Source organism: Hypanus sabinus, chromosome 1, assembly GCF_030144855.1.
Source record: "Hypanus sabinus isolate sHypSab1 chromosome 1, sHypSab1.hap1, whole genome shotgun sequence".
Taxonomy (NCBI): Eukaryota; Metazoa; Chordata; class Chondrichthyes; order Myliobatiformes; family Dasyatidae; genus Hypanus; species Hypanus sabinus.
The window spans coordinates 81,499,341-81,567,042 of NC_082706.1; the positions used below are offsets into that span (position 1 = coordinate 81,499,341).

At 42.4% G+C, this 67,702-nt stretch overlaps 1 protein-coding gene across 1 annotated transcript; it reads right to left on the reverse strand.

The window, feature by feature from the left end:
• Positions 1–12,593: 12,593 nt before the first annotated feature.
• Positions 12,594–57,988, reverse strand: timm21 (translocase of inner mitochondrial membrane 21). Its single transcript, XM_059971429.1, is given in 7 exon segments — positions 12,594–12,985; positions 14,045–14,147; positions 29,635–29,708; positions 43,856–43,953; positions 48,129–48,191; positions 57,573–57,900; positions 57,902–57,988. Coding segments are annotated over 7 exon segments (846 nt in total). The 3' UTR covers positions 12,594–12,892.
• Positions 57,989–67,702: the final 9,714 nt, after the last annotated feature.

Genomic DNA, 67,702 nt, shown 5'->3' on the forward strand with positions numbered 1-67,702 from the left:
TTCCTATCTGCCTATTCTGCTATGTACCTCCTTCTTCTGCTTAACCATGACCTCAACATCTCTCAAAAACCAAGGTTCCTTAAACCTGTTATCCTTGCTTTTTTTTTCTAAAAGGAACAGAGTTGTACTTTAACAGAATTACTGTACACTCAGTGGCCATTTTATAAGGTACCTCCTGAATCTAATAAGGTGGCCAGTGTGAATGTTCGTGATCTTTTTCTGCTGTAGTTCACCTGCTTCAAGGTTTCAAGCATGATTATTTGAGCTACTGTCGTCTTCCCATCAGCTGAAACCAGTCGGCAACCTCTCCTCCGACCTCTGTCACTAACAATGAGTTTTCACTCACAGAACTGGCTCTCACTTGATGTTTATTATTTTTTGTACCATTTTCAGTAAACTGCTGTGCATGAAAATCCCAGGTGATCAGCTTTTTCTAAGATATTCAAACCACCCCGTCTGGCACCAACAATCATTCCACAGTCAAAGTCACTTAGATCACAGTTCTTCCCCATTCTGAAGTTTAGTCTGAACAAAAATTTAACCTTTTGACCATGTCAACATGCTTTATGCATTGAGTTGCTGCATCAGGATTGGCTGATTAGATATTTGCATTAGCGAGTTGGTGTACAGGCATACCTAATAAAGTGGCCACTAAGTGTAATACTGCAGAGTTCGGACAGTTCTAAATGCTGAAATAAAATGTGAACTGGCAGTTTGTTTGTGATATTACAGTTTTCTCAATTCTCAGAAATTGTTTGCCTCAAGGCTTTTGCATATTTTAACTCTAACCTAAAGCTCTCATATTTGATTCCTTAATTTCAAGTCAAGTGGGGAACAGAGCAAGTGTGACAATCAATCTGATGTAGGAAGACTCAACAAGTGACCCGTTAGACCACAAGGAGTCCAGATCCCTGATGCTCCTGTGGTGAATTACTGATGGCAACTTATTGATATCTGTATTCATATGAATTACTCAAAAAGTGGAAATCACTGTTGCCCAGGTTACCATGAATGAATGCTTGTGGTTTCATCTAGGATCAGGGATCAACTTTATTCACCACAAACACTCAGTGGCCACTTTATTAGATACACCTGCTCATTAATGAGAGTATCTAAGCAGCCAATCATGTGGCAGCAACTCAATGCATAAAAACATACAAGCATGGTCAAGAGGCTCTAGTTGGTGTTCAGACCAAACATCAGGATGGGGAACAAGAGTTATCCGAGTGATTTTGACTGTGGAATAGTTGTTGTTACCGGACATGCAACAAAAATCATTCAACAGTTATAAAGAATAAGGAATTATAGAAAATATAAAGTGAGAGTTGAACGATGGATATGGAATAAAATGTGCATAAATACATAAACACCAGCATATATTTACAATGGAAGTAGCATTATAAAAAGTGGTTTTAAGTGTCTGCAGTTAATGGGCAGGGCTTACTAAAAGATGGTTGATCAAATTAACATTGACTCTTTATTCCTTTCCACAGATGCTGCCTGAACGTGTTACTCTGAATTTGCTGCCCAGGAGAAGGAATGTTTAAGATGGCGTGAAGATTTAGTTTTAATAGCCCTATAGTGCTCTCCAGAAGGGAGCTTTTGGAAATGGCAGTTTCATTAACATTTAACTACAGAAATCAAAGCCAACATCTCCTTCCTGAGATGCACTGGGTCAGATGAGGACTACTGAGAGCTTACTCCAGCCACAGCACCACTCTCACTCCTTTGAATCTGACCCATTTGAGGTAAAGACCAACATTCCATTATCTTCTAAAATTATTTATTGTACCTGTCTACCAGCGTTTAGTGATTTATGTACTTGGACAACTAAAATTTTTGCTCATCCGCAGTTCCTAGGTTCATGCTATTAAAAAAATTGTTCAATTTATCTTTTGTAGGTCCAAAGTGGATGATTTCAGATTTTTTTACATTGCACTCCATCTGCCATATTATTTCCCAGTCATCTATCAATGTCCTTTTACAACCTTATGCTCCAGCTACACTATTTACTCGGTCACCTAACTTAATATCACCACCAAACCTAGATAAAGGTTTCCGTAAACATACCAAGCTTCCAGTACAGATTCTTAGCACATACTGAATACCTTGAATGCAAACTTATTGTTCCTTCTATTTGTCTCTAACCTCCACCCAACCCCCTGTGTAAGCCATGGTGATTAGCGCTTTACTTTACAGTGCCGGTGTAACATGCCGTAAGGTTTCACTGTTAAGGTGATAGCCTCTCTGTAAGGTTTCACTGCTAAGGTAAAAATGGTTTCTCTGTAGCAGTAATGTTTGGGTTATGACTAGAGATAATGAGGGCTTTGGGCTGTATGTTAGCCAATGAGTGGGATTTTGTTCTTTCCTGTGGGTCAGGGAGCAGGGATTTTGTGGTCTTTTGCCAGGAAGAGACGTGAATGGAGAGAGTTGATAGACCACCGGATGGAGTGGACTTGGAGTGAGGGTTCGAGGGTCGGCTATGCTCACAGGAGGTCGACGGGGAACCAATGAAAGGAACCATCAGCTCTGATGTGGCGCATTAGACTGCTTCATGAGAATGGGCCCTTTCCTTTACCAACCATACAGTCAAATTACGAATTATAAAGCTCAATCATTTAATTGCATATTGTGTACTGTTTTGTAACAGGGGACACATTGCACAGCATCCACCCAAACAAGATTTCTTAAATTTGGCTGGTTCAGGGGCTGTCTTCCCCTAGGTTAAGCAGCTAGCCTAATCAAGACTTACACCAGCTACAGGAGTGGGGCTCAGTTTCTGCCACTGTCTGTAAGAAGTTTGTATTTATCCCCGTGACTGCGTGGGATGCCTCTGGGCACTCAGAGTTCCTCCCAAAAGGGTACATTTAGGGTTGGTAAGTTGTGGACATTCTATGTTAGCACTGGAAGTGTGATGACACTGTGGGGCTGACACTATCTCAATCCTTGCTGATTTCATCTGATGCAAATGATGCTTTTCACTGTATCTTTCCATGACCATTGGAGAATTTGGCCCATTGAGTTTCCTCCACCACTTCATCATAGCAGATCCATTTTCCCTCTCAGTCCCAATTCGCTCCCTTCTCCTCTTATCTCTTTCTGCCCTCACTAATCAAGAATCTATCAACCTCTGCCTTAAATATACCCAATCACTTGGCCTCCACAAAAACTCTACAGATTCACTACTCTCTGGCTAAAGAAATTCCTCCTCATCTCCGTTCTAAAAGAATGCCCCTTGATTCTGAGGCTGTGTCCTTTGATTTAAGACTCCCCTGTTCTAGGAAGCATCCTTTTCATATCCACTCTATCAAGGTCTTTCAACATTCGATAGGTTTCAATAATGTCACCCTTCATTCTTCTGAATTCAGGTGAGTAGAGACCTGGAGCCATCAAACATTCTTCATACGACAAGCCTTTCAAAGCCAGAATCATTTTTGTTAACCTCCTTTGAACCCTTTCCAATATCAACAGATCCTTTCTTAGATAACGGGCACAAAACCACTCATAGTTCTCCAGGTGAGGCCTCACCAGTGCCTTGTAAAGCCTTAACGGTATATCCTTGCTTTTATATTCTAGCCCTCTCGAAATGAATGCTAACATAGCATTTGCCTTCCTTACCACCGACTCTGTCTGCAAATGAACTTTTAAGGAATCCTGCATGAGGACTCCCAAGTCCCTTTGCACCACAGAATTTTGAATTTTCTCTCCATTTATAAAATACTCTATGGTTTTATTTCTTCTACCAAAGTTCATGACACTATACTCCATCTGCCACTTCTCCATCTATTCTCCTAATCTGTCTCTTCTGTAGCCTCTCTCCTTCCTCAAAACTACCTGAAACTCCACCTATCTTTATATCGTCCTCAATCCTGGCCACAAAGCCATCAATTCTGTCATCCAAATATAACATATAACATAAAAATATCAGTCCCAACACTACTAGTCTCTGGCAGCCAAGCAGAAAAGGCTCATTTTATTCTCCTGCCAATCAGCCAATGAATTGTCCATACTGGTATTTTTCCTGTAATACCATGGGCTCTTAACTTGTTAAGCAGCCTCATGTGTGCACCTTGAAAATCACAAGCATACAACATGAGCTGAAGAAATGCAACTACGAACTACACAAAGTCATCAAGGCAGTGAAACAACAGAGACAAGATCCAGACTCAACTCTCCACCAACAACACACGCAGCTTATGGCAAGGTCTGCACACCATCGCAGACTTCAAAGCTAAACACAGTGGTGTTTCCAACATCACTGCCTCTCTCCCAGACGAGCTAAATCTTTTTTTACGCTCCATTTGATGTCACCAACACTGAGTCCCTGAGGAGATCTACAGATGATGTGACCGGCAGCTTGGTCACCTCTGAGTCCGAAGTATGCAGGTGTTTCCAACGGATGGACTGTTGCAAGGTTGCGGGACCAGACAGCATCCCAGGGCAGGTACTCAGGTGCGCACGGCACAACTGGCAGATGTGTTTACAGACATTTTTAATCTCTCCCTCTCCCAGTGTAGAGTGTCGTCCTACTTCAAAACATCCACCATTGTTCCTGTACCTAAAAAGACCAAGGTAACATGTCTGGATGACTGGCATCCTGTCACATTCACCTCAGTAATAAGCAAATGCTTTGAGGGGCAGGTCAAAGACTACATCTGCAGCTTGCTACCACCCACACTGAACCCCCAACAATTCACCTACCGACATAACTGATTGACAGACAACGCAATAGCCACAGTGGTGTCAAAAAAAAACCCCTCCCTCAGTGTCAAAAAATAAAGAAGCTGCTACCATCCAGAAAATGGTATCACAGTACAAAAGCCAGGACCAACAGGCTCCGGGACAGCTTCTTCCACCAGGCCATCAGACTGATTAATTCTTGCTGACGCAACTGTATTTCTATGTTATATTGACTGTCCTGTTGTATATCATATTTATTATAAATTACTATAATTGCAAATTGCTCATTTGAATGGAGACATAATGTAAAGATTTTTACTCCTCATGTATATGAAAGATGTAAGTAATAAAGTCAATTTATATTTGTGTTATTTCTTCAAAGAATTCCAAAAGATTTGTCAGGCAAAATTTTCCCTTAAGGAAACCATGCTGTTTATGGCGTGTTTAATCATGTGCTTAAATCACATCCTTAACAATCAACTGTAACATCTTCACAACCACTGAAGTCAGACTAACTGGCCTATATCTTCCTTTCTTCTGTCTCTCTCCCTTCTTGAAGACTGGAGTGACATTAGGAATTTTCCAGTCTTCCGGAACCATGCCAGAATCAATTGATTCTTGAAAGATCATTAGCAAAGTCTCCACAATCTTTTCAGCCACCTCTTTTGGAACCCTGGGGTGTACACCATCTGGTCAAAGTGACTTATCTACCCTCAGACTTTCAGTTTTAATATGCGTGTGCCAAATAAAGCTACTCTTTAATAAGTTCCTTCCTGATTACTTCTCCATTGCAAGAAAAGGCCAGGTTGTCCTGCATTTACTCTTGCTTCCTTGAGGTTAAAAGAAAATTTTTAATAACTGCCTAGCCTAGGAACTTGAAATAAATAGAATATGCTGGAAACACTCAGCAGGCCGAGCAGCAGTGACAACAAGAGAAAAGGTTAATATTTCAGGAAACAGATCCTTCATTGGAACTATGTAAAAGAAAAAAACAAGTTAGTCTACAAGAAAAGATGGGGGGAGGAATTCCTCCATCACCTTCTCTGCTACTGAAAAACAACTTGTCTGTTTCCTTCCCAGTGCCGACAAAAGCTCCATGAATTGAAACGTTATCTCTTTTGAACCCTATCAGATCGACTGTGGCAAATGATTCGACCTCCAGTGCTATTGTGGGTTTGTAGCTCCTGCACTGTAAGTTGCCCGGCATGTACAGTGGCTAACATACCTCGGTAAAGATCTTTAATCCTGCTACTTCATTGCTGTTTTTGCTCCAGGAGTATGTAAATATTTTCTCTTCCACTGATGCTGCCTGGGCTTCTGGCATTGTCTGTTTTTATCCCTGTGGATAAGGTTATATACATTATGTCCGACAGTTTAGTTAACTATTGTGTGAAATTATCCCAAGCTGTCCAGTCTGCTTCTCAACAGGCTTCTGCCACTTGGAGTGATCCAACAGAAGGAGGACACACCATGATTCGTGATGATTGGGTCCTGATTAAGAAGAGTAATGCTATGTTACACCTTGGCCATCATGTGACTTCAGTCCTTGCTCAGTTCTCTTTCTGTTTATCCTGCAATAAGCATTTAATTCACAGCACTACTTACCTCCACAGTAACATCTCCAGCTGCAATGTTGATGTTGTAAAGCATTGCGATAACCCTAACTTTTATTTATAACCCTAATATTTGGAACATAATATAACCCTAGAACCAACTCTCTGAGGATTTAATGATGGATTCAAGGCCCAGTTGCACAGCTTAATATGTGAACCAGGTTTACAATAGAGGACAGAGATAAAGTCGGCTTTGTCTGTCACGTATACAGTGAAATGTATCTTCTGTGTCAATGACCAACACAGGGGACATGCTGTCAGACCTGTCATGAGCCCTGTGGACAAGTGCACCTGGATTTGTTAATGGCTGCCTTATCTAGCATTGTTAAGCCCTTGTGCTGTTTAATCTTGTCAAGTTTATTGTGACTGGCTCGGGTTTTCTGCGTACTGTGATTATTTAAAGGGGATTCCCAATTAGTGTTTATCATGGGGTCCTTGTGTTTTGACAATGATTGGTCTTGTGGCATTGCTTGGTCAAGGCAGCATGTTCAGTTAGAATTCTTATGAATAAACTCCTGTTTCTGTCTCAATGTGGGAGCCTGTCGTTCCTCTGCATCTGGGTTCAGTAGTTTTTCAGTGTACACCATGACAGGAGACAGCCCCCAAGGGTTGCTGGGCTTCCAGCTCCAACAACTTCCTAATCCTTACCCGTATGTCTTTGGAATGTGGGGAGAAACCCAAGCAATGGGGGGAAACCCATGGGTTGAACATACAAACTCCTTCCAGACAGTGGCGGAAATTGAACCCTGATCTATTTTACAGCTGGCACTGTAAAACATTGTGCTGACCTCTATGCTATTGTGGTGCCGTAAGATGATAGATTGCCAACATCCCTGGGTGGTTTTGAGCCACCAACCTTTGGTTAACAGCCTCACTGATAGATGATAAATACCTCATCTAAAAGGTAGTACTCTGTGAACTGAATATTGGCCTAGCTTAGGTCTTTGGAGCAGCTCTCAAACCCATGATAGAACACAGGACAGTACTATTCAGGAATAGGTTCTTCAGCTTATGACGTGCTGAACTAATTAAACTAGTAATGAAATATCTAGCAAATCCCTTCTGCCTACATAATGATCATATTCCGGCAGAGTAATTCAGGCACCCTGTAGAAAACAAACCATGTTTGTCCAACTTCTTCTTGTGGCACGCATTCTCTAATTCAGGCAATGTCCTGGTAAACTCCAAAGTCTTGGCATCCTTTCCATAATGGGGATCTCAGAACTGAATACAAAACTCCAAATGTCACCCAACAAGAACATAACATTACAACCCCTGAACTCAGTGCCTCGTGTGCCATATTCCTTCCTTACTGCTCTATCAACATGTGCAATCACTTACAGGAAGCTTTGGACTAGGACCCTGAGATCAGCTCTACATCAGCACTGTGAAGGGTCTTGCCATTTTCAGTGTACTATCCCTTTAGATTTGATCTCCCAAAGTGCAACTCTTCACATTTGGCCAGTTTAAATTCTATCTGCCATTTTCCCACCAGAGGTGGGACCAGTATAAACAGGACGGTCTGCACCTGGGCTGAACTGGAACCAATGTCCTAGGGGGAGCATTTGCTCCTGCTGTTCAGGAGGCTTTAAACTAATGTGGCAGGGGGATGGGAACAAGCGCAGAGAGCCAGAGGGGTGTAAAATGAGGGTAGAAGCAAAAAGTAGTAAGGTGAAAAATAAAAGTGGGAGGCAGGCAAATCCAGGGCAAAAAGCAAAAAGAGCCACTTTTCAACATAATTGTATAAGGGCTAAGAGTGTTGTAAAAACAAGCCTGAAGGCTTTGTGTGTCAATGCGAGGAGCATTCATAACAAGGTGGATGAATTGAATGTGCAGATAGTTATTAATGAATATGATATAGTTGGGATCACAGAGACATGGCTCCAGGGTGACCAAGGATGGGAGCTCAACATCCAGGGATATTCAATATTCAGGAGGGATCGACAGGAAAGAAAAGGAGGTGGGGTAGCATTGCTGGTCAGAGAGGAGATTAACGCAATAGAAAGAAGGACATTAGCCTGGAGGATGTGGAATCGATATGGGTAGAGCTGCATAACACTAAGGGGCAGAAAACACTGGTGGGAGTTGTGTACAGGCCACCTAACAGTAGTAGTGAGGTTGGGGATGGCATTAAACAGGAAATTAGAAATGCGTGCGATAAAGGAACAGTAGTTATAATGGGTGACTTCAACCTACATATAGATTGGGTGAACCAAATTGGTAAGGGTGCCGAGGAAGAGGATTTCTTGGAATGTACACGGGATGGTTTTCTGAACCAACATGTCGAGGAACCAACTAGAGAGCAGGCCATTCTAGATTGGGTATTGAGCAATGAGGAAGGGTTAGTTAGCAATCTTGTCATGCGAGGCCCCTTGGGTAAGAGTGACCATAATATTGTGGAATTCTTCATTAAGATGGAGAGTGACATAGTTAATTCAGAAACAAAGGTTCTGAACTTAAAGAAGGGTAACTTTGAAGGTATGAGACGTGAATTAGCTAAGATAGACTGGCAAATGATACTTAAAGGGTTGATGGTGGATATGCAATGGCAAGCATTTAAAGATCGCATAGATGAACTACAACATTTGTTCATCCCAGTTTGCCAAAAGAATAAACCAGGGAAGGTAGTGCACCCATGGCTGACAAGGGAAACTAGGGATAGTATCAAGTCCAAAGAAGAAACATATAAATTAGCAAAAAAAAGTGGCACACCTGAGGACTGGGAGAAATTCAGAGACCAGCAGAGGAGGACAAAGGGCTTAATTAGGAAAGGGAAAAAAGATTATGAGAGAAAGCTGGCAGGGAACATAAAAACTGACTGTAAAAGCTTTTATAGATACGTGAAAAGAAAAAGATTGGTCAAGACAAATGTAGGTCCTTTACAGTCAGAAACAGGTGAATTGATCATAGGGAAGAAAGACATGGCAGACCAATTGAATAACTACTTTGGTTCTGTCTTCACTAAGGAGGACATAAATAATCTTCCGGAAATAGTAAAGGTCCAAGGGTCTAGTGAGATGGAGGAACTGACGGAAATACATGTTAGTAGGGAAGTGGTGTTAGGTAAATTGAAGGGATTAAAGGCAGATAAATCCCCAGGGCCAGATGGTCTGCATCCCAGAGTGCTTAAGGAAGTAGCCCAAGAAATAGTGGATGCATTAGTGATAATTTTTCAAAACTCCTTAGATTCTGGATTAGTTCCTGAGGATTGGAGGGTGGCTAATGTAACCCCACTTTTTAAAAAAGTAGGGAGAGAGAAACCGGGGAATTATAGACCGGTTAGTCTGACATCGGTGGTGGGGAAAATGCTAGAGTCAGTTATCAAAGATGAGCTAACAGCACATTTGGAAAGAGGTGAAATCATCGGATAAAGTCAGCATGGATTTGTGAAAGGAAAATCATGTCTGGCGAATCTTATAGAATTTTTTGAAGATATAAATAGTAGAGTGGATAGGGGAGAGCCAATGGATGTGGTATATTTAGATTTTCAAAAGGCTTTTGACAAGGACCCACACAGGAGATTAGTGTGCAAACTTAAAGCACACGGTATTGGGGGTATGGTATTGATGTGGATAGAGAATTGGTTGGCAGACAGGAAGCAGAGTGGGAGTAAACGGGACCTTTTCAGAATGGCGGGCAGTGACTAGTGGGGTACTGCAAGGCTCGGTGCTGGGACCCCAGTTGTTTACAATATATATTAATAATTTAGATGAGGGAATTAAATGCAGCATCTCCAAGTTTGCGGATGACACGAAGCTGGGCGGTGGTGTTATCTGTGAGGAGGATGCTAAGAGGATGCAGGGTGACTTGAATAGGTTAGGTGAGTGGACAAATTCATGGCAGATGCAGTTTAATGTGGATAAATGTGAGGTTATCCACTTTGGTTGCAAGAACAGGAAAACAGATTATTATCTGAATGGTGGCCGATTAGGAAAAGGGGAGGTGCAACAAGACCTGGGTGTCATTGTACACCAGTCATTGAAAGTGGCCATGCAGGAACAGCAGGTGGTGAAAAAGGCAAATGGTATGTTGGCATTCATAACAAAAGGATTTGAGTACAGGAGCAGGGAGGTTCTACTGCAGTTGTACAAGGCCTTGGTGAGACCGCATCTAGAATATTGTGTGCAGTTTTTGTCCCCTAATCTGAGGAAAGACATTCTTGCCATAGAGGGAGTACAGAGAAGGTTCACCAGATTGATTCCTGGGATGACGGGACTTTCATATAAAGAAAGACTCGATCGACTAGACTCATACTCACTGGAATTTAGAAGATTGAGGGGGGGATCTTATTGAAACATATAAAATTCTAAAGGGATTGGACAGGATAGATGCAGGAAGATTGTTTCCGATGTTGGGGAAGTCTAGAACGAGGGGTCACAGTTTAAGGATAATGGGGAAGCCTTTTAGGACAGAGATGAGGAAAAACTTCTTCACACAGAGAGTGGTGAATCTGTGGAATTCTCTGCCACAGGAAACAGTTGAGGCCGGTTCATTGGCTATACTTAAGAGGAAGTTAGATATGGCCCTTGAGGCTAAAGGGATCAGGGGGTATGGAGAGAAAGCAGGTACAGGGTTCTGAGTTGGATGATCAGCCATGATCATACTGAATGGCAGTGCAAGCTCGAAGGGCTGAATGGCCTACTCCTGCACCTATTTTCTATGTTTCCACCCATATCGGCAACTGGTCTATATACAGTTGCATCTTTTGGCAATCTTCTACACTACCCACACCACCAAAAACTTTTGCACCATCTGCAAACCTATTAACCAATCATCAACATCAATCACAAACAGCAGAGGCATCCCTGTGGGGCACCACTAGCTATGGACCTCCAGTCTGAATAAATCCTGTCAACTGCTTCTGTGGGCAAGCCAGTGCTGAATCCGAACATCCAAGTCACCGTGGATCCCAAACTCTTGATCTTCCAGATGAGAAGACTCCAGCTCAAATGCCTATTTGTTCATCTCCTGTCATCAGTGTCAATTGTGAGATGCAGAATGCAATACACTGATGCAGCTGACTCAAATGTACATCAACAGAAAGTATTTTGTTTGGATGAATGTCTAAGGGACAGTTGAGGCACAGATGACACAGCTAGAGTTCATAAACAAATCTGTTGCAAGATAGTCATTTTCTCTCTTCAGTTATTTTATCAAGAAGGATATAGATCAAAGTGCTTCACTTTATCCACAATCCACTTCTATTAGATATTGTGCCTCAATTCTTCCAGCATGCACCATGAAAACTCCTGAACCAGTTCAAAGGCTCTATTCTACATTCTCAGGACAGGTATTTATATGGTTTCTGTATTGGTGGCATCATTCTCTCCTCAAGGTCAGTCAATCTTCGAAAGGGGCTTAGGACTTTAATAAGTCTGATGCACTAGAGGTCTATTTCTTATTAGTTAAACTTTGGTGATCTACTGAGACCAAAAGGCAAGAGTTTTTATAACTTCATTTTGAGTTCATATTTCTTGGTTGTTTAACCAAAAACCTAATAATTCAATTAGTATTTGCTATGGAGCAACAAAATGCAATTTGCATTGCCAGCAGACCACAACTCCCTGGTAAAATTCTGCTATCAAACACGATTGCAGGAAGTGCCAAGGTTGGCTGATTCACCTCAGGGGGGATGGGAAAGAGTAAGAGGTTGAACAGGATATGAGCTCCTACAGGCTTGCATTGGTAGAGGCTTCAAAGTACATTCAATGGCCACTTTATTAGGTCTATCTACTCCTTAATGTTAATATCTATAATCAGCTAATCTTGTGACAGCAACTCTTTGCATAATAGCATGGTGAAGATATCCAGACCAATCATCAGGATGGGCAAGAAATGTGATCCATGTGACTTTGGCTGTGGAACAATTGTTGGTGCCAGATGGGGTGGTTTGAGAATCTCAGAAGCTGCTGATCTTTCACACACAAGTCTCTAGAGTTTACAGAGAATGGTGCAGAAAGCAAAAAAAAAATTATCCAGTGAGCAGCACTTCTGTTAATGAAAGAGGTCAGAGGAGAACAGCTGGGCTGGTTCAAACTGACAGGAAGGCAACAATAACTCAAATAACCACACAACAGTGGTGTCCAGAAAAGCATCTCTGAACACACAACACGTCGAACCTTAAAGTGGATGAACTACAGTAGTGGAAGACCACAAACATACACTCAATGTTATTTTACTAAGCGCAGGAGGTATCTAATAAAGTGGCCATGGTGTGTAGTTTGGTTGTATTCAGCTGAGTGAACAGTGCAAGTCTCAGACAACCTAAGTGAAAAAGTAGAATAAAATTTAGTGTAACTGTCACAAAATACTTTATTTATGAAGTTACTTCATTTTCCATACATGATTCAGTTTGCTTTGCTCAAAAGGATTTAAAATAAAATACATTAATTAACAGACTGTCTATATACCAAACATTTGCAGTAATTGTGTTTCAGATTCTGAATCAGACCTTCTCACAAATAAATTGCACTGACAGTCTCTGAGAAAAGATTAATTATCCAAATTATTTCTTATTCACAGGCTTTCTTTAATTTATTAAAACATGAAAAGATCTCCGGCTTTCTCTCAGCATATCAAAAAATACACATTCATGACGTTCAACGGTTGTCTTCAACAATAATGGTTCTTTTAGGATAGGTGTCAAAGTCCACAAATATGTAACGAAAGTCATACTTTCCACTTTCTGGGTTCTGAAATAAAGAGCATAAGACATTTCCATTCATTATCAATGTGAATTTAGTTTTCTGTCATTCATTGTAACAAGGCACAGAAAATAAATGGCCCTAAGGAGATGCTTAACGCTTCTGGAATAGGTTACATCTTCTCTCAACAGCTAAAACAAGGTGAAAGACTCTGGGAATTCATTTTAAAAGTGGTGCATCCTGTTGGATTGGAAACTTGATGGGCTTTTGTTCTGGCAAAATGCAGTCAGCATTACTGCGAGTTTCGGGGCGGATGAATATGGAAATATTCTGTGGCCAAGATTCTTAAACAACTGCATACCTGTATGTGAAAGATCAATGTTCCAAGGCATTTAATTCTACAAACGTAGATACATGTTTTAATTTTATGTGTGATTGGCAAAGGTACAAATTTCAGTACTCAGTATTTTAGTGAGCAAGTGAAATCTACTTTTAACAGTGGATAATGTATAAAGAACTTGTAAAAAAATATTTTAATAGTACAGTTTAATTCATTTATTTATGATTGAGATACACCGTGGAATAGGTCCTTTTGGACTTTTGAGCCACAATGCCCAGCAATCCTCTAATTTAATCCTAGCCTAATCATGGGACAATTTACAATGACCAATTAACCTACCAACCAGCATGTGTTTGGGCTCTGAGAGGAAACCGGAGCACCCAGAGGAAACCCACGCATTCACAGGGAGATTGTACAAAATCCTTACAGGCAGTTGCAGGAATTGAACCTGGGCCACTGGTACTCTAAAGCGTTGTGCTGTTAAGGGTGTTAAACCATGGTCTAAATTCCCATTCTTCAGTATGCACTGATTTACAGCTCTGCTACCAACCTACTTCCAGACCCGCACTAATAACAAACCACACGGCTATCACTCTAGCCTGGATTACCCTAACAAAGAATTTAGCATATAGCATTATATTGCCCCCAAATCCACTGAATGCAACTCAGAAATTGTGGAAAACAAACTCTTAAAAAAAAAGTTTTTTCCAGCTTAAAAAAGACCTAAGAATTAACGGAACAGTACAATAAGCAAAATATTAACTAACCTCCTTTGCATCCAAGTGCACTGTTCCTTTTATAGGCTCAGAGCCTTCAATGTAAAATTTGAGCTGCATATGCTTCACACCATGCTTCACATACTCTATGTGACTGAAATAAAAGAAACACAGAAATACATCTCAAAGGTTTAAAAAGAACAAACATGGATTAACATAGCTTTTTCATATCATCAGAATATCTCAAAGAGCTCTTCAGTCAGTGACTATTGAGATATAACGAGTTTGATTTGCTGGCACAGCTGCTGATTTTTCTTATTATAAATATTAAGATGCTGAATGTTTACAATTGACCAGAGTGTTACACCATCTGGGCCATGCTATCTTCTCACTGGGCAGGAGGTACAGGTGCTTTAATCCTCCACCACCAGGTTCATCAACAGTTATCAACCCTACAACCATCAGGTTCCTGAACTGCCATCGATAACTTCAACTCACCTCAATTCTGAACTGACTCCACAACCCACAGACTCACTATCAAAGTCAGTACAACTCAAGTTCTCAGTATTACTTTCTTATTTTTTATTTACACGATTTGTCTTTTGCATATTGGATGTTTGTCAGTCTTTATGTACAGTTCCTCATATATTCTATTGTATTTATTTTTCTATAAATGTCTGCAAGAAAATGGATCTTAATGTAGTGTTTGGCATCATCTACCTACTTTGGATATAAATTCACTTTGAACTTTGAATGCCAAGAAAACTCTGGTGCCTTTGAAAAAGTAAATACTATGGGATTGTTTTCATACTTAGTCAAGAAGGTAAACATCTCATCCAAAGGACAATGCCTTCTTTACGCAAACATGAGGAAATCTGCAGATGCTGGAAATTCAAGCAACACACACAAAATGCTGGTGGGACACAGCAGGCCAGGCAGCATCTATAGGGAGAAGCGCTGTTGACGTTTCAGGTCGAGACCCTTCGTCAGGACTAACAGAAAAAAGAGATAGTAAGAGATTTGAAAGTGGAAGGGGGAGGGGGAGACCTGAAATGATAGGAGAAGACAGGAGGGGGAGGGATGAAGCCTACAGCTGGGAAGTTGATTGGCAAAAGGGATACAAGGTTGGATAAGGGGGAGTCTCATAGGACAGGAGGCCTTGGAAGGAAGAAAGGGGGAGGGGAGCACAGGAAGATGGAACAGGCAAGGAGTTATTGTGAGAGGAAAAGAGGGAGAAAAAAATTAAAAATTAGGGATGGGGTAAGAAGGGAAGGGGGGGGATTAACGGAAGTTAGAGAAATCAATGTCCATGCCATCAGGTTGGAGGCAACCAACCCGATGCCAATCAACTTCCCAGCTCTTAGCTTCATCCCTCCCCCTCCCTTCTATCATCTTGGGTCTCCCTCTCCCACTTCCAAATCTCTTACTATCTCTTTTTTCCGATAGTCCTGACAAAGGGCCTTGACCCGAAACATCAACTGTACTTCTTCCTATAGATGCTGCCTGGTCTGCTGCTTTCCACCAGCATTTTGTGTGAGCTGCAATGCCTTCTTTATACTGTTTTGCTTCAAGACGTGGCGTGTGATTGGTGCTGCTGCCTCAGAATTTCCTGAAGTCATGCTCCATTCTGATCCTTAATGCTGTGTGAAACTTCCATGTGTTAACTACCCAACTCAATGACATGCTAATTGCTGAATAGCTACCTACAGCAACCAATGGCAAATTGCTGCGCCCTCTGTTTCACAGAGACGTGGCTCAATTCGGACAGGCTGGATATGGCTGTTAGACACAAGGGCTTCTCAATCTGCTGGATTGACCGGACTCCTAATTCAAAAAGGGCAAAAAGTGGAGGCTTGTGGTTCATGATAAACTGTTTGTGATGCTCAAGACGTAGCAGTCCTGTCGCCCCCTTGCTCCCCCAACCTGGGAACATCTAATGATTAAATGCCGTCCAATCTACTTACCAAGAGAGTTCTCCTCTGTGATCCTGACCATAAGACATAGGAGCAGAATTAGGCCATTTAGCTCTTTGAGTCTGCTCTGCCATTCTATCATGGCTGATCCCGGATCCCACTCAACCCTGTACACCTGCCTTCTCGCCATATCCTTTGAAGCTCTGACCGATCAAGAAATGATCAACTTATGCCTTAAATATACACACAGACTTGCCCTCCACCCCAGTCTGTGGCAGAGCATTCCACAGATCTACTACTCTCTGGCTAAAAAAGAATACCTCCTTACCTTTGTTCTGAAGGGGTGCCCCTCAATTTCGAGGCTGTGCCCTCTAGTTCTGGATACCCCCGTCACTGGAAACATCTTCACCACATCCACCCTATCCAGTCCTTGCAACAGGTTTCAGTGAGTTCCCCCCACATTCTTCTAAATTACACTGAGTACAGGTCCAAAGCTGTTAAACGCTCCTCATATGATAACCCCTTCATTCCCAGAATCATCCTTGTGAACATCCTCTGGATTCTCTCTACATTCCTTTACATACTACCAAAGGCCAATGTTAAGAAACCACCGATGTATTGAGCTTTGCTGAGGACTTCAATCAAGCTTGCTTGAAGAACTCTCTGCCCAATGATTATGAACATATCACCTGCAGAACTAGGGACACCTGAATGGAAAAACCAACAAAAAGTAAACAATATGGTCCAGTCCATCACAGGTAAAGCTCTCCCCACTACTGAGCACATCCAAAAGGAGCACTGTCACAGGAAAGCAGCATCTCTCATCAAAGACACCCACCACATAGCCATGCTCTCTTCTCACTGCTGGAAGAAGGTACAAGAGCTCAGAACCACACCACCAGATTCAGAAACACTTATTACCCCCTCAACCATCAGACTCTTGAAGCACAGTGGATAACGTCACTCACCCATCACTGAACTTTTCCCGCAACCTATGAACTCACTTTCAAGGACTCATCGTCTCACTTTCTCAATATTTATGGCATAATTACTATAATTATTTTGTTCCGTTTGGTATCTGCACATTGCTGTCTTTTGAACATTGGTCCATCTTGTGGTGTGCTGTTTTTCATTGGTTCTATTGTGTTTGCCATCAATGCCCGCAAAAAAATGAATCTCAGGGTAATATATAGTGACATGTATATAATTTGGTAATAAACTTACTTTCATTTTGATTTGACTAACCAAAGGTACCAGAAGAAATATACTAGAAAAGACTGGTGGGGGGATTGGGAGGGTTAGAAGTCGATATGTAGACAAATTGTATAAATACAAAACGAATAGGGTTATGGTAACTGGTGTAGGAAGATATTAGGAGAGATCGGTGGGGGGGGGTGGGTTGTAGTGGGGAGGGGATGGTTGACGTGAGTGAGGAAAGTAAGTGGAAGAATGAGATCGACAGGTCCTGACAACCACCAGTTTCTACTCAGGTCAAGAGGCCTCCAGCAAATTTGTGAGGAAATAGGACTCTTACTGAAGATTATTGCAGGTCAGACTGTATGTCCTAAAATTTCCCAAGTTAAAGGTGAAAGAGATACCATGAAATGAATGTCGAAAAAGTATGTTTAAATATTATTTGAATGTTTTGGTGAAATAAATAATCTGCCGACTCTCATCCTATGACTGATTCTGGGATTGATCCATTCTCTCGGGAGCTAATTTGTAACAGTCAAGCACGAATGTTTAGCATTCAAAATGCAATTAAGCAAACCACTGCAAAAGTTACCTTGAGCTTTATGCTTGGTAGCAACATGGAGCCAACATACTCCTGTAGGTGGCAATATTTTAAAGAAATAAACAAAGATAGCTAAAAGAAAAGATAGCTGTGTTTTACCACAATGTGCAAACAGATAGGATTAATTTGGAAATACAAGAAAAGCTATGGCTTAAAAACCTGACCTTGATGTAGAACCAAAAATACGAGAAAAATGAGATGTTGGAACCATTGGTTCACAATCCTTGAATGGCCATGACCTGTTAGGGACTGCCAAGGTGTTAGCTAAATAATAGTGAATATAGACACTGTGCAGTTGTTAAGAGATAAATTTTGGAGGTAAAATATAACAGCTTAAATTTTTAAATCAGAGTTTAGTGAGATATCAGGCAAACCTACCTCAGCCTTGTTTCTGATGGAAGACCATCAAGTTGAGCTGTAACCCTGCTTCTCTTTCCAAAGATGTGGCAGGACTCAACTCTTCTTTTCAACTTTAGTCGCTGCTTATCTGCCACTTTTAACAATTTGATTTTAGCTCAGCTCTTGAGTATTGCAAAACGTGATTAAATACAAGCTCACATGAAACTCCCGTCTGTTTATAGGCACACACTAAGTTATTCTCAATACCACCCCACCCCCCCTTGTGCAACTGGATCCTCAATTTCCTCACTTACAGATCCCAGTTCAGATTGGCAACAACATCTCTTCCACAATCTTTATCAGCCGAGATGTACCACAAGACTGTGTGCTCAGCCCCCTGCTCTACCTGCATTATACTTATGACTGTGAGGCAAGGCACAGCTCTAATGCCTTATTAAAATTTGCTGACACTCTACAGTCCCTTGGCCGAATCGAAGTTGGTGATGATTCAATACGTAGAGGAAGATTGAAAATCTGGCTGGTGCCACAACAACAACCTCTCACTCAAGGTACTACATACAAAATGCTGGAGGAACTCAGCTGGCCAGGCAGCATCTATGGAAAAAAGTAAAATAGTTCAATCTTTTCTAGATGCTGCCTGACCCACTGAGTTCCTCCAGCACTTTGTGTGTATTACTTTGATTTGCAGCATCTGCAGATTTTCTCCTCTTTGTGAACCTCTCACTCAATGTCAGCAAGGCCAAAGGGGGAAGAAATCAGAGGTCCTTCAGCCAGTTCATATCAGGGTATCAGAGATGGAAAGGATCAGCAACTTTAAGTTCCCTGGTGTAATTAGTTCAGAGGATCTGTCCTGGGTCCATGTAAGTACCAATATGAAGACAGCACAGCAGCGCCTCTATTTTCTTAGAAGTTTTCAAATAATTCAAGATGTCATCTAAGACTCTGACAAACTTCTATAGATGCGCAGTGGAGAGCACACTGATTGGCTGCATCTCAGCTCGGTATAGAAACTCCGATGCCCTTGAAATGCCTACCAAAAAGCCCAGTCTATCATGGGTGAAGCCTTCCCCATCTTTAAGCACATCTACAAGGAGCGCTGTAACAGGAAAGCAGCATCCATCAAGGACCCGCACCTTGAGGCCATGCTCTCTTCTCACTGCTGCCAGCAGGAAGGAGAAACAGGACCCACACCACCAGGTTCAGGAACACGATTAACTCTCAACCATCAGGCTCTTGTACCAGACAGGATAACTTCACTCACCAATTACTGAATAGTTCCCACAACCCACGGAATCACTTATTTATCTATTTATTTATTTATTTATTTGTTTGTATGTTTGTTTGTTTGTTTGTTTATGTTTGTTTAATTTTTGACATTACAAAGAATAAATATAATAGAATCACTTTTAAGGACTCATCATCTCATGTTTTTGATACTTATTGCTTAATGATTTATTTGTGTTATTATTTTTTGTTTGCACTTTGTATTTTCATAGTTTGTCATCTTTTGCACATTGGCTGTCTGTATTTTTTTGTGTGTAGTTTTTCATTGATTCTATTGTGCTTCTTTGTACTTACTATGAATTCATAAAAAATGAATATGGTTGTACAAGGTGACATCTATGTATGTTGATAATTAAATTTACTTTGACCTTGGACTTTGAACCATTGCTATGTTTGCTGAGCGACACAATTCCCTTCAACATCTTGACTTTAACATTCTTATCATTATTTCCAAATCCCTTTGCATCCTCAATCTTTCCCACCTCCAATACTCTCCAATCCAACCACTGTTGGAGATACCAGACTTTGATTCACCACTGCTATCTTGCTGGCAATGTGACACACTCCATCATTCAGACAATTAGACCATAAAACATAGGAACAGAATTAGGCCAATCTGCCCATCGAATCTGCCCCGCCATTTGATCATGGCTGATTTATTATCTCTGTCAACCTCATTCTCCTGCTTTCTCCCCATAATCTGTGACGCCCTATAGAAATTAATGCAAACATTGCATTTGCCTTCCTTACTACGGACTCAACCTGGAAGTTAACTTTTAAAGAATGCTGCACTAGGACACCCAAGTCTCACTGCACCTCCAATTTTTGAGTTTGTACCCCATTTACTAAGAATAGTTCGTGTTAAATTCCTTCCACTAAATACATTCCCTACACTGTATTCCATCGGCCACTTCTTTGCCAATTCTCTGAATTTGTCCAAATCCTTCTGCTGACTCCAAGCTTCCTCAACACTACCAGCCCCTCTGCCTGTGTTTGTATTATCTGCAAACTTCTGTCCATGATGCAGATCATTAATATATATTGTGAAATGAGGTGAACCCAACACTGACTCCTGCGGATCACCACTTACAGAATTGAAACTACATTCCAAGGTTGAGCTCCAACACTATCAGCACTGTGATACTGGACATTGTGTGGGGGTATGGATGATATACTTCGGCAATGGAGTAGCGATGACTCCAACCCTAATCCAGTAAAAATGAATTCAGTTACAGAGAGGGACAGGTGGTATTTGGTGGGAGGTCAGATCATTGGTGAAGAGGCAGATGGCAGACATGGGACTGATTAAAGAGGGGGCATTGATCAGAATCAGGCTTACTATCGCTGACATATTTGTGAAATTTGTTGTTTTGTGGCAGCAGTCCAGTGCAATACACAAAAATAGACTATAAATCCCAGACGTACCCAATTTTACTTTAAAAAGCATGTTAATAGGGCAACATGGTAGCATAGCGGTTAGTGTAACACACCTGTGGCCCGGGTTCAATTCTTGCCCCTCTATATTCTCCCCATTTTCGTGCGGGTTTTCTCTGAGTGAGTTAGATTATTTATTGTCTGTTCAGAAATCTAACAGCAGAGAGAAAGAAGCTGTTTCTAAAGTGTTGTGTGCATGGCTTCAGGCTCCTGTATCTCCCTCTCTGACAGTAGCAAAGCGAAGAGAGCACGTTCTGGAAATGTAAATGCGCAATGAGGAAAACAGATGCTCTGGAACTTGCCAATATTATTGGCTTCCCGTGAATCCAGACAGATGTGCCCTGCACTCATGTTCATAAACCCTACCTTTATTAAGTGGAAACATTTCCACTCCTCTCAAAATGTAAGTCTCTATGGACCAATTGCAAAAGGAATGTTATAATTTTTAATATCCAGCACCTGGGAAGCACACGTAAACTCTTCACACTGCAACACTAGCTAACTTCTGTAAGCAGCACTGACTTGCATGATTCTCGTATCTGCCCTCCCTCCAATGTGTTTACAAACTACACCACAGGATCACAACAGATTTTACTTCCTGCCTCAATACTGGGACACAATGTAAATGGCAGTACGCAGAGATGCAGCAGTTTCTCTGCCTCCCAATTATGGTGCTAGTTTTAAATTCTTAGATAGCATTTCAAAGTTTCTATTCAGGAATATCAGTCAACCAAAGCTCTGCAAATAGAACACCCCTGAACTCTTAGACGACATTACTTTGGATCTGAGGGCAGCAGAGTTAACAGCGGTGCTCAGTGGACTAGTGATTCTACGGACATCAGACCTGGCCTAACCGGCTCAGTTGAGGGAGTGGCATTCACAGGCAGGGCGAGAGGAAGCAGAAGCACTGTGAGAAAGCCAGGATACTAGCTAATCAGACCATCACTTCTCCTGGCCACTAGAAAATAAAATGGACTCACTGAGAGAGGGGATGATTGCAAAAGGAAGAGGTGAGGAACTGCTGCTTTCTGGTTTTCACTGAAGCGTAGCTAAACAATGATATGACTGACTCAGTGTTTCAACTCAATAGGCTGACTCTGTTCTGCACAAGTAGGAAGTCCCTGTTGGAGAAATCCAAAGCAGGTGGACTCTGTACGTACATTAACAAAGCTTGGTACACAAACTCATCTATAGTTCACATTCACTGCTCTGGGGCAATTGAACATCTTACAATGACATGTCTGCCACATTACCTGCTCAGGAAATATACTGTTGTGTTCACCACTGCTGTTTATATACCCCTCCCCCCCCCCCCCAGTTGTGAACACTAAGAATGCACTGGGAGAGCTTCACAGTATCATCAGCCTTCTGCAAAACTATCATCCCAATAGTCTCACCATAACTGCAGGAGACATCAATCACGTTAACCTGCAGGGCACTCTACCCAAATCCCACCAACACATCACCATGGCCACTGGGAATCAAGCAGACTGGACCATCGGCACAGCACTTACAAAGCCATCCCACACCTCCATCACGTTAATCCCCAGCATGCCGACCAGTCGAAGAGACAGTCACAGTATGGCCTGCTGAGGCAATCACCATGCTTCACGACTGTTCTGAACAGATTAACTGGCGCATGTTCAAGGAAGCGGCCATAAACTGAGAAAACACAGACCTCAAGAAATCTGCCTCACCTGTCATCGGTTAATCTGTAAGTGTGGAGACAACACTGGTACCTCGAGGAATCTGCCTCACCTGTCATTGGTTAATCTGTAAGTGTGGAGACAACACTGGTACCTCGAGGAATCTGCCTCACCTGTCATTGGTTAATCCGTAAGTGCGGAGACAACACTGGTACCTCAAGAAAAGCCATCTCACAGTCCAACCAGAAGCCCCAGCTGAAAACAAAGGTGCACTCCCTACTAAAAGTCCAGGATGCTGCCTTCAAGTCTGGAGACACAACAGCAGGAAACTCATTTTACGCATTAAGTGGGCAAAGACCATCTACACACAAGAAAAAAAAATTGGAAACACCTGCCTGACAACAATGCCCAGCGAATGAGGCTGGGCATCAAGAGTATTACTGACTGTGTAAAGGAAAACGGCGTCAATTACACCAGTGACACCTCCCTCCCAAACGCTCTAAACAGCTGTTACACATGCTTTGAGGCGTGCAACACTGCACCAGCCACGAAAACTGCCCTCCTCCCAGGTGAGCAGGCAGTGTCTGTAACAGCAGCAGATGTGAGAAGGACTCTGCAGAGACCCCCGTAAGGTGGCTGGAACGTCCCAGGCTGAGTACCTGGGGAATGGGTACACCAACTCACTGGTCTTCAACACATCACACATCCAGGCTACTGTCCACACACGCTTCACTCTTGTAACACAGAACTCTACAGCTTCAGAACTAAATGACCACCATCTGCTGGCATTGGCATCAATCATCATCATTTGCTTTGAACTGTTATTAATGGCACACATCAAAACTCCACTCCTGCCGCACTGGACACTCACCAATATGTTTATTGACAGAAACACTTTACAGCAGATGGTTTAGCATCTGTCATGCACCTGGCCCTGACACACCTAGAAAACAAGGACACATGTCAGAATGCCGTTTCTGGATTTCAGTTCAGTGTTCACCACTACTGTCCCACAGACCTTGATGAACAAACTCCTACTCCTTGGAATAAGTACACAACTGTTCAGCTCGGCGCCCGACTTCCTAACCAACAGACCTCAGGATGCTGAACTGCTCCTCCCTAAAAGAGAGGCTACAGTAGATATCAGACAGCCAGGAAATGACACTGGAGAGTTAGTAATAAGGGCCAAGGAACTGACAAATAAACTAAACAAGTATTTTGCATCAGTCTTCGCTGTGGAGGACACCAGCAGTATGCTGGGCATTTGAGAGTGTCAGGAGGCAGAAGTGAGTGAACACAGTTACTATTACCAGGGAGGATGTGCTTGGGAAGCTGAAAAGTCACCTGGACCAGATGGACTACACTCCAGGGTTCTGAAAAAGGTAGCTAACGAGATTATGGAAGCATTAGCAATCATCTTTCAAGAATGACTAAATTCTGGCAGGGTCCTAGAGGACTAGAAAATAGCAAATGTCACTCCACTCTTGAGGAAGGAAGGGAAGCAGAAGAAAGAAAATTATAGGCCAGTTGGCCTGGCTTCAGTGGTTGGGAAAATGTTGGAGATAGTTCAGGATGATGCAACGAGACCTGGGAGTCATTGTACACCAGTCATTGAAGGTGGGCATGCAGGAACAGCAGGCGGTGAAAAAGCCAAATGATATGTTGACATTCATAGCAAAAGGATTTAAGTACAGGAGCAGGGAGGTTCTACTGCAGTTGTACAAGGCCTTGGTGAGACCGCACCTAGAATATTGTGTGCAGTTTTGGTCCCCTAATCTGAGGAAAGACATTCTTGCCATAGAGGGAGTACAGAGAAGGTTCACCAGATTGATTCCTGGGATGGCGGGACTTTCATATGAAGAAAGACTGGATCAACTAGGTTTATACTCACTGGAATTGAGAAGATTGAGGGGGGATCTTATTGAAACGTATAAAATTCTAAAGGGATTGGACAGGCTAGATGCAGGAAGATTGTTTCCGATGTTGGGGAAGTCCAGAACGAGGGGTCAGAGTAAAAGGAAGCCTTTTAGGACTGAGATGAGGAGAAACTTCTTCACACAGAGAGTGGTGAATCTGTGGAATTCTCTGCCACAGGAAACAGTTGAGGCCGGTTCATTGGCTATACTTAAGAGGAAGTTAGATATGGCCCTTGTGGCTAAAGGGATCAGGGGGTATGGAAAGAAAGTAGATACAGGGTTCTGAGTTGGATGATCAGCCATGATCTTACTGAATGGCGGTGCAGGCTCGAAGGGCCGAATGGCCTACTCCTGCACCTATTTTCTATGTTTCTATCAGGTCTCAGGACACATGGAGACACATGCTAAAATAGTCCAAAATGGTTTCTTAAGGGAAAATCTTGCCTGATAATTAGTTAGAATTCTTTGAGGAAATAACAAGCAGGACAGACAAAGGAGAATTAATAATTGTCATGTACTTGGGTTTTCAGAAAGCCTTTGACAGGGTGCCGCACGTGAGGCTGCTTAACAAAAGCCCATGGTATTACAGGAAAGATACTAGCATAGTTAGAGGATTGGCTGATTGGCAGGAGGCAAAGAGTGGAAATAAAGGAAGTCGTTTCAGTTTAGCTCCTAGTGACTAGAGGCATTCTGCAGAGGTCTGTGTGGAACCCTTTTTATATGCCCATAATTTGATTGACGGAATTGATGGCTTTGTGCGTAATTTTGTGGATGTACAAATATAGGTGGGAGGGACAGGAAGTTAATAACAAAGCAGGTAATCTACAGAAGTTCTTAGACAGATTGGAAGAACATGCAAAGAAGGGGCAGATGGAATACAATGCTGAGAAGTGTACAGGTAGTCCCCGAGTTACGAACATCCGACTTATGGACAACCCGTACTTACGAACCGAGGAAGGAGAACGCCGTACACCATTTTAAGTTGATGCCATTGACACTGTGTTGAGTGTTTAACTTCGTATTTGGCTTAAATTTTTCTTGGTAAGATTCACCCTGACCCTGCCTCCCCCATTCCAGTCGGCTGGTGGCAAAGTGAGATCAGTGCCAGGCTCGAGAACGGAGGTTCCCGAGTTCGATGCAGTGACAGACCACCACCATGCCAGGTTGATGTCGAACCAGTAACTCCCATACCATCCGTGCCGGGTTGATGTCCATCCAGTGACTCCCATACCATCCGTGCCGGGTTGATGTCGAACCAGTGACTCCCATACCATCCGTGTCGGGTTGATGTCGATCCAGTGACACCCATAACATCCGTGCCGGGTTGATGTCGAACCAGTGACTCCCATACCATCCGTGCCGGGTTGATGTCGATCCAGTGACTCCCATACCATCCGTGCCGGGTTGATGTCGAACCAGTGACTCCCATACCATCCGTGTCAGGTTGATGTCGATCCAGTGACTCCCGTACCATCCGTGCCAGGTTGATGTCGATCCAGTGACTCCCATACCATCCGTGCCGGGTTGATGTCGATCCAGTGACTCCCATACCATCCGTGCCGGGTTGATGTCGATCCAGTGACTCCCATACCATCCGTGCCGGGTTGATGTCGATCCAGTGACTCCCATACCATCCGTGCCGGGTTGATGTCGATCCAGTGACTCCCATACCATCCGTGCCGGGTTGATGTCGAACCAGTGACTCCCATACCATCCGTGTCGGGTTGATGTCGATCCAGTGACTCCCATACCATCCGTGCCAGGTTGATGTCGAACCAGTGACTCCCATACCATCCGTGCCGGGTTGATGTCGATCCAGTGACTCCCATACCATCCGTGCCGGGTTGATGTCGAACCAGTGACTCCCATACCATCCGTGCCAGGTTGATATCGATCCAGTGACTCCCATACCATCCGTGCCGGGTTGATGTCGATCCAGTGACTCCCATACCATCCGTGCCGGGTTGATGTCGATCCAGTGACTCCCATACCATCCGTGCCGGGTTGATGTCGAACCAGTGACTCCCATACCATCCGTGCCAGGTTGATATCGATCCAGTGACTCCCATACCATCCGTGCCGGGTTGATGTCGATCCAGTGACTCCCATACCATCCGTGCCGGGTTGATGTCGATCCAGTGACTCCCATACCATCCGTGCCGGGTTGATGTCGAACCAGTGACTCCCATACCATCCGTGCCGGGTTGATGTCGATCCGGTGACTCCCATACCATCCGTGCCAGGTTGATATCGATCCAGTGACTCCCATACCATCCGTGCCAGGTTGATGTCGAACCAGTGACTCCCATACCATCCGTGCCAGGTTGATGTCGAACCAGTGACTCCCATACCATCCGTGCCGGGTTGATGTCGAACCAGTGACTCCCATACCATCCGTGCCGGGTTGATGTCGATCCAGTGACTCCCATACCATCCGTGCCGGGTTGATGTCGATCCAGTGACTCCCATACCATCCGTGTCAGGTTGATGTCGAACCAGTGACTCCCATACCATCCGTGCCGGGTTGATGTCGAACCAGTGACTCCCATACCATCCGTGCCGGGTTGATGTCGATCCGGTGACTCCCATACCATCCGTGCCAGGTTGATATCGATCCAGTGACTCCCATACCATCCGTGTCAGGTTGATGTCGAGTTCGCAACCTCATTAAAAAAAAACACTACCACCTCCAGTTTAAATTCCCACGCGGAATATTGTGGAGGATCAAATACCCAAACCCAGCACAGCCCCCATTTGTCCCATTTAACCTGTCTCAGTGCAGTGCAGTTTAGGACCCGGTGAATTCAGAGTTGTGGTCCTTAGGACCCAACGGAGCTCGGGACCCACCGCCCGCAGTGTTTCTGTTCCACTGACAGGAAGCGATCGCGATTGAAAATAAAGTAGAAATAACAAAGTGTTTGGAAAAAGGTGAAATGCCATCGGACATTGGGAAAGCATTAGGCTACAATCGATGCCTGCCCCGATGAAAGCTACAATTATTACTAAGCAACACAGTGGTTTAATTATTGGAATACATATGTTTCTTAAGTGTTTTATATGCATAGAAAGATAAAATATAGACTATATACTAAGACAAACATTTGACGAACTGACGCTAATACCGGATGCACTTGTTCCGACTTACGTACAAATCCGACTTAAAGACGGACTCAGGAATGGAACTCGTACGTAACCCGAGGACTGCCTGTATGTTCATGGGAAGTTCTTGTGCAGGATTCCTTAAAGGTTAACATGCAGGTTGAATTGGTAGAGAAGAAGGCAAATAAAATGTTAGTATTCATTTCGAAAGGGCTAGAATATAAAAGCAAAGAAGTAATGCAGAGGCTTTATAAGGTACCGGTGAGGCCTCACTTGGAGGATTCTGAGCAGTTTTGGGCCCCTTATCTAAGAAACAACGTGCTGACACTGGGGGAGGTCAGAGGAGTTTCACAAGAATGATTCCATGAATGAAAGGGCTATCACATGAGAAATGTTTGATGGCTCTGGGCCTGCAACCGCCGGAAGTTAGAAGGGAGGATCTCTTTGGAAGCTATCAAATGTTGAAAGACCTAGATAGAGTGGATGTGGAGAGGATGTTTCCTATATAATGGGAGAGTCTAGGACCAGTTGGCAGAGCCTCAGAACAGAGATGAAGAGGAATTTTCTTAGCCAGAAGGTGGTGAATCTGTGAGAATCTGTGAGAAGCGGCTACGGAGCCCAGGTGTTTGGGAGGTTGATAGGTTCTTGATTAGTCAGGGCATGAAAGGTTGTGGGGAAAACAGAGAAGAATGGGGTTGAGAGGGAAAATGGATCAGCCATGACAAAATGGCAGAGCAGTCTCACAGGGCTGAATGCCTAATTCTGCTCCGAAGTGTTATGGTCTAAATTCACACATTTTGCTTTGCAGCTGCACTGATTGAGCTGTCAATGAATCCTTTCTTCAGTTTGTTACGTCTTGCATTGCCAGCTCCATCATGGGCACTCGTCTCCCCGTAATCAAGGACATCTTCAAAAGGCAGGGAATGCCCTTTTCTTGTTACAACCATCAGAGAGAAGGTACAGGAGCCTGATGACACACACTCAATGTTTTAGGAACAGCTTAAGTCCATACCAGCATCAGATTTCTGAATGGAAAATGAAACCATTCACTACTTTTGCTCTCTTTTTACACTATACGTTTCTTTATTTTTTATGCATATGTACACTCAATTGCCATTGATGTCCCAGTCCAAAATATCAACTGTTTATTCACTTCCATAGATGCTGCCTGATCTACTGAGTTCCTCCAGCGGAGAGGAAGAAGCTGTTTCTAAAACAATTTCCAGCATCTGCTGAATCTCGTGTGTTTAGAATGGGGAAGAAATGTGATCCAAGTCTCTTTGACCATGGAATGATTGTTGGTGCCAAAGTCTCAGAAACTGCTGATCTCCTGGGATTTTCATGCACAAAAGTCTCTAGAGTTAGACAAATCTTGACCACTTGACCACCGGATGTTCCAGGTCAGCTAAGCAGGATTGAGACAGAAGCACCACAATGAATTACATTCCAACTCCTCCACCTTTAACTGACTCAACTGTTCTGTCTTTGCGGTGGATCGTGAAGCCCGTGGGCTACAGTGCTGCATTGGAATGGCAGGGCTAAGCCACGTTTCTGTGCAGTAAAGTACAGAGCAGTCCCTGGTCTCCCTCAGGTACTGCAATCTTGCTCTGAGGTATTCAGTTTTATTTTGCAGATACTATACATTTGCAGCAGTGTGGTCAGGAGTGGGGGGGGGGGGTCAAAGGTCTCTGCATTTTAATTGTACCTGCTGCCCAGCAAATCTTGCTCGCTTCCTTCTTCTTAATGGGAAACTGCACTGGCAACCCGAGTCCGCCTTCTGGAGTCCACAAGTTTTGAGGATCTACAGGATTTTTAAATATCTGAAAATGATGTTGCTTACTGAATTGACTATGGATTTCAGCTGTAGTAGTCCTATACGGGAATATCTGATGATTCCTATCAAAGCTGCACATAAAGAGTTGTCAGTTTTCTGCGCTATCTTTAAAATATTTGCAATTTTGCAGAGAACTCAAACACAGATGTGCTTGGTGCACCAGAAATAAAGCATCTTTCTCAAGTGGTTGCCAAATTTTGTTATTAAATGTCCTCTGAAGTAGCTTAAAATATTCTCTGGTAAGGATATTATAAAATGCAAGCTATTTTCTTTCCACAACTGTTCAACAACCAGAAAAGCTACTTAATATGTTGTTTTTTATAAACATATAATAATCTTAGTAAGCATGCTCGAACTTACCTGACATGACGTCTTCTACCCCGCCGCGTTGTCTCTCCATAACCTTTTATAGGTTCTCCCAACACTGCAATTACCTGTTGACACAAGTTGTTTTTAAATCTTAATATTCAAGTGTTAACAGTATCAATCTAGACTATTTAGTGTTCACTGGGAAATAAAAACTGCATTAGACTTTGTTTCTATAACTTCCCCATTTGCCACAGTAGAAATGAAACATGGAATTTAAGAGGAATTTGCTTCTGTTACAATACTCAGCGGCCACTTGACTGATTACCTCCTGTATTTAATAAAGTGAACACTGAGTGTATGTTCATGGTCTTCTGCTGCTGTCCCCACCTACTTCAACGTTTGATCGGTTGTGCATTCAGAGATGCTCTTCCACACACCACTGTTGTAACATGTAGTTATTTGAGTTACTGTCAACTTGAACCAGTCGGTCATCTCCTCTGACCTCTCTCATTAACAAGGCGTTTTCGCCCAAAGAACTGCTGATCACTGGATTTTATTTTGTTTTTTGTACTACGCTATAAGCTCTAGAGTAGTGGTCGCCAACCCGTCGATCGCGATTGACTGGTCGATCTTTGAGACTTTCCCAGTAGATTCCGAAAAAAAAAGAAAAATAGATACACAAATACTGTTGGGAGGTTGTTTCTGGGGTGCAGGGTTTTAGCTCCGTTCTTTCTGCCCAGTGCGCATGCATGTAGCTCCCCCGCACTGCACAGTGTAATTCAGTGGTCCCCAATTGCGAGGAAACAATATGAGTCAGCTGCACCTTTCCTCATTCCCCGTCACGCCCACTGTTGAACTTGAACCCACGTGAGGTCATCAGTCGCCTAAACGCAGTGATACCCTCGCGTCAGAGATCACTGGTTGTCCTCGGGCGGCCGGCAGGAAGTGCAGTCATTACTGGCCTGGAGTGCTGCCTCTAAACCTGTTTAACACACCAAATGTTCATAGGGCTAAAATATTTGCAGATGACCTAATTCGGGCTCAGTGTTTTGTTAAGTATCAGAGCAGCTAACTTGCTGCAATCTACTGAAACAAACTTTTGTCGGCCGATAGATCCTACAAGGGGGGCGGGCGGGTGCCTTGTTGCACTCCTCTAGAGTTCTCTCCGGACTGGGACCGCCGCGGCCCTGGCAGGGGGACCTACGGCCCTGATCTTGTCCTCTCACCCGACCCACGACCAACCGCACCTGGCCAAGGCGTCTAGCGGTGGGTGGGTGGGAGGCTGGAGCTCGGACCCGGAGGCTGTCTAATGAAGCAATGAAGCCCTCAAAACTGCTTCGGTACCCTGAGTCCAAGCACCCCGCACTTAAAGACAAACCTACTGAGTTTTCTCAGCGGAGAAAATGTGAACAGCGTGGGACAGAAGCTAAGTGCCAAGAGCCGCGAAAACTAAATTGCGGAATAGACTGGACACAAGGAACCTGCTTCAAATATCGCTGTATTCCCGTCGTGTTTAACACCCACCCAAACCCCCTCCATCAGCCGGCCCACAAGAATATTGTCAATATTAAACCAGTACCGCGGTGCAAAGAAAGGGTGGGTACCCCTGGTTAGTTCTACATTAGTTCTACTTCCAGGTTGCGGGGTTTTACTTCCGGACTTTTCTGCCTCAGTGCGTATGCGTGTAACTAATCGATTTGGAGTCGATCTTGCCTTTCACTAAGGCCGAGGTAGGGGATCTTGGGCTTAAAAAGGTTGGTGACCACTACTCTAGAGACTGTTGTGCATGAAAATCCCAGATCAACAGTTTCTGAGATACGCAAATCACCCTTCTGGCACCAACAATCATTCCATAGTCAAAGTTACTTAGAACACATTTCTTCTCCATTCTGATGTTTGGGCTGAACAACTGAACCCCTTCACCATGTCTGCAAGCATTTATGCATTTTGTTAGTAATTAGAAATTTGCATCAATGAGCAGATGTATAGGTGTACCTAATAAAGTGGCCACTGAGTGCACATTGAACACATCGGTACTTACATCCTTCCTGCCTACTTTGTGTATACATTTAAGCAGGCGCACACATATTGAATTATTTTATCAGAAATACGCAATTATATGCCAGTTTCTCCAGCAATGCAGTTGACTCTGATTCACCTCAATATTCCCTCATCAGCAGCTTGAGCATGCAAGTCACGCAGCTTTGAAACACGTCTGTATGTAGCCTGTCACTCAAGCCTTGATGAGCTCTATGCCATTTGGAGGGCAGCAATGAGAATTTACCATGATCTTGAAATTACACAAGCATACAATACAATGAGTTCTTTCACCATTATTATTGTTACATTCAGGACCTCCACCATCCAGGTCCTCTCTTCTTGCTGCTGCATTCAGATTCAGGAAGGAGGTACAGGAGACTTCTGTATCACTGGGTTCAGGAGCCCTTCAACCATCAGGCTCCTGAACCAATGTGGATAACTTCACTCACCTCAGTGCTGAACTGTTCCCACAATTTATGGACTCACTTTTAAGACCTCTATAGCTCATGTTCTCAGTATTTTTATTGTATCATTTATTTTCTTTGAATTGGACAGTTTGTGTTTTTTTTTTGCACATTGTTTATCAGCGTTTGTGTGTAGTTTTTCACCTATATTGTATTTCTTTGTTCCACTGTGAATGCCTGCAAGAAAATGAATCTCAAGGTTGTATATGGTGACATATACATACTGTGATAATACATTTATTTTGATTGTTTTTATATTAAGTGGGTTAGTATCACTATGAAAAAGGCAGAGCAGAATTTCAAAAACAAATGTTACGTGTTTGTACTCTTAGTCACAAGGACATACTAAAGACGTGCGTGTGCGCCTGTCCGTCAGCACGTCTGACACATTATGCTGCAGATCTTAAGATCAGGAAATGAGAACAAATAGGTAATACTTCAATTAATAGTTACCAAGTGGTTATGCTCTCACACTATCAGCCCAGAAGTTGAAAGCTTATTTCCAACTGCAAAATGTGATACTGAGTTCAGTAAGACTACTTAATCTGAATTTCCACCTTGAGTTTCAAACCTGAAAGTAAGTTTAACAACTAAGTACGTATATGTCACCATGTACTATGAAATTTATTTTCTTGCAGGAATTCACAGTAGAACAGGGAAATACAACAAAATCTATGAGAAACTACACACAAACATATACAGAACATATGTGTCATGTTAAATTCATTACACCTTTTTCTGCTCTCACCTGGAAGTCTTGAAAATGATTGAAGTGGAATCAAAATAAACTTAGTAATGAGGATTAGTGGTGTGTAAAGCTCAGGGACAACCACAGAAATTGTGGAAGAGCAATGGTAACTTGAGGGAAAATTACATGATGAGGGAGAGGGACTAATCAAAGGTCACAGAAGGAAACTGTAAATAGAACAATCTGCAGGCCAAAACTCTCAATAACCATGGAAAACCTGAACTCATTCTTTTTAATTGAGACGTAAAACCTGTTTTGCATCATCTTAAAAAAAACAGTGGAAAGGTAGTCACATCTGCCAATTAGAACTTGAGGAAAATGTTGTTGTTGTTAAAATGACACATTAAGTTTGAAATATCTGGCCGAGGCAAGCTCCTGATTTCTGTGGGACTAGTTTAGAAGAATGTTCTATAATGACTGAATGGATATTTGATAATCATCAAACAACCAGCAATCACTAGTGTGGACGGCCAAAGGTGCTACTGACAGGGAGATAACAAGCTCTCTTACAGCTCCATCTGTCTTATTCTCCTATTCCCAAAAGAATTAGCTGAAAGCAGATGAACTTATTAAAAACTGGAATCTAATCAACATTAGAATACAGGCGTGTGCAGGAGATCGTAAATTAAACATCTTAGCTAACTTTACAGAATACTGCAGCTGATTTAGAAATTAACGAGTTTTAATTTGAGTCTTATCACAATTTGAAAATGAACAATTATGACTACTTAGGAGCAAAGCAGTTTAAAAAATATATTCCACCCAAATTAAATTATTCAAGTGCACAGAATCTCAGAGTTGGTTACTCTGTTAGAGACAATGTCGCAACATCAGACAGCAGAGTGCAAAAGGTTTAAAAAGGCAAAGAATCTTCAACAGTTTTTGATTTGGAGCAAGAAGGCTGCGCATGATTGGTTGATTTCGGGAGTGAAGGCAGTTTGTACTACTCGAGGTAAAAGAGAGGCGAGACTGCGCAGGTGCGTGACGTCAGCCAGCAGAGCGCGAAAGGTTTAAAAAGAAGACCGCCATATCCAGTGGGTAGCGGAGTGAGAGGCAGCAGAGTGATAGGGCTTTGGCTCAACGGGCTTAGGTGGTAACAGGACGAGGAGAGGTTAGTTTAACTGTGTTAATTACGGAAAGGAAGTAGTATGTGTGTGAGGCCAGTTTTTTGTGCTCGGTGTCAGATGTGGGGGGTCCTGGAGGCTCCCAGCCTCCCGGACAGCTTTATCTGCACCCGGTGTGTCGAGCTACAGCTCCTAAGGGAACAAGTTAGGGAACTGGAGATTCAGCTTGATGACCTTCGCATGGTCAGAGAGAGTGAGGAGGTGATAGAGAGGAGTTACAGGCAGGTGGACACAGACAAGTGGGTCACGGTTAGGAGAGGGAAGGGGAAGAGTCAGGTACTAGAGAGTACCCCTGTGGCTGTACCCCTTGACAATAAGTACTCCTGTTTGAGTACTGTTGGGGGGGACAGCCTACCTGGGGGAAGCAACAGTGGCTGTGCCTCTGGCACAGAGTCTAACCCTGTGGCTCAGAAGGGTAGGGAAAGGAAGAGGAAGGCAGTAATAATAGGGGACTCTATAGTTATGTGGTCAGACAGGCGATTCTGTGGTCGCAGGAAGGAAACTCGGATGGTAGTTTGCTTCCCAGGTGCGAGGATCCGGGATATTTCAGATCACCTCCAAGATATCCCTCAGTGGGAGGGAGAACAGCCAGAGGTCATGGTACATATTGGTACCAACAACATAGATAGGAAAAGGGAATAGACTACGGGGAGTTAGGAAGGAAGTTGAGAAGCAGGACCTCAAAGTTAACAATCTCGGGATTACTGCCTGTGCCACGTGACAGTGAGAATCGGAATGGAATGAGGTGGAGGATAAATGTGTGGCTGAGGGATTGGAGCAGGGGGGCAGGGATTCAGATTTTCTGGATCATTGGGATCTCTTTTGGGGCAGGTGTGTCCTGTACAAAGAGGATGGGTTGCACTTGAATCCCAGGGGGACCAATATCCTGGCGGGGAGGTTTGCTAAGTCTACAGGGGAGAGTTTAAACTAGAATTGTTGGGGAGGTGGGAATCGAACTGAAGAGACTGGGGAAGATAGAGAAGGGATGTGCGCAGATTGAAGGCTTAAGATGTGTCTATTTTAACGCAAGCAGTGTTGTGAAAAAAAGTGGATGAACTTAGAGCGTGGATCAGTACTTGGAGATATGATGTGATGGCCATTACAGAGACTTGGATGGCTCAGGGACAAGAATGGTTACTTCAAGTGCCAGATTTTAGATATTTCAGAAAAGACAGGAAGGGAGGGAAAAGAGGTGGGGGTGTGGCACAGTTGATCAGAGATAGTGTCACGGCTGCAGAAAAGGTGGATGCCATGGAGGGACTGTCTGCGGAGTCTCTGTGGGTGTAGATTAGGAACATGAAGGGGTCAATAACTTTACTGGTCGTTTTTTATAGGCAGCCCAATTGTAACAAGGATATCAAGGATCAGAAAGGGAAACAGATCCTGGAAAAGTGTAATAATAACAGAGTTGTTGTGATGGGAGATTTCCCAAATATCGATTGGCATCTCCCTAGGGCAGGGGTCAGCAACCTTTACCACTGAAAGAGCCACTTGGACCCGTTTCCCACAGAAAAGAAAACACTGGGAGCCGCAAAACCCGCTTGACATTTAAAATGAAATAACACTGCATACAACGTTTTTTTTTTGCCTTTATGCTATGTATAAACAAACTATAATGTGTTGCATTTATGAAATTGATGAACTCCTGCAGAGAAAATGAAATTACATTTCTGCATGCAACAAAAACATTTTGAACTCCGAAAAAAAGACTTTGGGTTGAAGGTTACTTTTAAGTAAAATACTCAACGTCTATTTGAGTCCTTCTTGTATTTATGAAAAACGCCAAACTTAAATTTGCCGCCAGCAGCAAACCAAAAATAACGTCAGCCAGCTGTCAACCTGAAAAATAAAAGGACTATTTCACTGAACAATGAAAACATATGAATATACGTAAAATAATAGGCAATTAAAATATTTATCATACTTGTTCAGGTTGACTCACACCTGACAATGCAGTCGTATTTAGTAGGGATGGATCGATGCTTAGGGGAGTGACCGGGAAGGATAATGTGTTTTTTTCCTCTCTGAACTCACAGAAGCGTTTCCCAAACGATGTTTGCATTGCGATGATTGCAGAATGTAAATACTCCGAATTTATCATGTCGTGACCTTGTTTGAACTCTCTCAAATTGGGGAAGTGAGACAATGTGCCTTTCTGTAAATCTCTGGCAAGCAACGTCAACTTGCGCTCGAATGCCAAAACATCCTCCAACATGTGCAGGGCTGTACGTCCTTACCCTGTTGAAGAGCTGTGTTCAGCGTGTTCAGGTGCGCTGTCATGTCTACCATGAAGTGTAGCTTTTCCAGCCACTCTGGCTGTTCCAGCTCAGGAAAGTTGAGCCCTTTGCTGCCCAGGAAAGTTTTCACTTCTTCCAGACACGCGACAAAGCGTTTCAGCACATCCCCCCTGGACAACCATCAGACTTTGTTGTGCAGCAGGAGATCAGAATATGCAATTTCCAGCTCGTCCAGTAACAAACGGAATTGACGGTGATTTAAACTTTTTGCCATTATTTTATTGACAATCTGAATGACAACATCCATTACTTCTGTGCATTCCGGAGGAAATGTTTGAGCGCACAGTGCCTCTTGGTGCAAGATGCAGTGAAAAGTCAGCAGCTTTCTGTCCAGCGACTTCTGCAGTAAAGCCACAATTCCCTTGTGCGTTCCCGTCATATTCGGTGCCCCCATCAGTAGCTACTGACACCAGATGGGTGGTCTTTATTCCTTTGGCTCTTAAACAATTCAAGACAGCCTCACAGATGTCCTCCCCCCGTGTTTGGTCTTTTAGAGGTATCAACTCAATCAGTTCTTCCTGTGGCCCGGCAGAGTTTACATACCGGCAGAACAACGCTATTTGTTCAATATCACCTTTGTCTTTAGACTCGTCACAGGCAATCGAGTAGGCCACAGCTGAATTGATGTCTTTAATTTGCTGTCTTGTGATGTCTTCTGCCATTTTTATGGTTCTGTCTTTGACAGTCTTTGCAGAGAGGGGCATATCCCTGATTTTCTGCACAATTTCACTCTTGTTTTTAAAGTCCGTGAATAGATGTTCTGAAATCTTAATGAAAGATTCTTTTATATATTCACCATCTGTAAACTGCTTCCCGTGCCTGACTATTTCCTGAGCGGCAATATAACTGGCGTATGTCGTTGATTTTCCAGACTTCATCCATTTCTGGAAATGATTTTTGCTCAGATCAACCTTCCGCATCAGTTCCGAAACGGCTTTTTTTCTCTCATCTCCATCCGGATATTTTTGAGCAAAGGCTGCGTGTTTATTCTGGAAATGCCTTGCGACATTTGACTTTTTGTTGTTTGCTAGTTTCTCATTGCATATTAAGCATACCGGTAAACCAGTCTCGTCAACAGTGAAAGCAAATGAATCTGTCCACGTATCATTAAACGTTCTGTTTTCTTCAGTCACTTTTCTTTTTTTAGAATTCTCCATAGTTGGCTTACCTTGGATCGAAAAATTAAAGAAATCGCGCACTGGCGGGTGTCAGGTATTGGCAGTGGTGACGTATATTAATAGCGATAAAAACACGTTGTAGCGGTGTGCTCACGCAGTCAGTAAACTGCAGTCGAATAACTTTATTCGAACTAAACAGCCTTGCTTTTAAGCCTCCCTCAACCCAGCCCCCATGGACGCAGATGCTGCAAAAGACGCGTACTCACAAACCCCCGTAGGCTATCTCCCTTAGCCGGAATGCTGGCTAATTGTGAGGAAATGTGTCACCACACTTAGATTGTACAAGATCACCATAATCTTCAAATTTAGAATTACATTTCAAAAGCTAACAAACTAACATAAAATACATTTTAATTAAATACTGACCAATTATTTCCCAAAGCCACAGGGAGCCGCAGCACAGAGGTGAAAGAGCCACAAATGGCTCGGGAGCCGCAGGTTGTCGACCCCCGCCCTAGGGCAAGGGGTTTAGATGGGGTAGAGTTTGTTAGGTGTGTTCAGGAAGGTTTCCTGACACAATATGTAGATAAGCCTACAAGAGGAGAGGCTGTACTTGATCTGGTATTGGGAAATGAACCTGGTCAGGTGTCAGGTCTCTCAGTGGGAGAGCATTTTGGAGATAGTGATCATAATTCTATCTCATTTACAATAGAATTGGAGAGAGATAGGAACAGACAAGTTAGAAAAGCATTTAATTGGAGTAAAGGGAATTATTAGGCTATCAGGCAGCAAATTGGAAGCTTAATTTGGAAACAGATGCTCTCAGGGAAAAGTACAGAAGAAATGTGGCAAATGTTCAGGGGATATTTGTGTGGAGTCCTGCATAGGTATGTTCCAATGAGACAGGGAAGTTATGGTAGGGTACAGGAACCGTGGTGTACAAAGGTTGTAATAAATCTAGTCAAGAAGAAAAGGAAAACTTACAAAAGATTCAGAGAGCTAAATAACGTTGGAGATCTAGAAGATTATAAGGCTAACAGGAAGGATCTTAAGAAGGAAATTAGGAGAGCCAGAAGGGGCCATGAAATGGCTTTGGCGGGCAGGATTAAGGAAAACCCCAAGGTATTCTACAAGTATGTGAAGAGCAGGAAGATAAGACGTGAAAGAATAGGACCTATCAAGGGTGACAGTGGGGAAGTGTGTATGGAACCGGAAGAAATGGCAGAGGTACCCCACCTGGAGTACTGGGCTCAGTTCTGGTCGCCTCACTACAGGAAGGATGTGGAAGCCATAGAAAGATGCAGAGGAGATTTACAAGGATATTGCCTGGATTGGGGAGGGCGCCTTATGAGAATAGGTTGAGTGAACTCAGCCTTTTCTCCTTGGAGTGACGGGAATAACCTGATAGAAGTGTACAATATGATGAGAAGCATTGATCGTGTGGACAGTCAGAGGCTTTTTCCCAGGGCTGAAATGGTTGCCACAAGAGGACACAGGCTTAAGGTGCTGGGGAGTAGGTACAGAGGGGATTGTCAGGTGTAAGTTTTTTACTCAGAGTGTTGAGTGCGTGGAATGGGCTGTGGGAGCAACGGTGGTGGAGGCAGATATGATAGGGTCTTTTAAGAGACTTTTGGATAGGTACATGGAGCTTAGGAAAATAGAGGACTATGGGTAAGCCTACTAATTTCTAAGGTGGGACATGTTCAGCTCAACTTTATGGGCCGAAGGGCCTGTATTGTGCTGTAGGTTCTCTATGTTTTTAACACAGAGTGCCATTTATATTAGCAGCAATTTACTTCCAATTGATTAGTAATGGTGGGATGGGATGCTCTTTCCTGGCTTCTGAATGTTTGCCACTTATTCAGGTAGAAAAGGTCAACAAAATTTGCTCAGATTGCAGAAAGTACTTAACATGCATGGCATACTTAAGTTCACATTAAATATATATCATATAAATTTTAAAGAGGGTTTTAAAGATCAACTTTATTTGTCATATGTACATTTTCGGGCGGACTCGGAGTTGGCTGTGGTCGGGGCTCCCAGAGTGCTGTATCGGCAAGCTGCAGCACTGGAGGTTCATGGCAGGAAGAGTTTTTCTACCTTCTACCGTCTGCGTGAGATGATGGGCTGTCGGGACTTTGAGACTCTCTTTTAAACCGTGCCATGGACTGTTCTTTAACAGATTACGGTATTGCTTTGCACTGTTGAAACTATGTGTTATAATTATCTGGTCTTTGTCAGTTAGTCTTTTATCAATTATGGTATTGTCTGCACTGTTGAAACTATATGTTAACTATAACTATATGTAACTATGTGGTTTTGTGTAGGTCTTGTAGCTTTAGTTTTGTCTGATGGGTATGTAGTTCCTTTCCGGGGAACGTGCTAAGATGGTAGCGCAATATCGATACGCAGCAGCCTCTCCGGACTCTGGATTGGGGATTGCCAAACGTTATGTGGATTTTCTGGTGTAGTCTGTTTTGTCATATACTTTTGTGATATCAGTCTGGAGGAACGTTGCCTCATTTTTTTTAACTACATTGCATTTGTGGTTTCTAAATGACAATAAACTGAATCTGAATCGGAATCTGAAACATCAATACAGAAATTACACTGTCCTGTGTCAAATCAAATCAGCAAGGGTCATGTTGGGCAGCCTGCAAATGCTGCTACGCTTCCGACAGCAACATAGCATACTCACAACTCACTGACCATAACATTTACTATACGTCTTTGGAATGTGGGAAGAAATCAGAGTACCTGGGGGAGCCCTTGCAATCTCGGGGAAAACTTGCAAACTCCTTTCAGGCAGAGGCTGGAATTGAGCCCTGACTAGTGATCGATGGCACTTGAAAGCAATTGTGCTAACCACTATATTTAATACATGTAATGTGGAAAACAGAACATGTTTTCTTTGAATATATGATACACATCTTCATTTGGCAAATCTGGAAAGAGAAACAAATAACGGGCCAATAAGCATCTTTGGAAAGCAGAGACAGCTTATTGTTCTGGGTGTAAACCAATAGATTGCAAGATAAGAGGATGACAAGTCCATCAATACAATTAGAAAAGAATAGTAGTAGTGGGAGAGATGAGTGCAAACCTTGTACCTAGAATATCTCTCTGTTTGACTGAGCTGCAATGAATTCTGGAGCTCAGTGGTTCTGAGTGCTGTCTTGGGTATGTGGGACAGAAAGAATTAACAGAGTATTCACGGCTCAACTCTGCCCCCTCATACCTTTGATTCTTCTTCCCGACTGAGTTATAAAGCCACTCTCAGCACTCCGACTGCTCATTTGTGAGATATCAAGCCAGTGTACTTTGAAGAGGTCAGAGTACACCAAAATTAATGCTAGCAAATAATATGTCCATTAAATAACAATGTAATACCTCAGGGACAACAGTTTTTCTATCTGTAATAGAACCGTGGAGCTCACTAGCCCATTCATCCCATCAGAGCTGTGAGAATCAGTTTTATTAGCTTTGACATATATTACGTTGTGAAATTTGTTGTTTTGTGGCACCACAATTTGTTGTTTTGTTGTTTTGTGTTGGCTTGTGGCCTAATGGGACTAGTAACCTGAAGGTCACTGGTTCGAGCCTCAGCTGAGGCAGCGTGTTTGTGTCCTTGAGCAAGGCACTTAACAACACATTGTTCTGCGACGACACCAGTGCCAAGCTGCATGGGTCCTAGTGCCCTTCCCTTGGACAACATCGGTGGCGTGGAGAGGGGAAGGCCTGCAGCTTGGGCAACTGCCGGTCTCCCATACAACCCTGCCCAGGCCTGCACCCTGGAAACTCCAGGCGCAGATCCATGGTCTCTCGAGACCGACGGATGCCACCATATCATGTGGCACCACAATACATACACAAGTACTATAAAGAAAATAAGAAACCAATTTTATATATATAAAATTTAAAATTAAATAATGAGTACTGAAAAGAGAACAAAAAGTAGGGAGGTTGTGTTCATAGGTAGGTTAAAAAATCTTAAATCTTCTGAAACTGATTATCTAAACTGTGCTCTTTTTGACAGATGTTACTGAATCTGTCTTCACCACCTATGGCAGTAGATTTTAAACTCTATCACAATAAAAAATAATTATCTTACTTCACTTGGTACCTGCATTAAATGTCTTGTCTGGTTAAGCAATCCTTCAGTGAAAGATTTCCAAAAAGTACAATCTCCCATCAAGCACCTCCGCACTAAGGAGAGCAACCCTCGCCTGGAGTTTCACTGACACTTCAGCTCCCAGATCTCTACTGATGCTGTCTCACCACAAAATTCAACTTCAATCTCTGGCTTCTCTTCTCTCCAATGTTTTAAAATGGATCAACAGCTCGTGGAACATGTCACTTAAAGTAAACACACCTAACTTTCTTTCCTATGTAGAGACACAGCCATGTAAAAGTACCTTCCAATCCAATGAGAGTATGTGACTCAATTATACCCAAATGCCCATTAACCTACTAACCCACGTGTTTTTGGAACGTGGGAGGAAGTCAGAGGGCCAGGGGAAAATCCATGTGGTTCGGGGGGAGGGGGGGGGGTAGAATCTACAAAATGCTTACAGGCAGTCGTACCTGGGTCTCTGGTGCTGTAATGGTGTTACACTAACCTCTAATGCTGCCTTGCTGCCTCCTTCATTTTTGTAAGCTGTTTTGGTGTCATGAATTTAAATCAAAAAGCCACTGCTACAGTTTCCTGGTGAGGCTGATGCATGGCCGCATCACAACGCAAGAACTATACTCCATGAACTCCACCTCCCCCCACCCAACCTACCCCATCTATATCCCATAGTAGATGCAGCCCTTAATATGGTTATAATAGACAGAGCAGGCAGATTTCACACAAGTCCAGCCAAGCTGTAAAATTATTTACTGGGAATCTCAGGGTTGTATACTGCATATATATCCTGATAATAAATGTACTTTGAAAATATGAATGTGCTAGTTCCCCACCACTTAAAAAGGATTTTCAGTAATTACACCTTAGCTTCCTTGCATGCACCATCACGTCCAGTTAACACACATTAAATGCTGGAGGATCTCAGCAGGTCAGGCGGCATCTCTGCTGACCTGCTGAGTCATTCCAGCTTTTTGTGTGTAGTACTCTAGATTTGCAGCAATTGTAGAATTGCCTGTGTTCATGTCTGGTTAATAGTTTTGGTAATAGTCGTAAGTTTGCCTGAACTGGAGTAGATTATTTAAGGGGGTGTTTAACTTTGGTGAAACAGGCTTCATTTTTAACTTAATGCAAACTTGAGGATTGATTCAGAATTTAATTCATGTCATGGGCCTTTCTGACATGATTCCCCTTGATGTGTTGATACCTCTTCCTATACAAACCAGCTGATCAACTTAAATATCTTTTCTGATTATCCGGCTCAATCGTGTTACTCTCCGTCATGTGAGACAGACAATGGCTGCCATCGGGAAGTTACAAGAAAAAACGCTGCTGCAAAAATACCAAAAATTGCAAATAAAGTAATAATCAAAAACACAAGAGGTTCTGCAGTTACTGGAAATCCAGAGTAACACATTCAAAATGCTGGTGGAACTCAGCAGGTTAGGCAGCATCTATGAAGAGTTGACATTGGGTCTGGAAAGGAAGGGGGAGTGGAATGCATGAGTACAAACTGGAAGGCGATAGGTGAAGCCAGGTAGCCAGGTGGGTGGGGTGGAGGTGGGGGGACTGATACGTGAAGCTGGGAGGTGATAGGTGGAAAAGTCAAAGGGTGGAAGTAGAAGGAATGTGATAGGAGAGGAGAGTGGGCCATTGGAGAAAGAGAAAGGACACCAGAGTTCAAAGTAAATTTATTATCAAATGACATATTTGTGTCACTCTGAGATTCATTTTCTTGCGGGCATGCTCAATAAATCCCTAATAGAATAATCATGATAGAATCAATGAAAGACCACACCAACTTGGGCGTTCAACCAGGGTGCAAAAGACAACAAACTGTGCAAATACAAACAGAAAGAAATAATAATAATAAACAAATAAACAATAAATACTGAGAAAATGAGATGAAGAATCTTTGAAAGAGAGTCCATAGGTTGTAGGAACATTTCAATGATGGGGAAGTGAAGTTGAGTAAAGTTATTTCTTTCGGTCCAAGAGCCTGATGGCTGAAGGGTAATAACTGATCCTGAAACTGGTGGTGTGACTCCTAAGACTCCTGTACCTTCACCTTGATGGCAGCAGCAAGAAGAGAGCATGACCTGGGTGGTGGGGGTCCCTTATGATGGATGCTGCTTTCCTGTGACAATGCAGGAAAGCTGATATTAATCAAGATGTGAACTTCACTGCTGTTTATTAGCCCTGTCAAAGCTAACACCATTATCACCAAGTTTACTGTACAATACAAAAAGATTTGCAATGGTTTTTGGAACACGTCTCATGTGAATACTTAACGTTGAAGGTAAAAAGTAAATCTTGGTCTTTAAAAAAAAAATCACATGACACGTAAAACCATACCTCTGGATGGGCTCGACACTTCTTCAGAGCATCTCCATATATCTTACTTGGACTTGAGGAGGAGAACAGCTCTTTAAATATCACGTAGAACAATCCTCCTGAAATAACAGAAACACATGTTAAGATAGAAGATTTGTGAAGTGAATACAGTCTTTGAAAATTCTAATGTGTGAAATTCTTCACAGGGTTTGAAAGGGATTTATTCCTTAATATTTTGTTTTTTTTTACTTTTTTTATATTCAGCAGGGCTTCTTTTCCCCCAGGAAACTGTGGAACACAAAACACATCTAGTCTGATTATTCACCGTAATTACCTCTAGATGCACATTCAAAGCAAAATGTTGTCATATTCTAGGCAGTTCACTAGGATCAGCCTATAACTTGTCTTATCAGAGCCGTTCTTGAGTGTCCAAAGAAACTTGAGATGGCAAGATTCTACTGGAATCAAACTGGGACCATGTCTAGTTCCACGTTCCATCTGAAGCAGTTCCACCTTTGTATTAGTAGCTTTACAATTATTCAAGTATGATGTTTTCCAAGGGATTGTCTATTGGTGGGTCTTCAGGAGACTGTAGAGGCCAGTCCGAGATTCACATATGACTTATATTAATTACCGCTTATTTGGAAACAGTGAGATCTGATTCTAGATACCCCAACTGGAAAGAGAGGAAAGAAAACCCAAGGGTTATTTAATTGAATTGCTTGGGTCCTGAGGTGGGATTGAACTTGGGATTGTAGCTCATTAGCACAAGCTTCTGAATTACTAGTTCAGTATTTCCTAGTAGCACATTCCACAAAACAAATAAACTGAATAAAAATCTCTTGGTGCTTTAAGCGCACACTGGCAAGAAGATGATACTTGATATGAGTACGTAGCTGGGTGGGATCAGGGTAGGATGGACATGTATCCTTTTAAAATCATCGGACTTTCCCAAATATGGAATACCCCAGGGAGAGACTGTGCAAGAGCTGCTCCACTGATCTCTTGCTGGTGACTCACTCTTGGTCTTTATATCTCGATTATGAAAATTCATGCTGACAGATGCTCAGAAGCAGATCTAACTCTACAGGCGGATATTAGAGAGAGAAGGGCCAAGACTGCTACAAGGAGAGATGTCTTCTCATCTCAGTCCTTATTTTGCAACAGTGAGATTGATTCTAGATTTCCCAACCAGAGAGAAAACAATTCCCAGTTATTTAATTGAATTTAAACTGCTCAGGTCCTGAGGTGGGATTGAATCTGCGTAGGCTTATTAGCCAAGGCTTCTGAATTCCTAATGTACATCCTCATAGTACATTAGGTACTATGAATTCATAGTGAAAAATTCAAGGGAGCAACAGAGGCCCAGGTTTAGAAGTTCAGTGATTAAATCTGAGGGCATAATAGTATTGAACACTGACCTGTAATCGATGAACAGCAGCTTGATGTAGGTCTTGCTGCTGTCTGGGCTCTCCAAAGGAAAAGAAAACATGAACAAACATGTACAGAAGAGATTCTACAGATGGAAACCTTGTGTGTAGTGATTGTCCTCGCTGACAATCAAAACACACAAAATGCTGGAGGAATTCAGCAAGGCAAACAACACTTATAGAGGGGAATAAACAAGTTGACAGCTTGGGCTGAGACCCTTCAACAGGACTGAAAAGGAAGAGGGCAGAAGCCAGAATAAAATGATGGGGGGTGGGAAAGGAGTACAAGCTGGTAGGTAATAGGTAAGAGCAGGTGAGGGGGAAGGTGAGTGAGTAGGTGAGCAGGGATGATTTAGGAAGCTGGGAGGTGGCAGGTAGAAGCGATAAAGGGCTGACAAACAAATTTAACAGGAGATGACAGTGGACAATGGAAGAAAGGAAAGTGAACCAGAAGAAGGTAATAGACAGATCATGGGGCAGGTGTGGAGAAGAGAAAGGGTGAGAGGGTAACTAGAATGGGAAATGGGAGAAGAGAAGAGGGGGAAGAGGGAGGAATTAACAGAAGTTGGAGAAATCAATATTCAGTTATTAAAGTAACACACACACACAGACACACACCCACGCGCGCGTGCAAAACACTGGAAGAACTGAAGCAGGACAGACAGCACCTACAGAAAAGAATAAAGAGTCGGCATTTTGGGCTGAGACCCTTCATCAGGGCTGGAAAGAAAGGGGGAAGAAGCCAGAATAAGAAGGTGGGAGTGGTGGGGGGAGAGAAAGGAGTACAGACTGGAAGATGAGAACAGGTGAGAGAAGGGATAAGGTGGGTGGATGGGGAGGGCTGATGAAGTGAGAAGCTGGGAGGTGATAGGTGGTAGTAGTAAAGGGCTGAAGAAGGAAGAATCTGACAGAAAAGGAGAGAGGATCACGGGAGAAAGGAAAGGAGGAGAGACAACAGAGGGAGGTGATAGACAGGTGAGGAGGTTAGCCAAAATGGAGAATGGTAAAGGAGAGAACGGGGAGCAGAGAGAGATTACTGGAAGTTGGAGAAATGGATTTACAGTATATGACAGTTCAATATGTAACATTACGAGTGAAATCTTTGTGGTACACATGGTCACAAACTAGGTTCAACTGATCCTTTTTGCTAAAGGTTTTAGGGTCTGATAATACTTACAATTGGTTATATTAGTGAAACTTCTTTTTACCGGGCGTCTCTAGTGACGCAGCTCGTTAGCCCCTTGCTGACAGCCACTGAACTCAGCAGTGAGAAAACCATCTTTCTCAAACTCCGTACAACTCGGGTCCCACCAAAACCAGGAAGTCTCGACCACCTAAACCCCGATCAGTGAGAATATTGGGTAAATATTGCCCTCATGCAATTAGCCTTCATCTAGAAATAACAGATCGCAAACAGTTATAAAGAGTATATTTATGAATGTCAACTTAACAAAACTGTTATTAAAGACAAAAGAAAAAACAAAAGGACCCATTATAATTAAAACAGTCAAATGTGTACAAGGTTGGAGATCAGATCATTCAAAAGCTGGATGTGCCATTGCACCAACCCCTATTCACCGATCACCGGTGGAATTTCCCATCTTGGACTCCATCGAATCACACATTGCAGTTGAATTCTATGGTCAGTTCTCTCAAGCTTCTTCTCTCTCTGTCTCCCGTTGAAAAGACCTCAACCTACCCCACTCATAAAAGCTCTCCACCCAGATTCCTCTAGCACCATCGTCCAATTCCACCATCCTAACTGGCTGACTCGACATTCCGAACTTGACATTCCTAAGCTGGACATCACAACCTCTTGTCTTTAACCGTAACCCAAACATCACCAGCAGAACACACTGCTCCCGCAGAAAGCCATGAAATGAACTACCCTAACAGTAAAGTCTTAAGCAGGGCAAAACATTAGAAAAAGTTGGGAATTTACCTGAACACGAAGATAAATATCAGCGTTGGACCAAGAGGGAGGAAGGGAGAGAGGGTGGGAAGGATGGATGGATGGAAGGATAGATAAATAAGAATTTATGATAAATAAGAAATTTGAAGACTATTCATTCATTTTCAACTGGCCAGAACAACAACTTAAAGATTCTAAATGCTAATAATTTTATACAATTAATTTTCAGGTGTGTACACAATTCATTATTGTTCTATCATTCTTTCTCCCTTCCTTCCCTCTTTACGATACTCCTTGCAATTCTAAAGTGGCCACTTTATCAGGTGCACCTTGTACAGCTGCTTGTTAATGCAAATATCTAATCAGTCAAATGTGTTGCAGCAGCACAATATATAAAGGCGTGCAGACATGGTCAAGGGATTCAGTTACCGACCAGACCAAATATCAGAATGGGGAAGAAAAATGACATTGACAGTGGAATGATTGTCAGTGCCAAGATGAGGTGGTTTGAGTATCTCAGAAACTGCTGATCTCCTGGGAGTTTCATGCATAAGCATCTCTGGAGTTGACAGAGATCAAACAACATCCAGTGAGCAAAAGCTCTGTGGGCGAAAATGCCTTGTTACTGAGAGAAGCCAGACGAGAATGGCCAGTCTGGTTGCAGCTGACAGGAAGGCGACAGTAACTCAAATAACCACACATTACACAACAGTGGTGGGCAGAAGAGAATCTCTGAAATGACACGTCAAAACTTGAAGTGGGTAGACTATAGCAGCAAACATACACCGTGACCAGTTAATTAGGTACAGGAGGCACATAGTAAAGTGGCCACCGATTAAGTACAAAAAAAATTGCAAAATGTAAAATGGAGATTAGCACTTTACAACTTGACAACGCTGGTTAATGTCATACACAGTTATATAAAGATGTACACGCACAAAAAAAAACTTACCTGTTATGCCAATCCCAACCAACACGACGAGAAGATAGGTAAGGTCTTTGCCAGCTTCTTTCACTGAAGCATTCAAGGATTTGAAACATGTGTTAAACAATTAACAGTAAATTTTGTGGTTTTAAAATAATAAGCAACCTGTGAACAGTTCTATTAATCATTTGTGAATGTTTACATGGAAAAGGACTTAATTTTTAGACTATAAATTGATTGCTTTCTACGTTTAAAATAGAGATATATATTTTCAGCAAGAAAAAATGGCTTTTACATAGCACATTTCATTTATTCAGGAGTAATCTGAAATTGTTGCTTCACCACAGCAAAGCTAGCTACTTTGTAATTCCTAGTTTACTTCAGCTTCTCAAAATAATAGTCCAATTTAGAAGCACCACATAATGTTCACAAATCAAAAAGTAAAACAAATCTGAGAATTGTATTTTTATTATCACAGGAAAGACTCTAACCATATATCTATCTGCTGGTGGTGAGGACAGCAGATGCAACGTTTTAGCATTCATTTCAGGAGAATAAAGCACGGATAAGGCCACAGTTGAGTATTGTTTGCAGTTTTGGGTCCCTTATCTTAGAAAGGATGTGCTGCATTGGACAGGGTTTAAAAGAAGTTCACAAACATGATTCTGGGATAGAAAGACTTGCCAGATGAGAAGCATTTGATGACTCTGGGCCTCTACTCACTGGAATTCAGACAAATGAGGGGTGATATCATTGAAATCTATAGAATGGTGAAAGGCTTTGATAGAGTGGATGTGGAGAGGATGGTGTGGGGGGGGGGGGGGGTCTAAGACCAGAGGACAAAGCCTCAAAATAGAGGGACGTCCTTTTAGAACAGAGATGAGAAAGAATTTCTTTAGCCAAAGAGTGGTGAATCTGTGGAAACTGTTGCCACAGGTGGCTGTGGAGGCCAAGTCATCGGGTATATTTAAGGCAGAGGTTAGTCAGGGCATAAGTAGATACTTGGAGAATGCAGGACATAGAAGGAAAATGAATCAGGCATGGTGTAATGGCAGAGCAGACTCAATGGGCCAATATTTCTGCTCCTGTATCTTATTATTATTATATCTTATATTATATTATTTACATTTATTATCTATTTCATGGAAATAAGAGGAAGCATTGAATATAATGCTCAGTAATGCATCATTTTCCATTTTTCAGATCTGGTATGGGATAATAAGAATAGCTACAGGGGTGAGGGACAAGTTGTTTCATATGGATTGGAAAAATATCTGTAGTTTAAAATACAGACAAGAAATATCTCATAATTCCCAATGAATATAACATCCACTGAGAAATAAAGACCCCATTGGAAAGGTAACCCATCCATGGTTAATTAAAAACAAAGGATAACAAAGGACTTTAGTGTAAAAATGTTTTATAGAATTACAAAGACTTGCAGCAGGCCAGAGGACTGGGAGACCTTCATAATGCACAACTCATATAAAAACAGAGTATAAATTAAGAAATATAAACATTTCCAAGAATACAAAAAAGAATGGTACAGAAGATTAAAAATAGGGAATAAGGAAATACCAGTACTATCAGACAATAAGTGGCATCGATCACCACAGCAAGTCAGAGAAAACATAAAAATGCAGGTGAACAAGTAGCTACCGGGAAGAAGGAACGCATAAAAAACACACTTAAGTAAAGCAAAGAGGTTCTAAAGGGAATATGTGCAGACAAATCATCTGAGCAGAGGTGGCAACAGAGATAGTGGATTATTGGTTGTAATCTTGTAATCTAGATTCTACAATAGACCTGGGAGATAGAGAAACAGCAAACCCAACACCATTAATGAAGAAAATGGGGTCGGAGAGAGGCAAAAAAAAGGCATCCTGAGCACTAATTAGCCTAACATCTGTTGGGAAAATACTGGAATGCATTAAACAGCAATAATGGAAAACTTGATGATTCTATAGCATCAACATAATTACTCTCTCAGTTCCTAATACTTATCGACAAAGGAATTCATCACATAACTTTCTTTTGACTTCAAAGAACAAAATCAGTGCCAACACCTCTTGCAGATATGGCCTGCCTTCATGCAATGCTGTTGATGATCGCATTCTCCAAATCTTCATTCTTAATTGTTGACACTCACAATGATTATCGTGAACAGTAATAATGCCAGGTCAGGCTGGTTAGGTTAGAGATCATCAATGAAAACGAGTAAACAGTCAACATATCGGGCTGATTGTAGCCCTAGTACAAGGAGGACTGGAAAGGACAGTCACATTGCTTTTCAACAACTATAATGCATTTTGAGCAAAGTATAAGGGAATGGTGGGTTAGCAAGAGATGAAATGATTATGTGATCATTCATTTCTTAAATTAAGCCTATAATCCCCACTGCTCCCTAAATCTATATTGCCCCCTAAGAAATGCCCACTGCCAAGCTGGGAAGGGGTGAAACCTCCCACTTTGGTAACCACTGCTTGAAACAATGTGGCCTGTATAATAAAAAGAGTACTTCTTACATCTATCAGTCATGTCAAGTTGCATAATGGAAAACACCTGTTATAGCAGGACTATCTATATTTCATTATATTAAAAACTACTTGAACAAAACAGAGAGTCTTGGAATATGCTCCTGAAAATGGGTTACCATCTGCAAAGATGGTAAGAGAATTCAATAAAAGATAAAACTTCATCCTCGCATGTAACAACATATCTGGCCACCGGTACAAATTGGATGGTCTGGGCCTTATGAGGATGGAGTTTCATCTTCAAAGTACATTTATTATCGATGTATTTAAGCAGTATACAACCCTGAGATGGACTACATCCCCGAGTCCCAAGAGAGACTGCTGAAGAGATAGTGGATGCATTGGTCATGATCTTTCAAGAACCACTTGATTCTGGAGCATTGTCAACAGTTTGGGCCCCGTTTCTCAGAAAGGATGTGTTGTCATTGGAGAGAGTCCAGAGAAGGTTCACAAGGATGATTACAGGAATGAAGGTGTTAACATTTGAGGAGCATTTGGCAGCTTTGGGCCTGTACTCACTGGAATTTAGAAGAATGTAGGCAAATCTCATTGAAATCTACCAACGGTTGAAAGGACTAGATAGGGTGGATATGGACAGAATGTTTCCTATGGTGGGGGTAACTAGAGGTACAGCCTCATAATTGAGGGTTGACCTTTTAAAACAGAGATAAGGAGGGAGCACTGAATCTGTGGAATGCTCTGCCACAGAATGCAGTAGAGGCCAAGTCCATGGGCATATTTAAAGCAAAGTTGATATTTTCCTGATTGGTTAGGGCAGGGGTCGGCAACGTTTACCACTGAAAGAGCCATATGGACCCATTTCCCACAGAAAAGAAAACATTGGGAGCCACAAAACCCGTTTGACATTTAAAATGAAATAACACTGCATACGTTTTTTTTTTGCCTTTATGCTATGTATAAACAAACTAAATTGTGTTGCATTTATGAAATTGATGAACTCCTGCAGAGAAAACAAAATTACATTTCTGCATGCAACAAAAACATTTTGAACTCCGAAAAAAAGACGTTGGGTTGAAGGTTACTCCATAGTTAGCCTACCTTGGATCGAAGAATTAAAAGAAAGCGCGCACTGGCGGGTGTCAGGCATTGGCAGTGGTGACGTATATTAATAGCGATAAAAAACACGTTGTGGCGGTGTGCTACACGCAGCGCTAAAATAACGACACTGCAGTCAAAGATAACTTTATTCGAACTAAACAGCCTTGCTTTAAAGCCTCCCTCAACCCGCCCCCCGTGGGCGCGGATGCTCCAAAAGACACATACTCACAAACCCCCGTAGGCTATCTCCCTTAGCCGGAACGGTGGCTAATTGTGAGCCGGTTCGGATGTGCCAGGAAATGGGGTCTCCACAACGTTTTATTTAGATTGTACAAGATCACCATAATCTTCAAATTTCGAATTACATTTCAAAAACTAACAAACCACAGGGAGCCGCAGCACAGAGATGAAAGAGGCGCATGCGGCTCCGGAGCCGCGGGTTGCCGACCCCTGGATTAGGGCATCAAAGGATATGGTGAAAAGGCAGGCATATGGGGTTGAGTGGGATCCGGAATCAACCATGATAGAATGGTGAAGCAGACTCAACGGGCTGAATGGTATAATTCTGCCCCTATGCCTTATAGTCTTATGATTTGTCTTCCCCACAGACAAGCCCCCAACCACGTGCAAAAGAAAAGCAAAGCGTGCAATGGTGACCAAATAAAAAGGGAAAACCACAAAATGAAACACAAAATCGTAAGTGACCAGGCATATTCTGTTCAGCTCAGTGTTTGTTACTTCAGGCTGCCCCAATTCAAAATCACCCAAAACAGCTAATTGCTTTTTGACCAGTCAGGGCTGCTAGCCCACAGCTGGCATCCTAAACAGAGGAAGCAATATGTTATAGATGGTTATGTAATTCCTGATTGGATGAGGCAGGGATTGATCACACGTAGGATCATATGACTGTCTGTAGTATATTACTTGTACTGTTCAGAATGTATATACATCATTGTCACATTAGTACGTCCTTTCGTGGTTACACTTCAACACATTCTTGGCATTATTTTTTAACTAAAGAGCATGAACAGGGGGCTCGGTTACATTCCTACCCTCACCAATGGTGAGTCTGACGAGGAGCAGAAAAAAGTAGAAGTGAAGCATTATTCAGTTTTCGTCAGAAGTGCCAAGTGGACAACTCGCCTCAAATTCTTCACGAGCTCTTCACCAGCCCCACTATCACTACCTTCAACCACTTCTTCACTCCACATAGTAACGGGTAGCTGGATGCACTGGATAGTCTTTTTTTTCCTCCCCCTAGGGTGGTGAATCTCTGGAATACTCTGCTCTAGCGTTATACAAAACTAGCCCATTGGAAGTGGAGCTCAATAAATATTTGAAAAATTGAGAAAGCGAGGGCTGTGGAGAACTAGCACAGGACTTAAGACCAGGGTGACCAGCCATGATTATATTGATTAGCAGGACAGGCCTAAGGGTCCACATGGCCTATTTCTGCTCCTAATTACTTGCATTCTTTTGAAAATCACAGTGACAGGCCTGTGCAATGCTGACAAGACTGTACTCCTGCATGAATCCCATCTCCATATGAGACCATAAGACATAGGAGCAGAATTAGGCCATGGGGCCCATTGATTCTGCTCTGCCATTCCATCATGGAATCCCTCTCAACCCCAGGCTCCTGCCTTCTCCCCGTACCCTTTGATGCCCTTACTAATCAAGAACCTATCAACTTCCTTTTTAAATATATCCAATGGTTTGGCCTCCACAGCTGTCCGTGGCAATGATTTCCACAGATTTACCACCTAATGGCTAAAGAAATCTCTCCTCACCTCTGTTCTAAAGGGACATCCTTGTACTCTGAGGCTGTGCCCTCTGGTCCTAGACATCCACACTCACCCACACTATAAGAAACATCCTCTCCACGTCCACTCTACCTGACAGTTTTCAATGAGATCTCCTCGTTCCTCTAAACTCCAGCAAGTACAGGCCCAGAGCCATCAAATGCTCTGCCTACATTAGCTCTTTCAGCCCCAGGATCATTCTCAGTCACTTGCCTCCCTCCAGACTATGATTCTGCTACATGTCTGAACACAGGACAAATTTCAGGGGTGAAGCAACAACCTTAATATCAGAGTGGCCTTTGGCTGAATGTAGGGTCAGGAGCTGAAGAAAAATCTAAGCTCATGCATGTTGAGAAGATGATTTCTCCACGGACTGAAAGCCTACTTAGCATGGGGGAAAGTGACCATGGTTGTAAAAAGCCACAGGAGTTTAGTTGAAGAGGTCAGCTCTTGAGTTAACATTCACCAGCCGTTCCGTCAACAGCTTTAGCTCCGTAAGATCAGAGTGGGGATGCTTGTTGATTATTGCATGTAGAAGCTGCAGTCAGGTAAAGGTTAAGTTAACATCCAGTCAAAGATATCTTTCAGACAGTGTGCAGTCAGCCCAGGCAAGTAAAGTCTTTGAAGAACATCCCTTTGCACAGCAGGGGACTGGATCCATTTGGCATACTGCAACAACTTACCAGGGCACCACGGTAGTGTTGTGTCATCGCGCAACGCCATTACAGCTTGGGGCGATAGAGTTCGATTCTGGTGTCCTCTGTAAGCAAGTTTGTTATGTTCATTCCGCTGGGCGTGTGGGTTTCCTCCGGGCACTTTAGTTTCTTCCCACAGTCCAAAGACATTCCGGCTAGTTGGTTAATTGGTCAGTGTATATTCTCCTATTGACCAGAGTTAAATCGGTGAGTTACTGGATGGCACAGCTCGAAGAATCGGAAGGGCCTTTTCGGCACTGCATCCCTAAATAAAACAAGGCCGTCCGCCCTGTTGTCTGCCAGTAAATCAGTGAAAAAGACTTGCAGAATTCCACATTAACAACGCCCAAAGGGGTAAGACGATCACGCGAAAAAAAAGCGACAAGGACGGTCACTTGCTATTAGACTGCATGCCTTCTTCACACACCAACTCCTCCGAAGCCACTTTGACACAAGCAGTCGCACGACCTGCACCTCACACACCTCAGTACATTACAGTTTCTTCAAATTCAGACTCTCTTGCAACCTGACAGCCAATTTATACAAGGCAAAGAGCACTGAGGTGATCGTGCTGCTGACAATATTGCTTTGAGAATGAAATTTATACGGGAAAGGCAAAAAAATCAAAACAAGCGTTGGCCTGGAATCCAATAACTGAGACTATACCTGTATGTCCAATTTTATTATTTTACTTTTAGCAGCTGGCACCTGCTGTTAGTGGAGACCCAACAGCTCCAGATATAGTCTCATTAAAGAAAGCAGCCCCCAACTCTTTGTTCACATAAATGAGATTTACAATCAGGGATTTTGATCAATTTAACTGAGAATTTTTATTTGTGAATCTCATGCACCTTTTTTCACAGTGGAGCCTTAAAAAATGGGGAAAATTGAAAAGCATGAAAAACTGAAATGTCAACAGTTCAAAAGTATTCATCCCCCTTTGCTCAGCACTTAGTTGAACCACCCTCACAACTATTACAGCCAGTATTCTTTTTGGCTAAGTCTCTATTAACTTTGCACAATGTGATGGAGCAAGATTTGCCCATTCCTCCTTGCAAAATTGCTCAGGGCATGGCAGATTAGTTGGGGAGAGACGGTGGCTTTGGGTCGTTGACCTGCTGAAAGATGAAATTTGCTCCCCAGCTTAAGCTTTCTGGCAGAGGGTGGTAGGTTTTATCCAAGATCCCTCTGTATTTAGCAACATTTATCTTCCCCTCATTCCTGACCACATTTCCCGTCCCTTCTGCTGAAAAGCATTCCCATCGTATGATGCTACCTCCACCATACTTTACAGTAGGGATGGTGTTACCTAGCTGATGCACTGTATTAGATTTATGCCACACGTGTCGCTTAGTCTTGAGGCCAAAAAGTTCCACTTTGGTCTCATCTGACCACAAGACCTTCTTCCACATCTTTACAGTATCTTCTAAGTGATGCTTTGCGAAGTCTTAACAGGTAAGGATGTGCTTTTTTTAGCCAGAGCTTCTTCCTTGCCACTCTTCCATAAATACACTTTTTGTGCAAGACGATAGAGACTGTGGAGCCATGAACAATCTCCAATAACTTCTGCAGCTCACTTAGACCATTGGCATAACAGTAGCATAGAGTCATAGAAAAGTACAGCAGAAAAACTGGCCCTTCAACCCAACTAATCCATGTCAAACCATTTATGCACAGTTATCATAACCAATGTGCCAGCATTAATGGATTCCAGTTGCCCTGGTATCTTTTCTCCATGACTACAACGTCCTGGTGAAACCTTTCAAGATGCTCATCTCTGATAGCACCAAGATTTGCAGGGAAGAAGTCTAAATGGGAATGCAGAACATGAATCTTTACTGACATGTTGCATTTCATGGTTTTATATGCTTGAAGCATGCTTTCAACCAGCTGCATGTAATTTGGTGCTCTGTAGATGCCGAGAAAAATTTCAACAACTTCCTTGAATGTCTTCCATGTGATTTTCTCATGAAATTCTACTAGAAATTCTTCAAATTGCCTGTCATTGATGGCCTATTTGATTTGTGGACCAACAAAAAAGCTTTCCTTAATCTTGGCATCAGTTATTCTGGGAAGCATCTGTCTCAAATATCAAAATCCTTCACAGAAATTTATGTGCTTGGTGATAGCAAATTCCATCCTTACAGTCCTGAACCCAATAATAATTATTAAAACCTGTCCTGCCGTGCAGCAGCCAGGCCGCCTAAGCATGCCCAAACATGCCTGGACACGATAGGAAACTTACCAGTTTACATTGTAGGCAACATTTTAATTGATTTGAATTATGAATTGAAATAATAAACATGTTTAGTAAAAAATGTGCGCGATGGGGAAATTTCATGGTGATTTTCATGATCAGTAGCCAAAATTCATAGATACACCTAAAGATATTCATGAAGCAAAATCTTATTTGCCCAGTATTTATTATCAAACGACAGGCTGAGACTTTTTTCTCTTGTGGGGGTTTATAGTAAACACAAAGAAACCCAACAGAACCAATGAAAAACCACAATGAAATAGACTGCCTCTCTTATAAATGCTACTCGACTCCGGCGACTAAGTTTCGAGGAGTGTCCTGACCGAAGCAGTGTGACTGTGGTTTCACTGAGCTCAGTGCCTTCCAGATAATCTTTTCATCTTCTCCATTTATCATTTCCCTGACTTGTCTTGAACACTCTTTTGTCTTCATTTTGGTTAGGTCTGTTGAAGATCTACCATACTGTAGGACTTTACTGAGAGGGAGGAGTTTACTCTTAACAATTCATTGACAACAGATAACCCTCCAATTTCAGCCCGAAACGTTGACTGTATTTTTTTCTGTAGATGCTGCCTGACCTGCTGAGTTCCTCCAATACTTTGTGTGTGTTGCTTGGATTGTCTCGTTTGTGAGCCTCCAATTTACATTAACAAACTGGGTGAGGTGGTACAGTGATACTTAGTTCACCCGAGGAATGTTGGCATAGTAATTACAAATGGGATGAATACTTCTTCAGCCTGAATTTTGGTTTTTAATTTTTAGAAAATTGTTGACAGGTTTTGGAATTTTTCTTTTGAATTGACATGATGCACAACGTTTTGCAGATTAGCTCAAGAACCATATTTCGATACATTTTAAATTTAGAAAAGAGATACTAAAATGTGAAAATAGTTGTGGGGGCTGAATACTTTTTCAATGCACTGTATAGTTTTCCGTAAATTACATTGTATCTCTTTAAATGCCTGCAAGAAAATGTATCTCAAGGCAGTATATGATAACGTATACGTACTTTAATAATCAATTTTACTTTGACTTTGGCTTAATTCGGTGTAAGCAATGCTAATGTTTTTCCTTACACACACGCCGAAACTTTGAATTCAGAGGCCCCTTTCTGCAAGGATTACCTTTCTGAGCTGTAGACACGGGCGGCGGGCTCCTTCTTAAGGACACTGTGTTGTTTTGCTTCCTCGCTGGAACGTCATTACTGGTTCTCAGACTGGTCTGGGTAAAAATGCACCGACCGGAGACCGCTCTAAAACAGTGAAGTGAATCCAGCTTTTGTTGCAAACAACTGACTGTCCCGGGCCTCAGTGAGGCTGAACTGCAGATTCCAAACAGTCCCGAGTCACCGAACCGAAACTGCACCTTAGACTGTGACACCACTCTTAATCTATGCGTACACACTGCTCGCAAAAGTAAAATACAGGCCATGGTGTTTACTAAACAGAGGAAAATATACTTCTCCCTCAATAGTTGCTACGTCCCTACCATTCTTGGTCGGAATCGAAATTCGAACAGCTATATGGGATGTGTAGTTCATCGTGTTTATTGCTTGCAAGATTACAATTGAGGATAAACTACAACTCCCGAGATGCATTTCTTCCTGCGGTCTGCATAGCTTATGACTGTAATAACTATGGATGCTTTCGAAAAAAATTTGGGGAGTGTATTTATTTTATTTCGGTTCGTAATTATTCCAAGTCACTGAAAACTTGCCAACTTTCAGACAGTAATGTCTCTTAAAAATGCTAATTAAGCTAATGCAGGTGTTATCACAGGAAAGCGAATGATAAGAAGGATATAAGGATATTTATTATATGAGAAATACAACGACTAAAACCGTGAAGTATTTAAACTGTTGTAGCAGATTCGATGGGCCAAGTGGCCTAGTTAAGGCTCCCATCTGTTATGATCTTATGGTATAAAATGTATTTCAACAAATATAATGTTGCTATTCAAGAAAAAAATTATTATCAAAGTATATACATGTCACCATATACAACCCTGAGATTCATTTTCTTCCAGGCATAGTCAATAAACCCATAATAGAATAATAACCATGTACTTATCCAGATAGATAATCAATACTGCTAATACAAAATTCAAAATTGTTTATTGTCTTTCTTCAGCACATGAGTGTAAAGGAAAACCGAATAATTATTACAATGAAATGATTGTACTCCACAACAAACATAAAAGCAACCCTATGAAACACAATGTATAAGTAAGGTGGCAGAGCATGGGAGTGCTGAGAGGCAGTGGAGAGCTGTGGCTGATGTGGACATGGTGGGTTAGTGGGTGGAGGTATTGGGTCAGCCTGACAGCTTGGGGGAAGTAACTGTTTTTGAGTCTGGTGGTCCTGGCGTGGCTGTGTAGCCTCTTCCCTTATGGGAGTGTAACAAAAAGTCCACAAGCAGGGCATGAGGGTTCCTCCAGGATATTGCTGGCCTTTTTCCCAGCACCTTTCTGTACATACTTTTTGTATGTCCTTGATGACAGGTAGCTGACACTGGAACTTCAACCACAATTTCTGCATCACCTTTTGCATGAAGAAGCTACCCCTGATGTCCTTTATTAAATCTCTCGTCTCAGATCTTAAATTTATATCCTCTTGTTTTTAGCACCCTGTTCCTGACCAAAAAAGATCATGCGTTCTTGCTCTGTCTATGCCCTCATATTCTTATACACCTCAATCAGGATACCCCTTAATCTCTTAACTTTGTGTGAACAAAGTCCTAGTCCAGTTAACCTCTGTAACTCAGGCCACCTGGTCCAGAAAACATCCCGGTAATTCCTTTCTGCACTCTTTTTCAGTTTAATATCCTTCCTGTAACAGGTGACCAAAACTGTGCACAATAATCCAAGTGCAGACTCACCGATATCTGGTATAACTGCAACATAACTTACCAAATCCTATACTCAGTACAATGACTGATGAAGGCCACCATGCCAGAAGCCTTCTTCATCAACCTATTTACCTGTGATGCCATGTTCAGTAAACTATGCAATTGTAATCATGCGAAGGGTGATTGATAAATTCATGTCCTAGGGTAGAAGGAGTCAATTTTAGAAAACCTAGCACATTTATTTTTCAACATAGATTGACACACTTAGTCCAACAGTCATGGAGCATATGGATCTTGGACCTCCAGAAAGTGTCCACAGATGGGTGATTGATAAGTTGGTGGCCTAAGGCAGAAGGACATGAGTTATACAGCTCTCGTTACATGCACATGCAGGTTAACTCTTTGAGTGATCACGCAGAAAGTTTGAAGTTAATAACTCAACTTCTTCTACCTTAGGCCACGAACTTATCAATCACCCCTGCAGTGGACACTTTCTGGAGATCCAAGATCCATATGCTCCACGACCGCTGGACTAAGTGTGTAAATGTAGGAGGGGACTATGTTGAGAAATAAATGTGCTAGGTTTTCTAAAATTGACTCCACAAGCTTATCAATCATTCCTCGTAAACCCTCGCTTCCATGTTACAACCAGGGTTTGACCATTTACTGTATAATTGAAACTCTAGTTTATCTCCCAAAGTGCATTGAAATCTGTTTGTCAGTTTCAGCCCACATACCTTGCTGATTAAGAATCCCCTGTAATTTTTCATAACCTTCTGCACTGTCACCTATTTTAATGTTATTTGCAAACTTACTAATCATGACTTGTACATTCACATCCATATAATTTATATAAATTACAAGCAAGAAAGGACACAGCATCTCTCAATACCTGGCCTCCAATTCCCATTGACTCTTGGGGGGGGGGTTATAATACAATATTCTCAGAGTGAATATCTCCTTTGTAATTCCGTCCAGATGGCCTCACCTGATGGTCCACAAAAATATCCTCTTTAATAACTATGATATGTCCTTTTTCATTAATAACACAACCCAATCTTCTCTCTTTCAAGACACTTGTAGCATCTGTATCCTGAAATGTTGATCTGCTATTCCTGTCCTTCACGCAACTGTGTTTCTGTTAAAACTATGATGTCCCAGTCTCCGGAAGCAATGCATGCCCTGAGTTCATCTGCCTTACCTGTCAAGCCGGTTGTGTTGAAATGGTTTAAACTAAGTCTTTACTGTGCTCCTGTCCATCTTGATAACTAAATTTGTTCTTGGGATAAATTGGTAAATTGGTTTGTGAAAAATCTGTCTTTTCTTATAGAGATCAATTCATTACAACAGTGCTTGAGAGTTGTACGGGCTAAACCAATCAGCGAGTAGAGAATAAAGTGTTACCATCACAGAGAAAGTGCAGAGCAGGTGAACAATAAGGTGCAAGGTCATAATGAGGTAGATTGTAAGATCCATCTTATAAATTTTTAAATATTTATTTATCGAGAGACAGCACAGAATAGGCTGTTTTGGCCCAGCACCCTCCCCCCCCCCCCCCCGATTTAATCATAGCCAAATCACAGGACTATTTCCAATGACCATTTAACCTACCAATCGCTATGTCTTTGGACTGTGGGAGGAAACTGGAGCACCAGGAGAAAACTCATGCGGTCATGGGAAGAACATACAGGCAATGGCGGGAATGGACCCCAGGTCGCCTGTACTACAAAGCATTGTGCTACCGTGCTGCCACTAGGGAGTTGTTCAGCAGTCTGATATCAGAAGGATAATTGCTGCTTTGAGCCTGGTGATACATCTCCTCAGGCTTTAGACCGTTTTGGGAGGGGGAGGAGAGAACATCTGGGTGGGTGGGGTTTTTGATTCTGCTGGCTGCTTTACAGAGGTAGTGAGAAATGGAGAGGGGACGCTGGTTTCTGTGATGTGCTGAACTAGGCCCACAACTCTCTGCAGTTTCTTGTGCTCACAGGTAGAGCAGTTGCTGTGGCAATCCATGATCATCCGGATAGATGCATTTACAGTGCATCCATAAGGATTGATGAGGGATGACAGAAACTTGTCAAGTTTTAGCCTCCTGCTGAAGAAAATGCTCTGGTAAGCTTTCTTCGCTGTGGCACGAGCGTGGTTGGATCAGAACAGGTTTTTGCTGACATTCATTCTGGAGAACTTGAAGCTCTCAACTTTCTGGACCATAGCACCATTGAGGTACATAACCCCCTTCATGGAGTCAATGGCCAGCTCTCCTGTTTTGCTGACATTGAGGGAAAGGTTATTGTTATGACCCCATGTCACTAAGCTCACTTCCTCCCTCTGGCTCATTGTTATTTGAAGATATTCAGCCCTCTATGTAGATGGAGTTAGAGCAGAACCTGGCCACACAGTCATGAACGCATAGGGAGCAGAGTCGGGCACCAGTGTTGAGGATAATCATGACTGAGGTCTTGCTACCTATCCTTACTGTCTGAGGTTTGTTGATCAAGAAGTGAAGCATCCAGGTGTAAGGGGAGGTGTTGAATCCCAGTTCTAGGAGTTTGGAGAGGTGTTTGTTCAGAATTATAGTATTGACGCAGAGCTGTAGTCAATAAACAATAATTTGACAGCTCCTGATGAAGGGTTTCAGCCTGAAACGTTGTCACTACTTCCTCCCATAGGTGCTGTCTGGACTGCTGAGTTCTGCCAGCATTTTGTGTTTTTAATAATCTGACATAAGTGTGTTACTGTCCATATGCTCCAGAAATGAGTGTAAGCCCAGGGAGATGGAATCTGCTGTAGACCTTTCTCAGCATTAGGCAAAGCGCAGTGGATCAGGGTTGTCTGGGAGGCTGTGACCAGCCTCTTGAAGCACATCATGTTAGTGGATGCCAGAGACATCAGGCCGTAGTTATTGAAGCATGTTACATTGCTTTTCTTAGGGAGGATAGTGGTCTTTTTATGGTTGAGAATCTCAGAATGAGATTAAAAATGACTGTAAATACTCCCACCAGCAGATCTGCATATGATATAAGGACATCACCTGGGACACCATCCAGGCCAGTTGCTTTCCAGGGATTCATTCTCTGAACAACTGTTCTTATGTCTTCAACAGGACTGGGCTGAGGTGCATTGGAGGCTGTTGGGGTGGTGGTGACATTCCAATCCCACTCTGTTTGAACATGCATAGGATGCATGAGGTTCATTGGGAAGGGATGCGCTGTTGTCAACGATGTTACCCAACTTGGTCTTCTAGCCCGTTACAACATATGAATGCTGGTACAACTGGCGGCTGAGTTAGGTCTTGATTTTGGACTGGTATTGTCTCTTGGCAGGATGGATAGTTTTACAGAAATCATATCTTGATTTCTTGTAAAGGTCAGGGTCACCTGACATGAGCACTGCAGTTCTAGACTTCAGTAGGGACTGGATCTCCCAGTTCATCTATGGGTTCTAGTTTGGGAACACCAAGATTGTCCTCTTTGATACACAAGCCAACACTCACTGCCTCTCCACCTATTTTTGTATCATCTGTTGTATATTTAGCAATACAGTTTGGAGTAGGCCCTTCTGGCCCTTTGAGCCATGCTGCCCCACCAAGCCCCAACAAACACAATCAACTACGTAAAGCCTCTCTATATAACAAGATTTTTTCCAGAAAGGTCTTCCTGAAACCTAGCACCACTTCACACAAAAGGAGGTGCCAGAGAAAGACAGGATATCAGAATGATGGGAAACATACCCAACAACTCAGGCTGCATACTACCTTTAAAATTTCATCGGCTGTTTGTTAGAAGTTTCAATTGACTTTTTACATCTCTAATGTGAATGGCAATTGATCTTGAGAGTAAAGAATTCACACATACAAAATAGAATAATCAATATCCATACCTAATAATAAATTCCATATAAAAATAGCAGTTTTCTGTTCAGACTTCAGAACTGTGTGGGTGGCAGGGGTCCTCCTCCCCTACTGTTCTCCTCGTGCACAAGTAAAAATGAAAGGAATTGTATTAATTTTATTATAACTAAATAATAAAATTATATTTTAGTTATTGTGTTATCGAGGAGGACTGTTACTTGTGTCTCTAGACTGGCCGATGCTTCCCTTTGCTTCCCTCCTATATTAAATAATGGAGGACATTCTCAATTTTCCAATCCTCCAGAACCATTCCAGTATCTAGTGATTCTTGAAAAATCATTACTAATGCCTCCACAATCTGCCGCAACCAACAGGACGGACAACAAAAAATGTGCAAACAAGAACAACAAACTGCAAATCAAAAAGAAAGAGAATAATAATAATAAATAAACAAACAAGCAAGCAAGCAAGCACTATATATATTGAGAACATGAGATGAAAAATCCTTGAAAATGAGCCCATAGGCTCTGAGAACATTCAGTGAAGGGGTGAGTGAAGTTGAGTGGTCATCTCTTCTGCTTCAGGAGCCTGACGATTGAGCAGTGATAGCTGTTCCTGAACATGGTGGTATGAGTCTTGAGTCTTCTGTACCTTTTCCCTGATGGCAGCACTCAGAAGAGAGCATGACCTGGATGGTGGTGGTCTTTTATAATAGATGTTGATTTTGCACTCTGTGTAGATATGCTCAATGGTGGGGAGGGCTTTATCCATGATGGACTGGGTAATATTCATTACTTTTTGTAAGCTTTTTCATACAAGGGCAATGGTGTTTCTATAGCAGGCCATGATGCAAACAGTCAATACACTCTTAACCACACACCCATAGAAGTTCATTAAAGTTTTAAATGTCATGTTGAATCTTCACAAACTCCTAAGGAGGTAGAGGTGCTGACATTCTTTCTTCATAATTGTCCTTAAGTGCTGGGCCCAGGATAGGTCCTCCAAAATGTTAACACCGAGGAACTTAAAGTTACTGACCCTCTCCGCCTCTAAGCCTCTGATGAGGACTGGCTCATGCACTTCTGGCTTCCTCCTCCTTGAAGTCAATAATCAGCTGCTTGGTCTTGCTGACATTGAGTAAGAAGAGGTTGTTGTTGTGGCACTAGTCAGCCAGATTTTCAATCTCCCTCCCATACGCTGATTTGTCACCACCTTTGATTCAGCCTATGACAGTCTCATGTGCAACACCTTGTCAAAGGCTTTATGAAAGATCAAATAATTAACATCCACTGACTGTCCTTTGTCTATCCTGCCTGTCATTTCATCAAAGAATTTCAACAGATTTATCTGGCAGATTTCCCCTTAAGAAAACCATGCTGCCTTCAGCCGACTTCATTATGTACCTCCAAGTAACATGACAGCTCATCCTTAATAATGGATTCCAACATCTGTCTAACTACCGAAGTTTGGCTAACCGGCCAGTAACTTCCTATCTTCAGCCTCCCTCCCTTCTTAAAATGTGGAGTGACATTTGCAATTTTCCAGTTTGCTGGAACCATTCCAGAATTTAGTGATTCTTGAAAGATAATTACTAATGCCTCCACAATCTCTTCAGCTACCTCCTTCAGAATTGTGGGGTGTGGTCCATCTGGACCAGGTGACGTATCTATCTTCAGACCTTTCAGCATCCCATGCACCTTCTCCTTAGTAAGAGCAACTGCACTCACTTATGCCACCCGACACACACAAACTTCTGGCATACGGCTAGTGCCTTCCACAAAGAAGACTGATACAAAAATACTTATTATGTTTGTATGACATTTCTTTGACCCCATTACTAATTCTCTAGCATAATTTCCCAGCAGTCCAATCTCAACTCTCACCTCCCTTTTACTCTTTATATAACAGAAAAATCTTTTGGTATTCTTCTTATTTTATCTTTTCTCTCTTTTTTTAGTTGCCTTCTGTTGTTTTTTTAAAGATTCCCAATCCTCTAACTTTCCTGTCTTTGTATGCCCTCTCTTTTGCTTTATGCTATTATTGATTTCCCTTTGTCAGCCTCAGTTGGCTTATCCACCTTTAAGAATACTTCTTCATCTTCAGCCTGTATGTATCCTGTGCCTTCCAAATTGGCCCCAGAAACTCCAGCCATTGCCATTCTTCCATCATCCCTGATAGTGTCCCCTTCCAAACAACTTTGGCCAACTCCACTCATGCCTCTATAATTCCCTTTACTCCACTGTAGTACTGATGCATTTGACTTAATCTTTTCTCTCTTAAACTGCACGGTGAATTCTATTATATTATGATCACATGTCTCTTAAGGGTTCTTTTACCTTCAACTCTCTAATCAAATCTGGTTTATTACACAGCATCCAAACCAGAATAGCCTTTCCTCCTGTGGGATTGACCACAAGCTGCTCCAAAAAAAGCCATTTCAAAGGCATTCTATAAATTCCCTCTCATCAGGATTCAGCATCCTGACTTCCCCAATCTACCTGCATATCGAAGCCCCTTCCCATGACTATTGCTAATTGCCCTTACTACGTGCCTTGTTTACTTTCCTTTGAAATTTATATCCCACATCCTGGCTACTGTACAGGGAGCTGTATATAATTTCCTATAAGAGTCTTTATTCTTGTGTTTTCTTTACCGTACCCACAACCTGTCTTACGTTTGTGTTTTTAAGGATTTGATTTTATTTTTTACCAACAGAGCCACTCCACCCACTCTGCCTACCTGTCTGTCCTTTCAATATAAGATGTATCCTTGGGTGTTAAGCTTCTGACTATGATCTTCTTTCAGTCATGTCTCATTGATGCCTACAATTCCATGCCTGCCAATCTCTAACTGTGCAACAACACCCCTTCTATCTTATTCCGCATACTACATGCATTCAAATATACCACCTTCAGTCCTGTGTTCATCACCCTTTTCAATTGTACCAGCAATTTGCCCCAGCATCTTTTTGTACAGATGATACTTTTGCCAGAAGGGATTATATTAATCGAGAAATCTGAAACCCTTCCCCCTGCACCATTTCCTCAGCCACTCCTTCATCTGTACTATCATTCTTTTCCTGCACTGACTAGCATGTGGCACTGGGAGTAATCCAGAGATTACTGTCTTGGAGGTCCAGCTCCTCAGCCTCTTCCATGACTCCCTGTACTCACTGTGCAGGATCTCTTCCCCCTGTGAAGTACGGCGATGACTCAACAGCGGACAATGTCTCCAAGACAAAGGTGATCATTACTGACTTCAGGAGAGCTTGCATCACTCGACACCCTCTTTCCACTGACCACACTGAAAGCAGTTTAAAACTTGTGGGGGTGCACATCTCACACCATTCTTATGGTCCGAGAACACATTTGAGAAAGCTCACTAAAACCTCTGCTTCCTGAGGAGGATGAAGAGAGACATAATACTCATGGCCTTCTACAGATGTAAAGGGCATCGTAACAAGCTGCATCACTATGTGGTATGGAAACTGCACTGCAGTGGACAGGAAGCCTCTAGTCAAAAGTGTCAGCCTATGCATCAAGGACATATATGCATAAAGATACCAGAAAAAGGCCAGCAGTATCATGAAAGATCCCATTTTCTCTGGGCACTTTGTCCCACTTCCATTAGGCAGGAGGCTAAATAGCATCCATGCCAGGAGAACCAAGCTCAAAAAACCATTAATTTCCCCAGCAGTAAGTCCGATCAACATCTCCACTACTTTAGCATTTCCTGTCCTTATGTACTGTCACTCCCATACCTAGTGTCATTTTATGTACATACAATCAATCTATGTATATAAGCATTTGATAAGGTACCCCATGCTAGGCTCCTTCAGAATGTAAGGAATCATGGGATCTAGGGAGAATTTGCTTTGTGGATCCAGTACTGGCTTGACCACAGAAGGCAAAGGGTGGCTGTTCATATTCTGCATGGAGGTCAGTGACCAATGGTGTTCCACAAGGATCTGTTCTGGGACCCATCCCCTTTGTGATTTTTATAAATGACCTGAATGAGGAAGTAGAAGGGTGGGTTAGTAAGTTTGCTGATGATACAAAAATTGGGTGTGTAGTGGATGGTCTGGAGGATTGTCAGAGATTACAGCGGGACATCAATAAGATGCAGAACTGGGCTGAGAAGTGGCAGATGGAGTTCAACCCACGTATGTGTAAAGTGATTCATTTCAGTAGGTCAAATTTGAAGACAGAATATAATATTAATGGTAAGACTCATGGCAGTGTGAATGATCAGCAAGATCTTGGGGTCAGTGTCCATAGGACGCTCAAAGCAGCTGCGCAGGTTGACAGTGTTGTTAAGAAGGCATATGGTCAGATCATCAATCATGGGATTGAGCTCAAGAGCTGAGAGGTGATGTTCCAACTATATAGGATCTTAGTCAGACCCCACTGGGAGTACTGTGTTCAGTTCAGGTCACCTCACTACAGGAAGGATGTGGATACTATACAGAGGAGATTTACAAGGATGTTGCCTGGATTGGAGAGTGTGCCTGATGAGAATAGGCTGAGTGAACTTGGCCTTTTCAGCTTGTAATGACGGT